The following is a 72,089-nucleotide window of genomic DNA, read 5'->3' as shown; positions in this document are numbered from 1 at the left end:
CACAAATCAAGCCTCAGTTAAATTTAAGAAAATTGAAATCATTTCAAGCATCTTTTCTGAACACAATGCTATGAGATAAGAAAACAATTACAGGGACAAAAATGTAAAAATACACAAACACGTGGAGGCTAAACAATACATTACTGAATAACCGAGAGAGCAGTAAAGAAATCAAAAAGGAAATCAAAAAATACCTAGAGACAAATGACAATGCAAACACGACAATGTAAAATGGATGGGATGCAGCAAAAGCAAGTCTAAGAGGGAAGTTTATAGCAATAAAAGCCTACATAAAGAAACAAGAAAAATCTCAAATTAACAATCTAGGAGGAGCTTCAAGATGGTGAAAGAGTAAGATACAGAGATCACCTTCCTCCCCACAAATACATCAGAAATACATCTACATGTGGAACAACTCCTACAGAACACCTAATGAACTCTGGCAGAAGACCTCAGACCTCCCAAAAGGCAAGAAACTCCCCACATACCAGGGAAGGGTAAAAGAAAAAAGAAAAAAACGAGACAAAATAATAGGGGCGGGACCTGCACCAGTGGGAGCAGCTGTGAAGGAAGAAATGTTTCCACACACTAGGAAGCCCCTTAGTGGGCGGAGACTGCTGCTGGCAGAGGGGGGAGTTTCAGGGCCATGGGGGAGAGCACAACAATAGGGGTGTGGAGAGCAAAGCAGAGAGATTCTCGCACAGACGGTCAGTGCTGACCAGCACTCACCAGCCTGAGCAGCTTCTCTGCTCATCCTCCAGGATGGGTAGGCTCTGGGAGCTGAGGCTCAGGCTTAGGTCGGATCCCAGGGAGAACACTGGGGTTGGCAGCTTGAACACAGCCTGAAGGGGGTTAGTACTCCACAGCTAGATGGGAGGGAGTCCAGGAAAATGTCTGGAGCTGCCGAAGAAACAAGAGACTTTTTCTTGACTCTTTGTTCCCTGGTGCACTAGGAGAGGGGATTAAGAGTGCCACTTAAAGGAGCTCCAGAGACAGGCGAAGGGGCACGGCTGTCAGCATGGACCCCAGTGATGGGCATGGGATGCTAAGGCTGCTATTGCAGCCACCAAGAAGTCTGTGTGCAAGCACATGTCACTTTACACATGTTCCCTCCAGGGAGCCTGTGCAGCCTGCCATTGCCAGGGTCCCATGATCCAGGGCCAACTTCTCCAAGAGAATGCATGGTGTGCCTCAGACTGGTGCCATGTCATGGTGGCCTCTGTGGCCGCAGGTTCACCCCACATCCGTACCCCTCTCTCCCCACTGCCTGAGTGAGCCAGTGACCCTGAATCAGCTGCTCCTTTAACCCCATCGTGTCTGAGCAAAGAACAGATGCCCTCAGACCACCTACACGCACAGACGGGTCAAAATCCAAAGCTGATCCCTGGTATCTGTGCAAGCAAAGAAGAGACAGGAAAATTTCTCCCAGCAGCCTCAGGAGCAGCAGATTAAATCTCCACAATCAACTTGATGTACCCTGCATCTGTGGAATACCTGAATAGACAACAAATCAACCCAAATTGAGGAGGTGGACTTTGGGAGCAACAATATATATATATTTTTTTCCCTTTTTCTCTTCTTGTGAGAGTGTATGTGTATGCTTCTGTGTGTGATTTTGTCTGTATAGCTTTGCTTTTACCATTTGTCCTAGGGTTCTATCGGTCCTTTTTTGTTGTTGTTGTTGTTTGCTTGTTTGTTTTTAATTACTTAATTTTTTTCTTAATAATTATGTTTTATGTTAATAATTTTATTTTATTTTGCTTTATTTTATCTTCTTCTTTCTTTCTTTCTTTTTTCACTTTTATTCTAAGCTGTGTGGAGGACAGGCTCTTGGTGCTCCAGCCAGGTGTCAGGGCTGTGCCATTGAGGTGTGAGAGAAAAGTTTAGGACACTGGTCCACAAGACACCTCCCAGCTCCATGTAATATCAAACGGTGAAAATCTCCCACAGATCTCCATCTCAACGTGAAGACCCAGCTTCACTCAATGAACAGCAAGCTACAGTACAGGACACCGTATGCCAAACAAGTAGCAAGACAGGAACACAACCCCATCCATTAGCACAGAGGCTGCCTAAAATCATAATAACACCTCAGACACCACAAAACACACCATCAGATGAGGACCTGACCACCAGAAACAAAAGATCCAGCCTCATCCACCAGAACACAGGCACTAGTCCCCTCCACCAGGAAGCCTATACAACCCATTGAACCAAACTTAGCCACTGGGGACAGACACCACAAGCAATGGAAACTACAAACCTGCAGCCTGCGAAAAGGAGATCCCAAACATAGTAAGTTAAGCAAAATGAGAAGACAGAGAAACACACAGAAGATTAAGGAGCAATGTAAAAAAACCCCAGACCTAACAAATGAAGAGGAAATAGGCAGTCTACCTAAAAAAGAATTCAGAATAATGATAGTAAAGATGATACAAAATCCCGGAAATAGAATGGAGAAAGTAAAAGAAACATTTACAAGGACCTAGAATAACTAAAGAGCAAACAAACAGAGATGAACAATACAATAAATGAAATTAAAAATTCTCTAGAATGGATCAAAATTAGAATAACAGACAGAAGAACGGATATGTGACCTGGAAGATAAAATAGTGGAAATAACTACTGCAAAGAAGAATAAAGAAAAAAGAATGGAAAGAACTGAGGACAATCTCAGAGACTTCTGGGACAACGTTAAACGCACCAACATTCGTATTGTAGGGGTCCCAGAAGAAGAAGAGTAAAAGAAAGGGACTGAGAAAATATTTGAAGAGATTATAGTTGAAAACTTCCCTAATGTGGGAGAGGAAATAGTTAATCAATTCCAGGAAGCACAGAGTCCCATAAAGTATAAATCCAAGGAGAAACATGCCAAGACACATATTAATAAAACTCTCAAAAATTAAATACAAAGAACAAATTTAAAAGCAGCAAGGGAAAATCAACAAGTAACACATAAAGGAATCCCCATAAGGTTAACAGCTCATCTTTCAGCAGAAACTCTACAAACCAGAAGGGAAGGCCAGGACATATTTAAAGCGATGAAAGAGAAAAACCTACAACCAAGATTACTCTACCCAGAGAGGATATCATTCAGATTTAATGGAGAAATTAAAAGCTTTACAGAAAAGCAAAAGATAAGGGAATTCAGCACCACCAAACCAGCTTTAAAACAAATGCTGAGGGAACTTCCCTAGGCAGGAAACACAAGAGAAGGAAAAGCCCTACAATAATAAACTCAAAACAATTAAGAAAATGCTAATAGGAACAAGCATATCGATAACTACCTTAAATGTAAATGGATTAAGTGCTCTAATGAAAAGACATAGACTGGCTGCATGGATACAAAAACAAGACCCATATATATGCTGTCTAAAAGAGACCCACCTCGGACCTAGGGACACATAGAGTGAAAGTGAGGGGAAGGAAAAATATATTCCATACAAATGGAAATCAAAAGAAAACTAGAGTACCAATTCTCATATCAGAAAAAGAAAAAAAAAAAACGACTTTAAAACAAAGACTATTACAAGAGAAAAAGAAGTACACTACATATTGATCAAGGGATCAATCCAAGAAGAACACATAACAATTTAAAATATTTATGCACCCAACATTGGAGCACCTCAGTACATAAGGCAAATACTACAAGCCATAAAAGGGGAAATTGGCAGTTACACAATCATAGTAGGGGACTTTAACACTCCACTTTCACTAATGGACAGATCATCCACAATGAAAATAAATAAGGTAACACAAGCTTTAAATGATACATTAAACATGATGGACTTAATTGATATTTATAGCACATTCCATCCAAAAACAAGAGAATACACATTCCGCTCAAGTGCTCATGGAACATTCTACAGGATAGATCATATCTTGGGTCACAAATCAAGCCTAGGTAAATTTATGAAAATTGAAATCATATCAAGTATGTTTTCTGACCACAACACTATGAGACAAGATAACAATTACAGGAAAATATCTGTAAGAAATAGAAACACATGAAGGCTAAACAACAAACTACTTAATAACCAAGAGATCAGTGAAGAAATCAAATAGGAAATAAAAAAATACATAGAAACAAATGACAAGGAAAACACAATGACCCAAAACCTATGGTGTGCAGCCTAAGAGGTTTAAAAGGAAACTTTATAGCCATGCAAGCCTACCTTAAGAAACATCTCAAATAAACAACCTAAATTTACACATAAAACAATTAGAGAAAGAAGAACAGAAAACCCCAAAGTTAGCAGGAGGAAATAAATCATAAAGATCAGATCAGAAATAAATGAAAAAGAAATGAAGGAAATGATAGCAAAGATCAATAAAATGAAAACCTGTTCTCTGAGAAGAAAAACAAAATTGATAAACCATTAGCCAGACTTATCAAGAACAAAAGGGAGAAGACTCAAATGAATAAAATTAGAAATGAAAAAGGAGAAGTAACAACTTATACTGCAGAAATACAAAGGATCATGAGAGATTACTACAAGCAACTATAAGACCCCAAAAATGGACAACCTGGAATAAATTGACAAATTCTTAGAAAAGGACAGCCTTCCGAGATTGAGCCAGGAAGAAACAGAAAATATGAACAGACCAATAACAAGCTCTGAAATTTAAACTGTGATTAAAAATCTTCCAAGAAAAAAGCCCAGGAGCAGATGGCTTCACAGGTGAATTCTGTCAAACATTTAGAAAAGAGCTAACACCTATCCTCCTCAAACTTTTCCAAAATATAGCAGAGGGAAGAACACTCCCAAACTAATTCTACGAGGCCACCATCACCGTGATACCTAAACCAGATAAAGATGTCACAATGAAAGAAAACTACAGACCAATATCATTGATGAATATAAATGCAAAAATCCTCAAAAAAATATTAACAAACATAATCCAACAGCTCATTAAAAGTATCGTACACCATGATCAAGTGGGGTTTATCCCAGGAATGCAAGGATTCTTCAATAAACACAATCAGTCAATGTGATACACCATAGTAAAAAATTGAAAGAGAAAAACCATATGATCATCTCAATAGATGCAGAAAAAGCTTTGGAAGAAATTCAACAGCAATTGATGATAAAAACTTTCTAGAAAATAGGCATAGAGGGAACTTACCTTAACATAATAAAGGCCATATATGACAAACCCACAGAAAACATCGTTCTCAAACGTGAAAAACTGAAACCATTTCCACTAAGATCTGAAACAAGACAATGTTGTCCACTCTCAGCATTATTATTCAACATAGTTTTGGAAGTTTTAGCCACAGCAATCTGAGAAGAAAAATAAGCAAAAAGAATCCAAATTGGAAAAGAAGATGTAAAGCTGTCACTGCTTGCAGATGACGTGATAGTATACATAGAGAATCATAAAATGCCACCAGAAAACTAGTAGAGTTAATCAATGCATCTGGTAAAGTAGTAGGATACAAAATTAATACAAAGAAATCTATTGCATTCCTATACACTAATGATGAAAAATCTGCAAGTGAAATTAAGAAAACACTCCCATTTACCATTGCAACAAAATGAATAAAATATCTAGGAATAAACGTCCCTAAGGAGACAACAGGCCTGTATGCAGAAAACTATAAGAAACTGATGAAAGAAATTAAATATGAAACAAAAAGTTGGAGAGATATAACATGTTCTTAGATTGACAGAATCAACATTTTGAAAATGACCCTACTACCCAAAGCAATCTACAGATTCAATGCAATCCCTATCAAACTACCATTGGTATTTTTCACAGAACTAGAACAAATAATTTCACAATTTGTATGAAAACAAAAAAGACCATGAATAGCCAAAGCAATTCTGAGAGAGAAAAAGAGAGCTTGAGGAATCAGGATCCCTGACTTCAGACTATATTACAAAGCTAATGTAATCAAGAAAATATGGTACTAGCACAAAAACAGAAATATACATCAATGGAACAGGATAGTAAGGCCAGAGGTAAAACCATGCACATATGGTCACCTCATCTTTGATAGAGAAGGCAAGAATATACAGTGGAGAAAAGATAGCCTCTTCAATATGTGGTGCTGGGATAACTGGACAGCTACATGTAAAATATCAAATTAGAACACTCCCTAACACCACACACAAAAATAAACTCAAAATGGATTAAGGACCTAAATTTTAGGCCAGACACTATCAAACTCTTAGAGGAAAACATAGGCAGAACAGTCTATGACATAAATCACAGCAAGATCCTTTTTGAGTCAACTCCTAGAGAAATGGAAATAAAAACAAAAAGAAACAAATGGGACCTAATAAAACTTAAAAGCTTTTGCTCAGCAAAGGAAACCATAAACAAGATGAAAAGGCAATGCTCAGAATGGAAGAAAATATTTGCAAATGAAGCAACTAACAAAGGATTAATTGCCAAAATTTACAAGCAGCCCATGCAGCTCAATATCAAATAAACAAAGAAGTCAATCCAAAAATGGGCAGAAGACCTCAATAGACATTTCTCCAAAGAAGATATACAGATTGCCAACAAACACATGAAAGAATGCTCGACATCATTAATCATTAGAGAAATGCAAATCAAAACTACAATGAGATGTAATCTCACACCAGTGAGAATGGCCATCATCAAAAATTCTACCAACAATAAATGCTAGAGAGGGTGTGGAGAAAAGGGAACACTCTTGCATTGTTGGTGGGAATGTAAATTGATACAGCCAGTATGGAGAACAGCATGAAGGTTCCTTACAAAACTAAAAATAGAACCACCATATGACCCAGCAATCTCACTACTGGGCATATACCCTGAGAAAACCATAATTCAAAAAGAGTCATGTACAAAAATGTTTATTGCAGCTCTATTTACAATAGACAGGACATGGAAGCATCGTAAGTGTCCATCAACTGAAGATTAGATAAAGAAGATGTGGCACATATACAATGGAATATTACTCAGCCATAAAAAAATGAAATTTAGTTATTTGTAGTGAGGGGGATGGACATAGAGACTGTCATGCAGAATGAACTAAGTAAGAAAGAGAAAAACAAATACCATATGCTAACACAAATATAAGGAATCTAAGAAAAGAAAAAATAAAATGGTCTGAAGAACCTAGGGGCAAGACGGGAATAAAGATTCAGAACTACTAGAAAATGGACTTGAGCATACAGGGAGCAGGAAAGGTAAGCTGGGAAAAACTGAGGTAGTGGCATTGACATATGTACACTACCAAACGTAAAACAGATAGCTAGTGGGAAGCAGCTGCATACCAGAGGGAGATAAGCTCGGTGCTTTGTGACCACTTAGAGAGGTGTGATTGGGAGGGTGGGAGGGAGGAAGATGAAAGAAGAAGAGATATGGGGACATATGTATATGTATAACTGATTCACTTTGTTATAATGCAGAAACTGACACACCATTGTAAAGGAATTATAGTCTAATAAAGCTATTAAGAATAACAAAAATAAAAAAGAATAGCAATCTCTTCTTACACCTAAAGGACCTATAGTAAGAAGTACAAACAAAATCCAAAGTTAGCATAATGAAAGAAATCATACAGATCAGAGCAGAAGTAAATGAAATAGAAACAAAGAAAATAATAGCAAAGATCAATAAAACTAGAAGCTGGTTCTTTGAGAAGATAAACAAAAGTTATAAACCATTAGCCAGACTCATCAAGAAAAAGAGGGAGTGGACTCAAATCAATAAAATTAGAAATGAGAAAGGAGGAATTACAACAGACACCACAGAAATGCAAGTCATCCTAAGAGACTACTACAAGCAGCTCTATGCCAATAAAATTGACAACGTGGAAGAAATGGACAAATTCTTAGAAAGGTATAACCTTCCAAGACTGAACCAGGAAGAAATATAAAATATGAACAGACAAATCACAAGTAATGAAACTGAAACTGTGATTAAAAATCTTACAACAAACTGAAGTCCAGGAAGAGATGGAATCACAGGGGAGTTCTATCAAATATTTAGAGAATATCTAACACCCATCTTCTCAAACTCTTCCAAAAACTTGCAGAGGAAGGAACACTCCCAAACTCATTCTATGAGTCCAGTATAACCCTGATAGCAAAACCAGACAAAGATATTACAAGAAAAGAAAACTACAGAACAGTAGCACTGATGAATATAGATGAAAACATCCACAACAAAATATTAACAAACAGAATCCAACAACGTATTAAAAGGATCATACACCCTGATCAAGTGGGATTTATCGCAGAGATGCAAGGATTCTTCAATATATGCAAATCAAACAATGTGATACACACTATTAAAAAATCGAAAACTAAAAACCATATGATCATCTCAATAGATGCAGAAAACGCTTTTGACAAAATTCAACATCCATTTATGATAAAACCTCTCCAGAAAGTGGGCATAGAGGCAACCTACTTCAACATAATAAAGGCCATAAATGACAAACACACAGAAAAGAGCATGCTCAATGGTGAATAACTGAAAGCATTTCCTCTAATATTTGGAACAAGAAAAAGATGTCCACTCCCACCACTATTATTCAACATACTTTTGGAAGTCTTAGCCATCACAGTCAGAGAAAAAAAAAGAAATAAAAGGAATACAAATTGGAAAAGAAGAAGTAAAACTGTCACTGTTTGCAGATGACATGATACTATACACCGAGAATCCTAAAGATGCCAGCAGAAAACTAATAGAGCTAATCAATTAATTTGGTAAAGTTGCAGGTTACAAAATCAATGCACAGAAATCTCTTGAATTCTTATACACTAATGATGAAAAATCTGAAAGAGAAATTAAGGAAACACTCCCATTTACCACTGCAACCAAAAGAATAAAATACCTAGGAACAAACCTACCTAGGGAGACAAAAGACCTGTATGCAGAAAACAATAAGACACTGATGAAAGAAATTAAAGATGATATCAACAGATGGAGAGATATACCATGTTCTTAGATTTGGAAGAATCAATATTGTGAAAATGATTATACTACCCAAAGCAATCTACAAATTCAGTGCAATCCCTATCAAATTACCAGTAGCATTTTTTATGGAACTAGAACAAAAAATCTTAAAATTTGTATGGAGACACAAAAAAACCTGAATAGCCAAAGCGCTCTTGAGGGAAAATAATGGCACTGGAGAAATCAAACTCCCTGACTTCAGACTATACTACAAAGTTACTTTAATCAAAAATATGGTACTGGCACAAAAACAGAAACATAGATTAATGGAGCAGGATAGAAAGCCCAGATGTAAACCTACGCACCTATGGTCAACTAATCTATGAAAAAGGGGGCAAGGATATATAATGGAAAAAAGACTGTCTCTTCAATAATTGGTGCTGGGAAAACTGGACAGCTACGTGTAAAAGAATGAAATTAGAACACTCCCTAACACCATACACAAAAATAAACTCAAAATGGATTAGAGACCTAAATTTAAGACCAGACACTCTAAAACTCTTAGAGGAAAACATAGGAAGAACACTCTTTGACATAAATCACAGAAAGATCTTTTTTGACCCACCTCCTAGAGTAATGGAAATAAAAACAAAAATAAACAAATGGGACCTAATGAAAGTTAAAAGCTTTTGCAAAGCAAAGTACAAAAAAAGATGAAAAGACAATCCATCGAATGGGAGAAAATATTTGCAAACAAATCAAGGGACAAAGTATTAATCTCCAAAATATATAAACAGCTCATGCAACTCAATATTAAAAACAATGAAAACTCAATAAAAAAAGAGCAGAAGAACTAATTACACATTTCTCCAAAGAAGAAATAAAGATGGCCAAGAAACACGTGAAGAGCTGCTCAACATCAATAATTAATAGAGAAATGCAATGCAAATGTACAATGAGGTATCACCTCACACCAGTTAGAATGGGTATCATCAGAAAATGTACAAACAACAAATGCAGGAGTGGGTGTGGAGAAAATGGAATGCTCTTGCACTGTTGGTGAGAATATAAACTTATACAGCCCCTATGCATAACAGTATGGAGGTCCCTTAAAGAACTACAAATAAAATTACCATATGACCCAGCAATCCCACTACTGGGCATATGCCCAGAGAAAACCATAATTCAAAAAGACACATGCAGCCCAATGTTCATTGCAGCATTATTTGCAATAGCCAGGTCATGGAAACAACATAATTGCCCATTGAAAGACAAATGGATAAAGAATATGGCTCATATATACAATGGAATATTACTCAGCCATAAAAAAGAATGAAATTAGATCCTTTGTTGAGACGTGGATGGATCTAGAGACTATCACAGAGAGTGAAGTAAGTCCAAAAGAGAAAAACAAATATCGTATATTAACACATATATGTGGAACCTAGAAAATTGTACAGATGACCCTGTTTGCCAAGGAGAAACTGAGACACAAAAGTAGAGAAAAAACATATGGACAACAAGGGTGGAAGGTGTCAAGGGGTGGGGGTTGTGGTGTGATGATTTGGGAGATTGGGATTGACAATTATACACTGATGTGTGTAAAATGGATGACTAATAATAAAAATAAATAAATAAACATTAAAAAAAAAAAAAAACATACAAGGGAAGACCCATAAGGTTAACAGCTGATTTTTCAGCAGAGACTCTGTAAGGAAGTAGGGAGTGGCAGACATATTTAAAGTGATGACAGGGAAAATACTACAACAAAGATTCCTCTACCCAACAAGGATCTCATTCAGATTTGACAGAAAAATTAAAATCTTTATAGATAAACAAAAGCTAAGAGAGTTTCAGCACCACCAAACCAGCCGCACAACAAATGCTAAAGGAACTTTTCTGGGCAGGAAACTGAGAAGGAAAAGACTTGCAATAACAAACCCAAAACAATTAAGAAAATGGTAATAGGAACATACATATCGATAACTACCTTGAATGTTAATGGACTAAATACTCTAACCAAAAGACATAGAATTGCTGAGTGGATACAAAAACAAGAGCCATACATATGAGGTCTACAAGAGACCCACTTCAGACCTAGAGTCAGTTACAGACTGAAAGTGAGGGGTTGGAAAAAGATAATCCATGCATGGAAATCAAAAGAAAGCTGGAGTAGCAATTCTCATATCAGAATTGATAGATTTTAAAATAAAGAGTGTTACAAGAGAAAAGGAAGGACACTACATAAAGATCAAGGGATCAATCCAAAAAGAAGATATAACAATTTTAAATATTTATGCACCCAACATTGGAGCACCTCAGTACATAAGGCAAATACTAAGAGCCATAAAAGGGGAAATCTACAGTAACACAATCATAGTAGGAGACTTTAACACCCCACTTGCACCAATGGACAGATCATGCAAAATGAAAATAAATAGGGTAACACAAGCTTTAAATGATACATTAAACAAGATGAACTTGATTGATATTTATAGCACATGCCATCCAAAAACAAGAGAATACACATTCCTCTCAAGTGCTCATGGAACATTCTCCTGAATAGATCATATCTTGGGTCACAAATCAAGCCTAGATAAATTTAAGAAAATTGAAATCATATCAAATATCTTTTCCAACCACAATGCTATGAGACAAGATAACAATTACAGAAAAAAATCTGTAAGAAATAGAAACACATGGAGGCTAAACAACACACGACTTAATAACCAAGAGATCAGTGAAGAAATCAAAGAGGAAATCAAAAAATACCTAGAAACAAATGACAAGGGAAACACAATGACCCAAAACCTATGTGATGCAGCAAAAGCAGTTATAAGAGGCAAGTTTATAGCAATACAATCCTACCTCTGGAAAAAAATAAACATCTCAAATACACTACCTAATATTACGCTTAAAGCTATTAGCAAAATAAGAACAAAAAAACCCCCAAAGTTAGCAGAAGGAAATAAATCATAAAGATCAGATCAGAAATAAATGAAAAAGAAATGAAGGAAACAATAGCAAAGATCAATAAAACTAAAAACTACTTCTTTGAGAAGATAAAAAAAAAAGATAAACAATTAGCCAGACTCATCAAGAAAAGAATGGAGAAGACTGAAAACAATAGAATTAGAAATGAAAAGAAGTAACAACTGCCACTGCAGAAATACAAAGGATTGTGAGAGATTACTACAAGCAACAATAAGGCAGTAAAATGGACAAACTGGAAGATATGGAAGAATTCTTAGAAAAACACTGTCTTCCATCACTGAACCAGGAAGAAATAGAAAATGTAAACAAACCAATCACAAGCACTGAAATTGAAACTGTGATTTAAAATCTTCCAACAAACAAAAGCCCAGGACCTGATGGCTTCACAGGCAAATTCTACCAAACATTTAGAGAAGAGCTAACACCGATCCTTCTCAAACTCTTCCAAAATATAGCAGAGAGAGGAACACTCCCAAACACATTTTACAAGGCCACCATCACCCTGATACCAAAACCAGACAAAGATTCCACCAAGAAAGAAAACTACAGGTCAATATCACTGATGAATATAAATGCAAAAATCCTCAACAAAATACTAGCAAACAGAACCCAACAGCACATTAAAAGGATCATACACCATGTTCAAGTGAGGTTTATCTCTGGAATGCAAGGATTCTTTAACATATGAAAATCAATCAATGTGATAAGCCATATTAACAAATTAAAGGAGAAAACCATATGATCATCTCAATATATGAAGAAAAAGCTTTGGACAAATTCAACACCCATTTATGATAACAACCCTGCAGAATGTAGGCATAGATGGAACTTACCTCAACATAATAAAGGCCATATATGAATAACCCACATCCCACATGACTCTCAATGGGAAAAAACTGAAACCATTTCCACTAAGATCAGGAACAAGACAAGGTTGCTCCCTCTCACCACTATTTTTCAACATAGTTATGGAAGTTTTAGCTGCAGCAATCAGAGAAGAAAAATAAATAAAAGGAATCCAAATCAGAAAAGAAGAAGTAAAACTTTTAATGTTTGTAGATGACATGATACTCTACATAGAGAATCGTAAACATACTACCAGAAAACCTGAGCTAATCAATGAATTTGGTAAATAGCAGTGTACAAAATTAGTGCACAGAAACCTCTTGCATTCTTATACACTAATGATGAAAAATCTGAAAGATAAATTAAGGAAACACTCGTATTTACCATTGCAACAAAAAGAATAAAATACCTAGGAATAAACTTACCTAAGGAGAAAAAAGTCCTGTATGCAGAAAACTGTAAGACACTGATGAAAGAAATTAAAGATAATACAAATAGATGGAGAGATAGGCCATGTTTTGGATTGCAAGAATCGACATTATGAAAATGACTAGACTACCTACAGCAATCTACAGATTCAGTGCAATCCCTATCAAACACCCAATGGCATTTTTCACAGAACTAGAATAAAAAATTTCACAATTTATATGGAAACACAAAAGACCCCAAATACTCAAGGCAATATTGAGAAAGAAAAGCAGAGCTGGAGGAATCAGGCTCCCACACTTCAGATTATACTACAAAGCTATAGTAATCAAGAGAGTATGGTACTGGCACTGAGACATAAATATAGATCAATGGAACAGGATAGAAAGCCCAGAGATAAACCCATGCATATATACTCACATTATCTTTTTGTGTGTGTGTGTGATACGCAGGTCTCTCACTGTTGTGGCCTCTCCCGTTGTGGAGCACGGACACCGGGAGCACAGGCTCAGCAGCCATAGCTCACGGGCCCAGCCACTCCATGTCATGTGAGATCTTCCCAGACCAGGACACGAACCCATGTCCCCTGCATTGGCAGGGGGACTCTCAATCACTGCGCCACCAGGGAAGCCCTGGTCACCTTATCTGTGAAAAAGGAGGCAAGAATATACAATGGAGAAAAGACAGCCTCTTCAATAAGTAGTGCTGGGAAATCTGGGCTGCTACATATAAAAGAATGAAATTAGAATACTCCTTAACACCATACACAAAAATAAACTCGAAATGGATTAAAGACCTAAATATAAGGCCAGACACTATAAAACTCTTAGAGGAAAACATAGGCAGAATACTCTGTGGCATAAATCACAGCAAGATCCTTTTGGACCCACCTCCTAGAGAAATGGAAATAAAACCAAAAATAAACAAATGGGCCCTAATGAAACTAAAAGCTTTTGCACAGCAAAGGGAACCCTAAACAAGATGAAAGCCAACCCTCAGAATGGGAGAAAATATTTGCAAGTGAAGCAACTGACAACGGATTAATCTCCAGAATATACAACCAGCTCATTCAGCTAAATATCAGAAAAATCAAACAATTCAATTAAAAAATGGCCAGAAGACCTAAATAGACATTTCTCCAAAGAAGATACACAGATTGCCAACAAACACATCAAAGGATGCTCAACATGAATAATCATTACAGAAATGAAAATCAAAACTACAATGAGGTACCACCTCACACCGTCCAGAATGCCCATCATCAAAGAATCTACAAATAAAAAATGCTGGATAGGGTGTGGGGAAAAGGGAACCCTCTTGCACTGTTGGTGGGAATATAAATTGATACAGCTACTATGGAGAACAGTATGGAGACTCCTCAAAGTTTAAAAAGAGAACTGCCATACAACCCAGAAATCCCACTACACAGCATATACCCTGAGAAAACCATAATTCAAAGGGTCGTGTACCACAATGTTCATTGCAGCTCTGGCCAGGACATGGACGCAACCTAAGTTTTCATCGACAGATGAATGGATAAAGAAGATGTGACATATCTATACAGTGGAATATTACTCAGCCATAAAAAGAAACAAAATTACGTTATTTGCAGTGAGGTGGATGACCTAGAGTCTGTCATACAGAGTGAAGTAAGTCAGAAAGAGAAAAACAAATACCATATGCTAACACATATATATGGATTAAAAAAAAAAGTTTTGAAGAACCTAGGGGTAGGGCAGGAATAAAGACACAGACATAGAGAATGGACTTGAGGACACGGTGAGGGGGAAGGTCTGGCTGGGAAAAAGTGAGACAGTAGAATTGACATACATACACTACCAATGTAAAATAGATAGCTAGTGGGAGGCAGCTGCATAGCACAGGGAGATCAGCTCAGTGCTTTGTGACCACCTAGAGTGGTGGGATAGGGAGTGTGGAAGGGAGATGCAAGATGGAGGAGATATGGGGGGGTGTATGTATATATATAGCTGATTAACTTTGTTATACAGCAGAAACTAACACACCTTTGGAAAGCAATTATACTCCAATACAGGTGTTTAAAAAAAAAAAAAAGAAAAAACGGATTTGTGTTGGCCAGTGTAGGTCAAGGAGGCTAATAAGGAGAGTCCTGGATGGTATGGAGCAACGATGCCAGCCAACATCAACCACAGTAACCAAGTCTGCCCAGACTATTGGGAAAACAACCCAAAGCAAAACAAACAAAAAAACCCCTACTTTTATTTTTTAAGTATAATGGAAAAATTTATTCTTTTAAAAACAAAAAAATTGGCCTTGCCACTCAGCTCTCAGGATCTTATTTCTCCCACCAGGGATTGAATCCAGGCCCCGGCAGTGAGAATGCTGAGTCCTAATCACTGCACAGTCAGGGAATTCCCCCAATTTTTTTCTTTAAGGACCAGATTGTAAATATTTTAGGCTTTGCAAGCCAGATCTAGCTTTTGTTGCAAATAGTTCTTTTATTTTTCTTGTACTAAAAATAAAAAAAAAAAACACTTTAAAAATGTAAAAGCCGTTCTTATCTCATGGACCATAGTTTGATAACTCCAGCTGTAGACCAAAGCTTTCAATCACATTTAAACAGTAGAAAACTTCTATTCAAGAGAGATCTTATGTCAACTGAAGTAATCAAAATCAACCCAAGTGAAATGGCTGGCAGTTTGTTCGTGGTCCCAGGACGCTGACTACTCTGCTTTTTCTTCTAGATTCCAGATATCCCTGGGGCAACTATACGGAGTATACGAGCTCTTTGGAATACAGCTTAAATAGTTGGATATCTGTGCCGCAGAGAATGCCAAGGACTTTCGGCAAAGTAACAAAAAGTATGCAATTATCAAAAAAGCTCAGACCTTACATCAACAAGAAAGAAAGCACTTAACAGGCTGGCAGTGACCATCTGCACATTTTTCCTATGGTACTACCATGTTCAGTCACCTAAGTGAAAATCTAATTCTTTATCTTTTACCTGCACCATGTCTTGGACAGAAATTCCTTTACAATGTACTCGTTTCCTTCCTGTCCCAGTTCTAACAGAGAGAGTGTACTTTTATCTCTTTCTACCAGAATAACTGTGCAAGTCTCTTAACTCATTCCCTCACTGGCTCCTTTTACACTCTCCACTCTCTGTCCTTAGCCAGCCCACCTCAGAGAGGCTAAGTTTTGTAATTACATTGCTTTGATTTTGTCTCTTCATTTTCTCAGTGACCCGAATCCAATTCAATTTATTCAGTCATTGATCAGATATTTATAATGCCCAGCATTCAATGTGCTGGAGACTGCAGGATCCACAGATATATGTTAGAATCTCTGCCTTCTCTTAGAAAAGATAAGACAGTGACAAAATACCTGTGATAGAAGGTGGAATGCGACAAGAGTCATTTGAGTAGCACGAGCAAAGTTCAATAAAGTAGCTACAGAAAATTTCTGGCTGGTGAGATTGGGAAAGACTTGAGAAAGCATTGAAGATTTACTAGAAAGTCATTACATGAAGAAGAAACTGGTGGGACATTGTGATAGAGAGAAAGGCAAAAGCAGAGGAAGTGAGGTAGGAAATCACACAGATGATTCAGGAAATTATAGCCATATAACTTTAGTAGTTGAGTGATGGAATGAACTTCGAGAATGAGTTAAGCCAAGTTTGTGGAAGGGCAGGATTCGCGGCCATGTTGTTTAAACTGTATTCAGTAGACTTTGGAGGAAAGTTAATGTTTTTTGAAATCCATATGCCCTATGCCCTATTATTAGGTGAACGTATGTTTGGTTTACTCAGCCATGATGTAGTGAAAGGGCTTTACACTGAGAATTAGGGAACTCATAGATTCAAATTTCTGTTATAGCTACCTTTATTTCATCTTTCTAGATTATCAGTAAATCAAAGGGAAATGAAGAAAATGATCCTTTCCTTTTATATTTTAAATGTATGTATGAACTATGAAGTGCTGATGCTATATACAAAGTTAGGAAAGAGTTTTAAAAGCTGGAAAGAAAGTTTGGCTGTGGAACTTCCAAGAACAGATGACATACAGTGGGGTTGTTTTAGGTAAAATTGGAAAATAAGAAAATATATGTCTTTAACCTTTCAACCTAATATGGCAGATCAAGTTTCCCTGATATTCTCACATTAGATCATGAAATCCTTGGGGAAAGAAGAGTATTTGCTTTGATTCCTGTTTGTATTCTAAGCACACAGCAGAAAGCCTGGCTCATAACAACCACTCAGTAAATGTTGCTTGAATGAATGATCCCTACAAAATCCATCAAAGCCTCCATTCTAGAGGAAAATCTGTAAGCAAATGCATGTTAACGAATAAATGATTACCCTTATGTTAAAATGAATTTCCCATATAAGAAATAAGTATGGAATAGACCATTGCCAAAGTCCAGTTTTAATAGCAGCACACATAGAAGAGGAAGAGTATTTAGAAGGGCTTCAAGTTCTCTGCAGCTGAGTTCCCAATTGACTACTTCCTGCTTTTTCTCCATCTGTGACCCCTAGATTCCTACCTGAAAGCCTAGCTTTTTCAAGTACAACTGTCTTTAAATGAATTTACTCTGTCTTCCTTTGTCATATGGCAAGAAAAGGAGAACACCTGAGTGAGTTAGATTCTCTAGATAATCCCAAATTTTTCTAGATTGTGAGGAACACCTTGTGATACCATCCTCCAATGAACATCACCAAGCTCTAAGTCAGTGCCCTGATTAATTAGCCTTCCTGTCTGAAAAAAAAAATTACCTATTCTTTCACATGGAAATCCTTCCACAGTTGAACATTCATTTTGCTGTATTGAGCTGTATTTATGTTAAATTCCCTTCCTTCCACATCTAGGAGATTTGCCATGCCTTGTGTTCATGGTTTCCAACCTGCCTTCTCTGATTACTTGCTCACTGCATGCAGCTTAGACAAAATGAATGCAATTGGTCAAGATGGTCATATATCTATTTAAAGTTGAGATGTAATGATATTGCCATTTTAGTTATCTGAGGTATCCAAAATGTCTGTAGCCAAATGTATCTTTTGCATTGATGTTAAATGTACTAATTTTACTTCCACTTGAACATGGTACACATTCTCCACCCAGAACATTTCAGAATGTTCTGAAACATTCAAAAGAGTTTTGGAGAGAAGATAGCAAGAATACAAAAATTGCAATAAATTAAAATACCATTAGAGATTTAATCCAAATATACCAATCTGTATATGGTGACAAAACATTACCACAAACTGTGAACTAGTGGAAAACTTTGTTTATGTCGCATATTTCACTTGCTAAAAAAATTATTAAAGGAGTAGACTAACCAGTACTTTTTTTTGCAGTAACATAAATTCAACTCAAAGAACAAGCCAAAGGTTTTGGAAAGAAAACATTGCCTCACATAACTGCGAGATACAGTAAAGTGTTGTGTCAGGCCCTGCTGACTAGGCTGCTCAAATAGCATCATCATGCATGTATCCTTCTCCAGTTCTTTGATAACTTCTTTCCACACAATGGACATGATCGTTTTCAGAACAAGATCCCAGCTGAAAGATAACATTTCTTGGACGGGTGTATTCATTTCCTATTGTTGCTATAACAAATTATCATGAACTTAATGACTTAACACAAATTTATTACCTTATAGTTCTGAAGGTCAAACATCTGAAATAGGTCTCCTGGGTCTAAAATCAAGTTGTCTGCCAGGTTTCATTCTTTTTGGGAGACTTTGAGAATTCACTTTCTTTCCTTTTCCTGCTTCTAGAGACTACCTGCATTTGTTGGCTCGTGGACCTACATTCAATCTTCAAAGGTAGCAATCACATCACTCTGTGTTTTTATTGTCATATCTTCTCTAACTCTCCTGCCTTCCTCTTTCATTTATAAGAATGCTTGTGGTTACATTAGACTTACACACATAATTGAGGTTCATCTTCCCATCTCCAGATCTTCAACTTAACTCTATCTGCAAAGTCCCTTTTGCCATGTAAGGTAGACTATTCACAGGTTCTGGAGATTGGAATGTGGACATATTTAGGAGGGTATTATTCTGCCTATGATAACAGGTTTGGCAAAAAAAAAAGTTCTTGGAGAGCAGAGAGAGCAAAATGGATAAAGGGGATCAACTCTATGGTGACAGATGGAAACAAAACTTTTGGTGGTGAGCACACTGTAGTGTATACAGAAGTCAAAATATAATGTTGTGCCTATGACATGATATAATGTTATAAACCAATTATGCCTCAATAAATAATTTTTTTAAAAAGTCTAGGGGGTATTATGAGTAATCTGGCTTCTGTGATGTGCTTATGTCCAACGAATCTCTGTGCCTAGGAGGATTGTATACTCTGATTGGTTAGCCTGAGTCATATGAGACCAAGTCCCATGGTGAGGGTGCAGGGATAATGGCTTTAGCTTTGATCATTCTTCATGGAATGGTTTCACTGTGGGGAAAAAAAGAGAATTTCTTATTAGAGTAGGGCAAACAGATGCTGGAAAAAGAAAACAATCACTGACATCCACTGCACAGGCAGATAAATGGGCGTATTTGCCTAGTTCCCAACACTTGTAAGAAGGATACCATAAGTTAAGAATTAGCTTAACTTTTAACATTTAAGAATTCTCTTTTTAAAATATAAATATCAAAGTTTGGGTGGGAATAAATATTCATGTTAAGTCACACATCCATGTGAAATCGTGCATCAAAATCTTATTCTTTATGCTGGCATCGGCTAACGTAATAAGCTACTTTGAGGGAGAAAGTTAGAAGATCTCAAAATGAGAGGTTCCAAAGAGGGCATAAAGGGAAGAAAAACATGGATTGTGTACTTAGCTCCTCACAGCCTGATCATGCGCCATCTCTGACTCTTCTTGTGCCAACATGTAAACAGACCCTTGGTAAATGCACCCATCTCATAAATTAGGTCTTTCCTTCCCCGTTCATCCACTCTCCTACGTCTTCCTTAGCATCATGCCAATCTGAGAACTAATCAGAGCTTTTTGTTCAGAACTCCCATCCCTTATTTCTGCAAGATGGCAAGATCGGCTCTGTCCCAGAGCCCCAGAGGAAAGGCAATTGTGCATGGGCCGAGCCATCCCTCCACTGGCAGCCGCTCTTCTGCGTTTGGGCATTAATTCATAATCAAACATTGATGAATCATGCTATTTTACTGAAAAGCACAGTCCTTAAGTCAACCATCTAATCTAAGGGAAGAAATTAAACTCTAAACCAACATAAACACATTACAAGTCATTAGTGTAATTAAAAAGGAATATATAATTAAAACATTTGTGTATTTTAGCTCAAATTCATCTGTGGTTGGAAATTTTAATGAACTGTTCATCAAAGAAGTCTCAGGAGTCTGGGGATAAGTTTAGCATAACAAGAAACTGAATGTTTTCTTTCCTCTGTTTCAGGAGCCCCATTCCCTCTGGTTTCTAAAAAGCAACCTGTCATTGGTTCAACCAAACTAATAATGATTCTAAGTGGTTATGATTGCTTCCGTGTTTTAAACTGATGTTATCTTTTTATCCCTTAAGAATCATGTTTTTCATAATTACTTCTCTTTTGTCCTTTCCGTAAGACAAATGATTTTGTAATTAGCGATGAAGGAAGGAGTCGTCACTCCAAGACATCTGTCAAGTTGTCAGGAAGGATGTCTCCCTGTAGCTATATTTAAACTTTCTGTTTAATAGCCTCTTGCTTTATTTCTCCAGAACATCTCTGCAGAATCATGCCCAGGATCCCCTAATGATCAGGTTCTATAAAACATCGAGCAATTAGACTGTAAGAAATATCGCTCCCCAGAACGTCCTTCTCTCTCCTAACACTCCCTTCCTGTGTCTCCCCACCCACCCGGACCTTCCCTCCCCAAGCTCTGTGGTCTCTAGGGTTAGGCTTTAGCAGGTGAGAAGGTGAAATGGCAGTGTGTCAACAATTAGGCTAACATTTTCCCCAACTTCAGCTTTTCGTTGTAACAATGCTGTACTCTGAATGAATGGCAAGCTATTGTTAGAAACAGAATACTTTCCCCTTGGAGGGAGCCCAGCCGTACCAGCGCTGTGTATTTCACGTGCACCCTACAGAAAAATGACGTGCTCGCTCACATCTTTGCTGTTCTTCTGTTGCATCTGTAGCAAAGAACAGCCTCCCAGTGACTCCTAAAGCCTCATTCCTTAGGAACAGAATCCAGACTGACAGAAACATCCTGTGGAGCACTGAGGACGATGGGGAGCACATCTTATCATAGGATTCAAGATTACTGCTGATCTCCAATTCCAACGCCATTCTGTCAACAGCTAACACCCTAAATCTCACAGAAATCTCAAGCTGCTCTAATCACTCACTCTCTTTATTCTTCCATAGCCCGTTTAACTCATGACTCTGGTTCTTCATAAAAGAAAGGTAGACACAGGGAGTGCTGTGATTCCCAAGAGCCACATAGAAGTACCAGACAGATCCAGGGAAAGCAAAACTTAGTGAACTGCAGTCTGATACTGACTTTTCACCTGGCCCTAGCAGAGACACAGAGACAGCTGAGGACCTTGAGTTCCTTCCATGTCTTAGGAGAAGTCTTGGTATACTTATCCTTCCTTTTGAGCATCTTCCCAGTTTCTCCCTCCTTCAAAACACCCATACCTCTGGCCTGGGTCCCAGGGGCCTGTTAAGCTTTCAAATGCCCTGAAAATTATCAAGATAATGTGGAAAAACTGTTGCTTAATGTATTTTTCCTCACAAGGTTAGTTACATTTAACAGCAAACTCTTGATCAAAAAGGCAATATGAAATGACAAAAAAAAAAAAAAAGGCATTATGAGGTAGAATTACAGGTTTCAGAGACATCAGGGTGTCAAAGCTTCTGTCTTCTGCTAGGGTAGGTAGACTGGCCCTGGATCCTTTCTTGTCGCATCCCGTGGTGACTGCTTACTCTTCCTGCCCGAGTGCAGTGCAGGAGCAGAGTGCAAGATGTAGGAAGAAATGTGACAAACACAGTGGCTGGGATGCTAAGGACAATAATTTAAATCAGTGTGTTTACTTTTCTGGTTAGTTTCCCAATGGATTCCTCACAGAGTTCATGATTATAGTTAAGATGAAATAAAGTCATAAAATGTCACTAAGCTTGCAGTTCTCTTTTTCTATTCCAAATGCCACTCCTTCTGTATGGCTATTTGAATGTCCCTTCACTTCTGTTTCATCCTTTGTTAAACGATTCTGCACATCAATGTCATATCTAAATACTACTTGTAGCATTACCTTGTCTTTCTGCTGTCAAGAGGCTGAAGGGGCTTCCTGACACCTAAGGGTTAATGCATGGCTTCATGTCACCTGCCCTCACCCCATCCATCCTGGATGCTCATCATTTCTCAGCAGTGGTCTTTCTGAGCTCATTAAATTGGGCACCTCCCTTTGCTCCACCCACCTCACCTGAATTCCTATTGGCTCAAGTTTGTTGGCACTATTTCAGAAAGTAGAAATACAGAGAAGATCTGAAAATACCATGTAGCTGCCTTCTGGCTCTCATCTCTCCACTTCTGGGGTATTTCACATGCGAGAAATAAAACTCTATCTTGTTTAAACCACTGTTACATCTGTTGTTGATTATCAGCAACTGAATGCAATTCTTAACCAAATTCATGGGAACAATTATTTTTACCTGTAACACGTTTATTACTAATACTGAACAGGTGATACCGGCCTAATTATTTGGTTTTTGGTTTAGTTATTCATTTGTTTGAGATGTTACATCGAATATTCTGAAATTCTGAAACTATTTAATTCAACTGATGAAACCATCCTTTGTGCCCTTACTTGGAAGGTATCATCCATCCAACACCTCCAAGGTTCATCCTCAAGCTCTCCTTCCTCTGCCCAAGCAGTGCCCTACCTGCTAAGTATCTAAACGGGAAAATCATACAAACATGCAATCATATCACCTTCCCATGATTTCACTTGACTCTAGTCAGTAATTAATATAATTTTGTGTGGTTACCAACACTTTATGTGAACTTGCAAACATATAGAGTCACAGCTTGAGTGCAGAAAGGTAACCCCAAAAAACTTTTTTTCTGAAACGTTTTTCAGACTAGAGAAGCTTACAAGTTGTGGGTGGAATTAATGAGTGAATAACAGAATCATAGGCAGTAAAAATTATATATTTAAAAACATAGAACAAGGACAGATAAGACACTGTAAGAGCATGAATAGGTGAAAAGATTTACATGAAGAAGCTCCATAGTTTCACATACATTTACGTGATGTGAACTCATGTAATGATGTGAGTATTTTTTAATGTTATGATTAAAATTTAATGTTTTTTATTTGGAAAAATTATAGTGTCACCTTTGGTCTTTATTACTCTCTTTCTTTGAAGCAGTATTTATTGGTATGTTGGGGGTTACTAGTATTTGTATTTAAAAAGTTTATGTTTTAGGTGAAAGGAGAAGATATTGAGTATAGACAGAATTGGGTGTGGGGATACCACAAAACACAGCAAGAATATTGACCTCCAAGAAAGGGAAATGATGAGAACAAAGACATCATGATTGCAGGGAGAGGTACATGAAATCTGCACCCTAGGGAGAAAGCTGAGAGTTAGAAAAATGTCAGATGAGTTTGTGAGATGTAAGAGAAGTTGTAGACATTCCTCAAAAAAATTAAAAATAGATCTACCACACAACCAAGCAATTCCACTTCTTGGTATATACCCAAAGGAAATGAAGACAGGAGTTCAGTGAGATATATGCACTCCCATGTTTATTGCAGCATTATTTACAATAGCCAACATAAGGAAACAACCCAAATGCCTACCAATAGATGAATGGATAAAAAAGACATATACACAATGAGATATTATTCAGCCATGAGAAAGGAAGATATCCTGCCATACAGCACATATCCTGTAATGTGCTCAGGGTCCATCCTGCAATAACATGGATGGACCCTGAGCACATTACACTAAACAAAATAAGTCAGAGAACTACATGATATTACTTTAATATGGAATCTAAAAAAGTCAAACCTGTAAAAAAAGAAACAAACAGAGAGTAAAACAGTGATCATGAGGCGTGGGAGGATAAGACTGATGATGTTTAAGCGTCCAAACTTGTAATGAGTACATAATAAGCCATAGAGATCTAATGTACAGTATATCAAATATAGACAATACTATTGTAATAAGTAATGTGATAAATATCTTTAGAGCAGTAACAATGTCATAATATATAAATGTATCAAAGTAACACACTGTACACCTTAAATTTACAAAATGTTACATGCCAAATTTATCCAATTAAAAAGAGAGAGAGAGAAAAGACCCATGCCTCATTTCCCTGCTAGATTCTCAGACTATGTGTAAGTGAGAAAACACTGGAGAGAAGTAGACATAGTCAGCCTCATTGTGACATAGAAGCCAAAGAAAACTTTTCATCACCCAAAAGTGTGGTGTTGGTGTTGCCTATGTGTCACTTGTTTTCAAAGAGAATCATTAAACAAAACGGAAAGACAGACCAATAGAGGCCAGATCATCTCAGTAGCAACCTATTTGGACCAATGATCAAGGACTAGATGTATCCTTGCCTCTAACACACTGGCACCCTCTTGAACTGAGACAGCCCTTGGGGAAAATAGAAACTTCATCATCTTCATTTTACAAAAAACAAAACTGTCCAAATAACTTTCTACATAGGTCCTTTCTCATGTGTAGAAAGGGGAAGACCATGAAGCACAAGGCTATGGAATTCATTTTAGGGATGCCAGAAAAAGATAATTTCAAGTAATGCATCCAGCACTGATGTGCAAAAGCCCATCATGAATGATCCTTTAGCTTGGGAATAATCCTTACAAGGCTTTTCTCCTAAGTGAGAACCCCTCTGTGGCAAATAATACATTGTGTAGAACATTTTGATATGAAGATGCTCATGAGGTCACCATTTGGAGAGGCTCATAAAATTTTAGAAAAAATGAGATTTTAGAAATAGGTAAAGAGATTGAGGCCTTGCCCTAAGATGACAGTGGAGTCAGTCATACATGATGTTCCTTGTTTATAAGTCCAGAATCAAGGTTAGAATTGCTTTTGCATATAATTTAACATCTTTGTCCACAGGACCTACTTATACCTTAGTATACCCCAATTTCTCCTGCAAAAAGTGAGACCAATGCATTACACACTCACTCACACATCCATTCATGCACTCACACACATATTCCCACTCACACATACACTAAATTTTGTGGTTTCCCCTGGTATTACTAAATGTTAAACTTCAATGAAATGAGTATCCCACAGTTTAGATGCCAGGTCCATAGGCCTTTCTTGATAATCTTATAATCTTTGATTTTACTGAAGATGATATCATGGATCTATTTGAGATGCTTGTTTGTTCATGGCCAGATCAATTACTTTTTATTATGAGCATAAAAAAGGAAGAGGGGAAGAAAAGAAATAAGAAAAAATGAAAAGAAATCTAAAGGTAATCTATAAGACAGTTTTCACATTAAATACAAGAAAAATGTTTCTAACCATTTCAGCTGTTTAACAGAAGTTTTACCTCTCAAATGGGTCAATGTCGTATCATTCTACAAACACTGGTGACATCAGAAATGCTCTATAAAAGAGATCCTCTTAAAGAGCCTCAGCTGGGTACAAGGACCATGAACTTCTTGGAACTTTGTCTAGCTTCATGATTTTACCCTTCTACTATCCCATGTGAGGAACACTTCCTATAAAAAGCTTTTGCAGGCATTACCAGCTCTGCTGCCCCCCATGAAATTTACATATTTTCTGGGCATGCATGTTCCCAGGTACACACATTCACACTGAGGCTTTCAAAAATCATTGATGTTAGCAAGATGGGTATTTAGGTGAACAGCATCTGTCAGAGCAAATATTTTCAAGATGTCTCCAGTGACCATGTTTTTCACTAAGGTTTCCAGTTACATTTCGTATAATTAATCCTAACATTGTAATCTTATTCAGAAAAATGGAGTATCAGAGGATGCTGGTAAATAAATCTTCTGGCTATGAAGATACTACTCCAGAGATTAGGAAGCAAACATTATGGCTACTATTGTCTTTGCAATGACTCTTGAAAATATGTTAATAAATATTGGGTTTTACAATCCCCAGGCAAATAAATATTTAATTATAACAATGGATATTTACCTAAAAAAACTGAGTTGAATCTCATGTATTATGATTTGAGAAATTAAACATATAATAATTTAACTCTTAAACATCTACTGCAATACACTGCATTAGGGCCTGGAATACAACCATTTAAATCCTACCCTGATTTCCAGTTAAACATGGTGAATTAAACACACACATTTATCTCTTATTTCCTCTTTTTTTAAAAAATAAAATTATTTATTTATTGTTGGCTGTGTTGGGTCTTTGTTGCTGTGTGCAGTCTTTCTCTACTTGTGGTGAGTGGGGGCTACTCTTCATTGCGGCATGTGTGGGCTTCTCATTGAGGTGGCTTCTCTTGTTGCAGAGAACAAGCTCTAGGCATACAGGCTTCAGTAGTTGTGGCCATGCAGACTCAGTAGATGTGGCTCAGGGGCTCAGTAGACGTGACTTGCAAGTTCTAGAGTGCAGGCTCAGTAGTTATGGCGCTCAGGCTTAGTTGCTCTGTTGCATGTGGGATCTTCCTGGACCAGGGCTCGAGCCTGTGTCCCCTGCACTGGCACCACCGGGGAAGCCACTCTTATTCCCTTTTGAAACTCCTCTATAGTGGGACATCAGAAGAGGCAAGTAATAATAATAATATAGAGACAAGAGCTGATGAAAGATGCCAACAAAACTTGAGAAATTGGAATGAAACCAAGAGGAAATTAACTGTCTGAGCATCTCAGAGGAACCTGAAACCTGAGTACTTGCAAAAAAAAATAGCCAAATATTGGCAAAATGATTCATGTAAGAAACCTGGGAATGTTTAAGATTTAGAGACACCAGCACCTTGGATGAAAGTGCCAGGTAGGACTTAAAACTGGAGAGTAGGTTGGAAGTATTTATAGGAGCAATTACCAACCTAAGTACCAGTCATTACCTTGTGTAGCCAGGAAACTCAGTGTACCCATGGATGCAGAAGACTGGAAGTATGTTTTCTGGAACAATGAGACCATAAAATCTTTGCTCTTAGACAAAGTAGCCTTAGCTAAAGGTCAAAGTGAAAGTGCTGTATTAAAAACAGATTATTCATGAAATCATACTTAGTAAACTAATCATATCCTACCCTACTCTTCCTTATGATCTTCCAGAATGCTGGAAAATTGAGCTTTTGCCTCTCAAGTCAATATTTGAATGACTCAGGAAACAGTCTGGCCGAGATGAACAAGCTGTCACCCCCTGATTAACCTAGAGTGGCACCCACAATTAGACATCCCTGCTCATGAGCACAGAAATCAGATCAGTTTTTAGTGCCTCTCTCTTAATTATGAATATATCACAAGTCATCACCAGATGGTTGTAGAAGGCCTCAAAAATAAGGACAAAAGAGAGATAAAAGCAAAGGGATAATAAAGACCAGAAGAAACAGAGATAATGTAAGGAGCAAAAGAAAATTTCCAACATTCTAAAATGTTTCAGAGAAGAGAGTGAAGACATTGAATCTGTGAAATGAAATTTGTTGCTTCAAAAAAGGAACATTCCAAGAAAAAGAAAGGGTTTTTGAAAATTAAAAATGTAGAGCAGAATTTTAAAAGTTCAACCCAAGCAATAAAAGATAAAGAAAACTTTTAAAAAGCAGAACAAGAAGACAAAGACAACATAAAAGAGATAAGATTTAAAAAGCTAGAGCATCTGTAGAAGGATACAGGACAAGAGTAAGAGGAGTTAAAGAAATGGAGATGGACAAAACAGAATTATTTTTATTATCATAGAAATAAAGCAAGGGAACTCCACAGATCTAAGAGACATATTTCCATATTTTTAAAAAAAGAGACCACTAAATATCATGTAAAATATCAGCAAAGTATGTCCTTGTGAGCCTCCAGAATTTGGGGGCTGAAGAGAAGATCCTAATTTTCCATAGACAAAAAGGAAGGGTTTGGAAACAGAATCCCATCTCATTTTTTTAAAAATAAATTTATTTATTTTATTTATTTATTTTTGGCTGTGTTGGATCTTTGTTGCTGTGCACGGGCTTTCTCTAGTTGCAACGAGCGGGGGCTACTCTTCATTGTAGTGCACATGCTTCTCACTGCGGTGGCTTCTCTTGTTGTGGAGCACGGGTTCTAGGCACGTGGGCTTCAGTAATTGTGGCACGTGGGCTCAGTAGTTGTGTCTCACGGGCTGTAGAGCACAGGCTCAGTAGTTGTGGTGCACAGGCTTAGTTGCTCCGCGGCATGTGGGATCTTCCCCAACCAGGGATCGAACCCATGTCCCCTGCATTGGCAGACAGATTCTTAACCACTGCACCACCAGGGAAGCCCCCCATCTCATTTTTAAAGAGGATATATTTAAGAATAAAAGGAAATGGAGAAAAATTTTCAAATTCACAAAGATAAACTTCTGATTAGAATTGAATATCTAGCCAAACAATCAAACATAAGGAAAAATAAAGATGTATTCAGACATTTTGAGTTCTTAAGAATGTATCTACCGTTAACTCTTTTTCAGAAAGATACTATAAAAGATTTTCCATTTAAACAGGAAAGATGGAGACACATGATTCCGGAAATGGGGCTTCAACAGAGAAAGAGGCAATGGAATTCTCTGAATGATGGTAATGAGAAATCCTAACACCATAGATGTGTCTAGAGTGTACCCAGCCTACATTGAAGCAAGGGGAAGGAGAGATGCAGGATAGATATGTCCAAAGGAAAAAAAAGTGAAACCAATGACACTAGTAACTATATGACACTAGTGATTATATTTAGAGATAAATTTATGTTCTATCAGAAAGATTGGGGGTTAATTAGAAAACTAAACAAAAAAAACTAGAGACAATTATTAACTTCAGAGAAAACAAAAAGTTGGGCAAGAATTATGTTGTAATCGTGTTCAAGATTACATAGTCCATCGTAATTTTAACAAACTAGTTGTATATAATGGGACTATGGGGTTTCCAACATCCTGCCACATAAAGTTGAAAATACTCTATTCAATCACTTTATGTGTACTGTGCTCTCATTACAAACTGTGTGTGTGTGTGTGTGTGTATGTGTGTGTGTGTGTGCGCACGCTGCTTGTCTTTCCACCTAAGCCAGGAACTCTTTGGGAAAAAAAGAGTATCTTCTGTTTCTCTATATCCCCCACAGTGGTGGGCTTATGCCTCAGTTAAAAAAAAAATAGTAAAGCACTGAGCAAATCTTTGCACAACTAACATCTAGGTAGAAGGGGGAAAAAGAAAACCCTAGAGTTAATACATAAGGGGACCAAATAATAATCATCACAGACAAGATATTCACAGTAATAATGTGAGTATGAAAACTGGTTGTTTCCTGGGTTCTAAAAAAGTGCTGCTCACTGTTCTTAAGTGCTTTATATGCTTTAACTCATTTAAGTGTCAAAACAAATTTACAATATGTGAAAAGAATCTAAAACAAAAAAAGAGTGGATATATGTATATGTGTAACTGATTCACTTTGCTGGACACATGAAACTAACAAAACATTGTAAATCAACTCTACTCCAATAAAAATTTAAAGGAGAAACAAATTTACAAGTTGAATACCATCATGATTTCCATTTTACAGGAGAGAAAACTGAGTCACAGTGAGGTTGAATGTGACAGGGCCAAATGAGACAGGATATATGCTCCTTCTTGTCCAGCCAGACCATGTGTCTTGAATTTCACTGGTGACACTCTCCATAATGTTCTTGTTTGTCTCCACATCTGTTTCCACTTCAGAACCTAGACTCTGAGGACAGGCACCTTCTCTCACACTTTCCTTCAACTCAGACATTTCTAAGTGGAATATCTTGTATGGAGTTAGCACTCAGCACTTACGCATGAGCTGAACAGAAAGCTGTGATGGGTGAGGAGGCCTACTGCACGGCCTCCGACAGAGCACAGACTGGCAGAGTCGTGGGAGATTAGGGCAGGCATAGCTCCATATACCATTGACTATTAAATGATCATAAATAACTGTTCCAAAATGCAAATGCTAGTCAAAATGTTTTACATGATGTAGGAGAAGACATATTTGGAATGATTTTAAAACTTTTTTCAAATATGAAATCAAAACAGTATTTATACATATCTTTTTGTGTTAATATGTATTTCTAATACATTATCTTTTGGAGATTTGAATCAGTGTAATTTAGGATGGTTTTAACATGTATTTTTATTCTTTTTGATGCAGTGGTAAATGGGATTGTTTTCTTAATTTCTCTTTCTGCTATTTGAAGTAAGTCAGAGAAAGGCAAATAACATATGATATCACTTATATGTGAAATCTAAAAAAATTATACAAATGAACTTATTTACAAAATAGGAATAGACTCACAGACATAGAAAAGAAACTTATGGCTACCAAAGGGGAAGGGGTGGAGGTATAAATTAAGGAGTTTTGGATTAAAATATACATACTACTATATGTGGAATAGATAACAAATAAGGATCTACTATATAGCACAGGGAACTATATGCAATATTTTGTAATAATCTATAATGGAAAAAACTTTTGAAAAGAATATATATATATGTATATATATACATATATATGTATATGTATAACTAGATCACTTTGCTGTACACCTGAAACCAACACAACATTGTGAATCAACTGTATTTCAATAAAATTAAAAAACAAACAAACAAACAAACATGTATTTTCCAAAATAGGTGCAACAAATAAGATGTTTTTGGCTAAATTTCAAAAGATAATATATTGAAGAAAAATGGCTTTACTTGAACATTTCACATGATTTTGTTAATTTCTCACTTTGCCACATATGTAAAAAGTTGAGGAAAGACAGATTTCTTAAAGAGATGGGCCAGATACTGGTTTTCTTTACTGAAGGCAGCAAAGTGATGCTGCATGGCCAAAAGCTCTAGTTTGTTAAATTCTGATTAAATGGGGTTTCTGTTTTTATTATGTTTTGCTTGTTTTTCTGTAGCAGAACTTCACAAGCTTAACCTAAAATGCATGCTTTTATTTATGTCTTTACCAAGCTGGGGTACTTTTGAATTATTGTCTATGTTTTCATCCCTCAGGTGTAAGGCATTTCAATCTGAAAGGACTTCTGAGCCCTACACTGTGTGTGTGTGTGTTAATTAGAGTTGATTTCCTGATCTTTGCTGTCAGCTTCCTCTGCTCCACAATTTGAGACACAACAAGGCTAAACCAATCCTCAAAGTTCTCTGGAGACCACTTCTAGTTGCATTACTGATTTATTTTCGTTTTGACCAGATGGCTCCAGGTTCCTATGACTGTACGGGAGTCCTTTTGATTACCCTATTTATCCCTCCCAGTGCTCAATTTAAGGGTCAAATCTCATGTAACACATTTGCTAGCAAGAAAAACCATTCAAGCCCACTGCTGCTTGGACACCATACTACTGACATATGCTCTATGCCTCATTACACACCAAAGTTATTAGATTTAGTACATGTTTTTATAAATTCCATAACAAAAAACAGACAGGGTTTTCATGAGTTTGCTGATTTTGGGAATATTCAACCAATGGAAGATCATGAGCCAGGAGGACTTTGCAGAGTGGAGGGGACTCTGTGGGTACCCAAAGGCTCCCTCACAGAAGCCTTCCTTGCATTTATGGAGCAGGCCATGAAAAAGATGAGCAGAACATTTTTAATGAAACCAATAAAAATGCAAAGGAGGGCTTCCCTGGTGGTGCAGTGGTTGAGAGTCTACCTGCCTATGCAAGGGACACGGGTTCGTGCCCTGGTCCGGGAAGATCGCACATGCTGCGGAGTGGCTGGGTCCGTTAACCATGGCCGCTGAGCCCGCACGTCTGGAACCTGTGCTCCGCAACGGGAGAGGCCACAACGGTAAGAGGCCCGCGCACCGCAAAAAAAAAAAAAAAAAAAAAAAGCAAAGGAATATTTAATGTTTAAAGAAACAATAAATCAAAACTGACAACTGAAATGCAATATTTCATCATGAGATTGAGGAAATCAATTCATCCAAAGGGCACACTTGGTTTCTGTTATAAAAAAACAAAACCCAAAAAACTCCCCACATACTTACACAATAAAAGCTATCATATCAGGCAAAGCTAAATGAGATCTAGTTAATGGATTTTGAAACCTTGAAAAACATGCATGAGGCCAGACAACACAGAGTCTCATTGTATTTGGATGCACATACACACACCACAACATCTATAATCCAAGAAACATAAATTACTATAATTAGAACCCTCTCTAAGTGAGGGTTAGGACATCAAAAAATTTTTCCATTTTTCAAGATACTCTATGGGCTGAAGATTGCCTAAGTGTCAGATGATTTATTTTGATTACTAAATCATTTTCCTTTAAGACTTCTCATGTAATGAAAAATATAAGTGCATCCTAAAAACAGAAATAGTAACCTTGGCTTCTATCCTCAGGAAGAAAACAAAGAGAATTGGATGCTTTAGGCCCATCTCATCAAACTTATGTAGAGTGACCCTGGGGAAAATTAAATTTAACAAGCAGTATTCCTGTCTTGTAAGGGCTCACAAGTCAATGAGAAATTGTCACCTGCACTAGAACATATAATACAATGCAGTTTATAGCAAGGGCTATAGCAGAGGTTAAAACATGCACTAAAAATAAGCCCATGCATCTTAGGATGATTTTAAGGGGAGCTGTGACTTGATATAGACCTTGAAGGATGAGAAAGAAGACAGCAAGTTGATGTAATTTTGGTAACAGAGAAGAGAGTAGAATAATTTCAATAGAGCAATTTGGGAGTTCTGGTTCAAGATGGTGATATAACAAGATCCTGACCTCACCTCCTTCCATGGATATACTGAACCTCTAGGAAAAAAAAAAACAAAAACCAAAGAAAAACTAAAAACTGGCAGAGGGACCCCTTCATATAGGGCAATCAAAGAGGGTAGGAAAGGCTGAGAAAAAATTTGGCTATAAACCTCACCCCCAGCATAGTGGTCCACAATTGAGAGGGAATGCAAAGCCTGGAGCCCAAGGGAAAGAAGTGTTTGGGCACTAGACACTCCATCTTTTAAAACTGATACCTGAGAGACAAGTCTCCAAAATATCTAGCTTTGAAAACCAATGGGGCTCATGCCCAAGAGACCAGAGGGGCTGTGGTGAAGTGAGGAATGGCTCATAAACGTCCTGCACACAAATTCATTTTCTCCAGGGCCCAGTGAAGATGCAGCCCTTTGGAAAGTGCCCAGACTTTAAGTGAAAGAGATTTTTTTCCCAATTTTGAATCATTGGTCCAAGGGGTAGGGGGCTACTGAGATATTCTCTGTGGACAAAGGCTGAGGGGTGTCACCTTCCTTCCCTCCCTCTGCCTTGCTAAAGCCAGCTAACATCATGTGTATTTTTCCCTTCTTTTTCTTATTTCTTTTTCTTTCTTTTTTCTCATCAATTTAAATTTCTTTCTCCTTTTCTTTCTCTTTCTCTCTCTTTTCTGTTTTTGTTTTTGTTCTCATCAGGTTCTATGTATGTATTTATACTACCTCTCTCCAAAGTGCGAGTATCTGCTGGAGTGAAGTTTCCACACACATCTGGTGCCCTGTTTTTTTTACATCTGGTGACCTGGTTTTTATGGCTGCCATGCAAGGGACACCCCAAAGTCACCTGGCTCTGGAGGTCAGAAGGACTTGTGTTCCTGAGTCCTGTAGGGCTGGGACATTCAGAGACTCAGTACTTGGAAGACTGCCACTCCCAGGGCACTTCACAGATAGCAGACTAAAACACACCCCAGTCTTTCTGTGTCTAGTAGCTTTAGCCTGAGGGGCTAGCTTCTGGTTGGCACACTTAGGGTCTACAGAGCTTCTCTCAAGGAATAGAGGACAGTGAATGCAATCTTTGTACTCTCTCTCTACCTCTTTCCAGTTTGCCAGCATCTTCCAGAAAGGAACTTATGAACTTCTTCAGTGCCCAGATTGCTGCCACTGCTGCCAGGGGACACCCCTACATTGCCTGACTTTGGTGGATAGAGTGGCTTATGGTCCTGGATTTCACAGGACTGTAACCAATGGAGAAAGAGATTTTAAACAACTACCACCCTGAAGACGCAGCAAAGGGTAACAGGCCCAGAAGCTCAATCTTTCTGTGAAAAAAGAAATTAGCTTATAACTATTAGCTTATAACTATACCTGTAGCCTGAGGGGCTGGCTTCTGATTAAACACACATCTAAGGGCTGACTGTAAACCTTTTCTGAGAACTGGGAGGGCAGGTACTATATTTACACTCTTTCTGATGCAGTCCAGAACATCAGTATATCTTGGAGGGGAGCTCCCATATGTGTCTGGTGTCCCAGTTTTTTACGTCTGGTGCCCTGGTTTTTATGGTCATCACCTAGAGGATACCCCTTGATTGCCAGGCTCTGGTGGTCAGGGGTCTTGGGTTCTACAGGGCTGTAATAATTGGAGATACAGTCCTTGGCAGGCCACCAGCCCCAGGGCACTGCACAGACAGAAGATTCAAGCACATACCCAATCTTTCTGTGAAAAAGTCTTACTTGCTAGTCCTGGAGTTTTGGCCTTAGGGGCAGACATCAGGTTTGGCATACATCTAGAGGCTACAGAGGTGCTCTCAGGGAACATAGACCAGGAGACCATCTTTGCACTCTCCCTCTGCCTCTCTACAGATCAGAAGGATCTCTCAGGAATGAACTTATACACTTGCTTGTAGCCCTGATTTTTGTGACTCCTGCTGAAAAGACACTTCCAGATCTCCTGACTCTGGGTGTCAGTGGGGCTTATGCTTGCAGTCCCACAGAATGGTATATATTTGTATTCTTTTAAAGATTTTGCCTGAGGGTCTGATAGATAGATTTTTTTTCCAGACAAGAAAAAGCTAAAGGAGTTTGTCACCACTAACCTGACCTTACAAGAAATGTTAAAGGGAATTATTTAAGCTGAAAAGCAGGACATTAATTAGTAACAGGAAAACATATGAAAGTATAAATCTCATGGTAAATACATAGTAAAGGTAGTGAATAAAAAATTAAGACCCATCTATATGCTGCTTACAAGAGACACACTTCAGACATAAAACATACACAGACTGAAGGTGAGGTAGTAGAGAAAGTTATTCCATGCAAATGGAAACCAAAAGAAGGCTAGGTAGCTATACGTAGACAAAATAGATTTGAAAACAAAGATAATAAGAGACAAAGAAGGGCATTACATAATGATAAAAGGGCCAATCTAGTTAGAGGATATAACATTTGTAAATGTTTATGCACCCAACATAGGAGCACCTAAATACATTAACTGATCTAAAGAGAAAAAGAGACAGCAATACAATAATAGCAGCCAATACCCCACTTACATCAATGGCTAGATCATTCAGACATAAAATTAATAGGGAAACAACTTAAATGACACATTAGTCAAATGGACTTAACAGATATATACAGAACATTTCATCCAAAAGCAATGAAATACACATTCTTCTCAAGAGCACATGGAACATTCTCCAGGATGGATGGTACGTCAGGCCACAAAGCACATCTTAATAAATTTAAATGAGTGAAACCATATCAAGAATCTTTTCCAACCACAATGCTATGAAACTAGAAATAATATCAAGAATAAAACTGGAAAATTCACAAATATGTGGAGGTTAAACAACATGCCACTGAACAACGAATGAGACAACAAAGAAATCAAAGGCAAAAGTTTTTAAAAAATGATACAAATGAAAATGGAAATACAATATACCAAAACTTATGGGATGCAGCAAAAGCAGTTCTAAGAGGGAGGTTTATAGTAATAAATGCCTACTTCAAGAAGCATCTTAAATAAACAATCTAACTTTACACCTCAAGAAACTAGAAAAAGTAGAAGAAACAAAACCCAAAGTTAGTAGAAGGAAAGAAATAACAAAGATCAGAGTGGGAAAAAAAAATGAACTAGAGACTAAAAAGACAATAGAAAAGATCAATAAAACCAAGAGCGGGCTATTTGACAAGATAAACAAAATTGACAAAACTTTAGCTAGACTCACTGAAAAAAAAAAGAGATAATTCAAATAAATAAAATCAGAAATGAAAGAGGAGTTATTACCTTTGATGCCATAGAAATACAAAGGATCATAAGAGATGACTATAAATGATTGTATGCCAACAAATTGGACAACCTAAAAAATGGATAAATTTCTAGAAATATATATTCTTCCAAGACTGAATTATAAATGAATAGAAAATCTCTACTTGTAAGGAGATTGAATCAGCAATTTAAAACCTCCTAATAAACAAACGTCCAGGAAACACAGCTTCACTGATGAATTCTAAGAACTATTCAAAAAAGAATTCATAACAATCCTTTTCAAACTCTTACAAAATTAGGAGGGAACACTTCTAAATGTATTTTATGAGGCCACCATTACTGTGATACTAAAACTGGACAAGAACACCATGAGAAAAGAAAATTACAGACCAATATCTCTGGTGAATATAGATACAAAAATGCTCAACAAAATATTAGCAAGAAGAATTCAACAATAAATTAAAAGGTTCATATGTCATGATCAAGTGGAATTTATTCCAGGATGTAAGGATGATTCAACAGTCACAAACCAATGTATGTAATAAACTACCTTAACAAAATAAAGGGAAAAAAATCATATAATGAGATCAACAGATGCAAAGAAAGCATTTGACAAAATTCAACATCGATTTTTGATAAAAACTCTCAACAGAGTGGGTATAGAGGGAACATACCTCAACAAAATAAAGACCATATATTACAAGCCCACAGGTACATCATAATCAGTGGTGAAAGCTGAAAGCTTTTCCTCGAAGATTAGGAATAAGAAAAGGATGCCCACTCTCAACACTTTTATTCAACATAAATTTGGGAGTGCTGGCCAGAATAATTAGGCAAGAAAAAGAAACAAAAGGCATCCAAAGTGGAAAGAAAGTGTAAAACTGTCACTATTTGCAGATGGCATGATATTATGTATAGAAAAACCTAAAGACTACCAAAAAAACTGTTAGAACTAATAAATTCAGTAAAGTTGCTGGATAAAAAATAAAGAAATCTGTTGCATTTATATACATGAATGACAAACTATCAGAAAGAGAAATGTAAAAAAAAAAAATCCCACTTACAACTATATCATAAAAAATCCTAGGAATAAATTTAGCTAAGCAGATGAAAGATCTGTACACTGAAAACTATAAGATATTGGTGAAAGAAATTGAAGAAGACACAAATGAATGGAAATATAGTCCATGATCATGGATTGGAAGAGTTAATATTGTTAAAATATCCCTACTACCCAAAGCAGTCTAGAGATTCAATACAATCCTTATTAAAATACAATGCCTTTTAAGAAATATAGAAAAAAAAATCCTAAAATTTGTATGGAATCACAAAAGACTCCAACTAGCCAAAGCAACCTTGAGAAAGAATAGCAAAGCTAGAGGTCTCATGCTCCCTGATTTCAAATTATATCACAAAGCTATAGTAATCAAAATAGTATCGTATTGGCAAAAATACAGACACATAGATCAATGGAACAGAATAGAGAGCCCAGCTATATAAACCCAGATATATATGGTCAATTAATTTATGACACAGGAACCAAAAACATACAACAGGGAAAAGACAGTTTCTCCCATAAATAGTATTGAGAAAACTGGACCATCACATGCAAAAGAGTGAAATGACCATTATCTTACAATAGACACAAAATTACCTCAAAATGGATTAAAGACCTGCATGTAAAACCTGAGGCCATAAAACTCCTAGAAGAAAACATAGGTGGTAAGCTCCCTGACGTAGGTCTTAGCAATTTTTTTTGATTTGACATCAAAAACAAAAACAAAAATGAACAACATCAAACTAAAAAACTCTGCACAGTAAAGAAAAACATCAACAAAATGAAAAGGCAACCTACTGAATAGGAGAAAATATTTGCAACTTATATGTCAGATAAGGAGTTAATATCCAAAATATATAAAGAACTCATGCAACTCCATAGCAAAATAATAATGATAATAAACCAATTTTTTAAAAAATGGTAGAGGTTCTGAATAGACATTTTTCCAAAGAAGGCCAACCAGTACATTAAAAAATGATCAATATCACTAATCATCATGGAAATGCAAGTCAAAACCATGAGCTATCACTTCACACCTCTTAAAATTGCTATTATAAAAAAGACAAGAAATAAAATTGTTGGCAAGGATATGGAGAAAAGGGAACCCTGTGCACTGCTGATGAGAATGTAAATTGGTGCAGCCACTATGGAAAACAGTATGAATGTTCCTCAAAAAATTAAAAATAGAACTACTATAAAATTCTTCAATTCCACTTCTGGGTATTGTCCAAAGTAAACAAAAATACTAAGTTGAAAGATATAGGTTCATTGAAGAATTATTTGTAATAGCCAAGAAATGGAAACAAACTAAGTGTCCACTGACAATGAATGAGTAAAGAAATTGTGGTATGCTTATACAATGGAATATTACTCAGCCATACAAAACAATGAAATCTTACCATTTGTGACAACATGGATGGAACTTGAGGGCATTATGCTAAGTGAAATAATTCAGATAGAGGGAGACAAATACTGTATGATCTCACTTATATGTGTAATTTAAAACAAAACAAAACAAAAACAAGCTCATAGATACAGAGAACAGATTGGTGGTTACCAGAGGTGGGGAGTGGGGGTTGGGTAAAATGATGAAGGTAATCAAAAGATACAGACTTCAGGTTATAAAATAAGTAAGTCATGGGTGTATAATATACAACATGGTGGCTACAGCTAATAATATTGTAGTTCATATTCATAAGTTGCTAAGAGAGTAAATCTTAACATTTCTTATCATAAGAAAGAAAGTTTATGATTGTGGATGGTGACCAATGTTAATTAGACTCAAATGGTGAACACTTTGCAATATATACCAATGTCAAATCATTGCTTTGTATACCTGGAATTAATGTAATTTCAATTGTATCTCAATTAAAAAATAAAATTAAAAAATAGTGCAATAGGATAAATATAGAAGAAAATTAGTGCAAGGAATATATGAGAGACAGAGAATGTGTATGCAGGAGGTGATGTTCAAACATAGAGGACAGAGGAGTATGATCCACAATAGGTAATAACAGAACTAATGAAAATGGCTTTATATGGGCTGCTCAGTCTTGTCACTATGCCAGGTGGTTGTTATACATTTTCACATTTAATCCTTTTCGCAGCTCTTCACTGTAGGTATTAACTTCTTTTTACAGATGAAGGTACTGAGGTACTGCAATGTTATATTTGTTGCTCAATGTCCCAGAGTTTGTGAGTGGCAAAGCCAAGGTTCCAAACTTCTGTGTGACTCTGTGACAGGGGACACTGCAGAACTGTGTACTGGTGCCAGATAGGAACTAGCAGGAGGCTTCTGACTGACCAGGAAGCTCATCCAGTGTTTACTCCCCACTCAAGCATTTTCTCTCATCCCCCCACCTGCAATGCCCTTGTGCTCATCCCCAAACCGTTCAGTCCTACTGTTACCATAACACCACCATGATGCAACCAACCTTCAGTGACTGACTTAACTACAGTAATTTCAGTTCCAGTTCAATACTCCATCATTTCCTTGGATTATTCTGGGAAAGTTGTTTCATGTGTGTGTTTTATCTTCCTAAAGAAATGTCCATTTAGGGGATACAATATTTTTCCACCTCCCCTTTTTTAATCTTCCACAGAATTAACTCCTCTATGCTAATCAATGGATCAATTATGCTTTTCCTTAAGACTCTACTCAGCCCCACACCAAATGCTTGTCCAACTCTGTGTTGAGTGCATCCCTCCCTAGACAACCAATTCCTGGAACACAGGTTTTCTGCATGTGAGCCAGATGTGGTTCCTGGAATATATAAAACCTCAATTATTTCTCACAGGTGTGACCTAGGAGATGTTGGAGAATCTGACCAGAGTCATACAATGTCAGTGCTGAGAAGGGAAGGTTAAGATTTGAGTATGAGTTTGTCATTCTCTAGAACAAAGATCTCCTCCTGTGTGGTCCTGTATCACTTGGCATCTGTTTCCACTAGATCACTACTCTAATAGGCTTTTCTTGAACCTTGTGAAGTTTTCTTAATGTCTGTACAAATAAGTGAGCATTTCTTTCAATGGTCTTTAATTTAAGTGCATAAAGAATCACTGATTTCAGGATAATATGAACTGAACGCTGACATGGATGACACTGAATTCTATCTGAAATACTTGAAATGAGGGGGACCATATACATAAATGTTGTAAATGCCTGATGTATTTTGCTTCATAAAAACAAATTTTAACCATTTTATAGTACACTTCTCAAGGGTATATATATTTTGCATTTTAACAGCTGTTGTAGGATACACTTGAAAATAAATTTTTATAGACATCAATTTTTGCACTGTGAAGCAATATGTTTGTTCATTGTTTTTGGGTTCTTTTTGGTTTGTTTCTTCCTTCAGTTACATGTCAGCTGTCACATACCCTTCTGTCATCAGACATATATCTAAGAGTCCACTTCTAGGTCACTGCTTCTAATTCCTGTGGGAAGAGATACTAGAAAAGCAGGCTTGTTAATGAAATCACAATGCCTGAATGAGGCCCAGGGGGATAAAATGTATAGGTTTAGTTCCTGGGATTTGTCACAGCTGTTTTAGGAGCTTAAAGCCCTTTTATGACATCTTCTTTGTCCAAGTCTTTGATTGAGTTTGCTGCATCTGATACCTTGGATAGATATTATGGCAAATATAAATTCTGTGTAGAATCTCTTGCAAGGTCTTTGTTTAGAGACAGCAAAAAAGGGACACACAATGATTTTGATTCTTAAACCCATAAACTAATTCTGGAGAGAAAAACCACATCATAGATACATTACCCATGAAGCAGGTAAGCATCAAAAAAGATGTTATGACAAAATAAATATGGAACAAATGTTCCTTTGAAGAAGCGACAGGTATGGTCTGGAACAGACACTCGCTGCTGAGCAAAACTGTAGGGAGGTCACACACAGGGTGGTTAATAAGTCAGATGGGTTTGCTTTCTAACCAGCAGGAGATGCAATGATTTATTTCCTAGCAAGGGAGAAGGTTAGGTTTTAGATTCACTTGGTCTTCAGTGCACAGACTTCCCTTGTGTCCACGTGTACTCAGAATGTCTTTTGGATTCTTATCAGCTGCTCCTAATTTAGACCTGTGACTGTCAGCTTTTTCATAGAACAAGGGTCTCTCTGAAGTCACTCCTTATGAAGTTTTGTGAAAAAATTGGACAGCTTAGGACACACAAATAGGGAAGGAATAAAGAGAAAGAGAGAGGGAGAGACGAGAAAGTGGGTAGATTTTATTTTTCTGCAGTTAGCCTTTATTTTTTAAATAACCTTGTACTCCTTTTCAATTTCCCCTCAGAACAGTTTTTCCTCTGCTAGTTCCCTTTTTCTTCATTATTTTAATGGCTACATCTTTGCTCTGATGTGTCAATGGGAGTGGAAAATCCTGTGAAGCCTGGGCTTAATGAAACGCCAGCTGGAACAGAGGGATAAAGTTTCTTTGGAGCAGCTTCAAAGGGATGCAGGCTGGCGAGCTCTGGGACAATGGCGCCTGGGCCTGAGGACAGGGACAGCCGGGCCAGCTGGCCCAGCCTGGCCCTAACGAGGCGTGAAGGGATGAGAACCCACTTCACTAAGCAGTGGGGGGTTGAGGATGAGGGATTTACAATGTACACACACAGACACACACACATATACACACAGGTTGTGTCCTTATATTTCACAAGAAATGGTGTTCTCAGAAAATGAGGGGCCAAAATGTGACTCCTGTGGGGAGAAGCATGAGCTAATTTTGCTCAAAAGCTTTGGCTTTCTGAACGCTGCCAGGCACCTCTCCTTTCCACCCCCCATTTTGGCATAAATTTTACATATCTTTTTATAAGAGAATTACCACGGAAATCTTAGTTTTGATAGAACTTGAGAAAGATTTATGAAAACTCATTGGTCATTTTTGGTCAGGTGGCATTTTTTTTTACTTTTTTGTGAACATAGCAGGTAAAATGACTTGGAAATAGGCTATAAATCTAGAAAGCTCAAATGTCACATCTGGTTGTTGGCCCCATTTAGATCTTGGCTTCCAGAGGCCCTTGTACTTAGAATGACATCAAATATTATCAGCTGCAGTTTTCACTTTGCAAGGGATGTTTAGGAAACAACAAGGGACCTCAGCCTCTACCTGATTTATTTATGTGTATTAATATGCTTTGTATAAAACCTACTGCCTCACCTCTGGTATTTTGCTATTGAGGATATTTGATCAATTATATCGACCCTCTCCTTTTATTAAGTTAACTTTCAGAATTCTTAAAACTGTGGAGATGGGTGGTTAGGTCTTTGCAAACTGAGTCCTCCAAAAGTTGAGATACTTCAAGTCCAGAACAAACTTAGAAAATATTATTTCACCCATTTCTCTTGCTTATGAGAACTGACAAACAGGATTTGAGATGTTTTATGTTCTAAACAACAAATATTTATTGAGAAATCAAGCTTTATATAGTCCCTCCTCCTCATGGCCTAGAAAAAAATGAAATATGGACCTTTGTTCAGTTCAGTTCCATACACAGATATAAGGCACCCACTATTTACAGCTATTGAGCTACCCGACAAGGAATAAACCCTTCTAGAAGATTGCCCGGCCTTCAGGAGACTTACCTATGGGCAAGAGAGACAAGCTCTACATATGAACTCGCATTTTTTATTGGTCAGAACCAGCAGAATAGCAGACATTTCATATGGTCTAATCTAATATTAGGGTAAATTCTAAAAAACGAAATATAGTTGACCCTTGAATGACACAGATTTGAACTGTGCATATACACTTACACATGGATTTTTTTCAGTAGTAAATATTACAGTACTGCACCATCCACAGTTGGTTAACTAGGAGGATGCAGAACCTCTGATAGGGAGGAACCATGGATACAGAGGGCAGACTGTAAATGTATACTCAGATTTTCAACAGTGTGAGGATTGATGTCTCTAAACTTCACATTGTTCAAGGGTCAGCTGTATGTATAGAATTATGTAGATTTTTGCCAAGACTTTCTAAAGCAGATGACATTTGAGGTTGATTGGTATATAGAGAGGAAAGTGTATTTCAGAAGAAATTAAATAAACTAAAGGCAAGAAGTGACCCAGTCAGTGAGGAGAACTACAAAAACAAACAAACAAACAAACAGTACAATGGTTTAAAATAATTCGAGGAGGCAGAGTATCTGGGGATGATGACAGAGAGGTCAGCAGGCCAAGAACAAGGAGGATTTTGAGTGTCAGGCTTGGGCTTGATTCTATAGGTAGTGGGGAGACAAGGGAGCATTTTGATGACTGGAGGGATCAGCTAAGTAGAGCATGTTGGAGACATGATTCTGGCTCATCTGTGGATGATAGATTTTCAGGGGGTGGTCATCCTCCAATTGCTCCCTTTTGCACACACATTCTCTGTACTTCTGTGTCCTGTACTGACCACTATGCCCTGTACAGCCCAGGCCCCTTGTCATCTCAATGCCAGTAGGGGCTCATCAGTGGAAGACATTGGCAAGAGACTGAGATCAGAGGGAGGAGTAGTTTGTTGTATTTATACCACCCAGTCTCTCTACACATTCCCACACATTTATCAGTGTTTGTACTCCACTAAGGACATGGCAGCCCCTCTTCTATGGGACCAGCTTTTTGGCATGAGACTCCTTCAGGGGTGGTCTTGACATTCTGCTCCTGCTAGTTTGGGTCCTTCACTGAGTCCTTTTGGCTTTGCTAGCCAATTCCTCACCTCTGAGAATGGTCTCTTTATTAAACTCACTTAAATTAAAACCTTGAGCTTAGCATCTCAGTTATCACCAGAACTTTGATAGAAGGTCAACAATGGAGACAGCAACTTTAATTGGGAGAATGGTATGATAGTCCAATGTAGAAAAATTGGGGGTTAGAATGTGCCATATGCATCCTAGAAGAATGTGGGATGCAAAAATTAGCGACTGATTAGACTAGTTACTCTAAGACCTATCAATAAGAGGTCAAATTTTAGAAGGTCAGTACAAAGAGGTCTCAAGGGGCCGAGGTCTATGCTCAAGGAGTCACAGGGCAGGGGCTATAGTACCAAGGTAAGTGTCGATCCTAAGGCAGGAATAGTTTGGGTCTAGTCTTGTCTACTTCAAAGACTTACAGTGCTGAGTATTATAAAGCACTAAACCTGGGTGAAGTCTAACATATAATTGTAATAATTACTGAATATTCTTTGGGTATTTTTATGCCTAGATTAGTTTTGCTCATACATAGAAGTAAATCGGAGGCCTGCAAGTGGACAAGAGATGGTATGATTCTGAACTCTATTTTAACTAGAGCCATTCTTTCATTTAAGACCTTATTTCTCTTCAAAATGCTCAGTCGTGTATCTCTGTCAACCCAAATAACAACCCACTTCTGTTATTTGCCCTTTAGGAGCAGAAAATAACACCAACTATCCTATACCATTTTGTCATTGTCGTTGAAGCAGCAATGACTTTTAGTGGCATCTATGGGGTGGATGCTTATCCTAAGTGATGATGATGAAGCCATTTGGCAATGTACTTAGGAGGAAACAGGTTGGTCCAAGATAAAAATCAAACGGAAAATATAGAGATAAATATTCCAATATAGCTCTCATCCAAATCTTCTTTTAATTAATTATTTATTTATTTATTATTAACATCTTTATTGGAGTATAGTTGCTTTACAGTAGTGTGTTGTTTTGCTGTATAACAAAGTGAATCAGCTACATGTATACATATATCCCCATATCCCTTCCCTGTTGCGTCTCCCTCCCACCCTCCCTATACCACCCCTCTAGGTGGACACAAAGCACTGAGTTGATCTCCCTGTGCTATGCAGCTGCTTCCCACTAGCTATCTATTTTACATTTGGGAGTGTATATATGTCCATGATGCCCTCTCACTTTGTCCCATCTTACCCTTTCCCCTCCCTGTGATCTCAAGTTCATTCTCTACGTCTGTGTCTTTATTCCTGTCCTGCCCGTAGATTCTTCAGAACCATTTATTCTTTAGATTCCATATCTATGTGTTAGCATATGGTATTTGTTTTTCTCTTTCAAACTTAATTCACTCAGTATGACAGTCTCTAAGTCCATCCACCTCACTACAAATAACTCAATTTTGTTTCTTTTTATGGCTGAGTAATATTCCATTGTATATATGTGTCACATCCTCTTTATCCATTCATCTGTTGATGGACACTTAGGTTGCTTGCATGTCCTGGATATTGTAAACAGAGGGGCAATGAACATTGTGGTACATGACGCTTTTTTTTTTTAACATCTTTATTGGAGTATAATTGCTTTACAATGGTGTGTTAGTTTCTGCTTTATAACAAAGTGAATCAGCTATACATATACATATGTTCCCATATCTCTTCCCTCTTGTGTCTCCCTCCCTCACATCCTCCCTGTCCCACCCTTCTAGGTGGTCACAAACCACCTAGCTGATCTCCCAGTGCTATGCAGCTCCTTCCCACTAGCTATGTATTTTATGTTTGGTAGTGTATATATGTCCATGCCACTCTCTTACTATGTCACAGCTTACCCTTCCCCCTCCCCATATCCTCAAGTCCATGCTTTAGTAGGTCTGTGTCTTTATTCCCGTCTTACCCCTATGTTCTTCATGACCTTTTTTTTTCTTAGATTCCATATATATGTGTTAGCATATGGTATTTGTTTTTCTCTTTCTGACTTATTTCACTCTGCATGACAGTCTCTAGGTCCATCCACCTCACTACAAATAACTCAATTTTGTTTCTTTTTATGGGTGAGCAATATTCCATTGTATATATGTGCCACATCTTCTTTATCCATTCATCTGTTGATGGACACTTAGGTTGCTTCCATGTCCTGGCTATTGTAAATAGAGATACAATGAACATTTTGGTACATGACTCTTTTTGAATTATGTTTTTCTCAGGGTATATGTCCAGTAGTGGGATTGCTGGGTCATATAGTAATTCTGTTTTTAGTTTTTTAAGGAACCTCCATACTGCTCTCCCTAGTGGCTGTATCAATTTACATTCCCACAAACAGTGCAAGAGGGTTCCTTTATCACCACACGCTCTCCAGCATTTATTGTTTTTAGACTTTTTGATGATGGCCATTCTGACTGGTGTGAGGTGATACTTCATTGTAGTTTTGATTTTCATTTCTCTAATGATTAGTGATCTTGAGCATCCTTTCATGTGTTTGTTGGCAATCTGTATATCTTCTTTGGAGAAATGTCTATTGAGGTCTTCTGCCCATTTTTGGATCGGGTTCTTTGTTGTTTTGATATTGAGCTGTATGAGCTGCTTGTATATTTTGGCGATTAAACCTTTGTCAGCTGCTTCATTTGCAAATGTTTTCTCCCATTCTGAGGGTTGTCATTTCATCTTGTTTATGGTTTCCTTTTCTGTTCAAAAGCTTTTAAGTTTCATTAGGTCCCATTGGTTTATTTTTGTTTTTATTTCCATTTCTCTAGTAGGTGGGTCAAAAAGGATCTTGCTGTGATTTATGTCATAGAGTGTTCTACCTATATTTTCCTCTAAGAGTTTTACAGTGTCTGGCCTTACATTCATGTCTTTAATCCATTTTGAGTTTATTTTTGTGTATGGTGTCAGGGAGTGTTCTAATTTCATTCTTTTACAGATAGCTGTCCAGTTTTCCAAGCACCACTTATTAAAGAGAATGCCTTTTCTCCTTTGTATATTCTTGCCTCCTTTATCAAAGATAAGGTGACCATATGTGTGTGGATTTATCTCTGGCCTTTCTATACTGTTCCATTGATCTATATGTCTGCTTTTGTGCCAATACCATACTCTCTTGATTACTGTAGCTTTGTAATATAGTCTGTACCCAGGAAACTGATTCCTCCACCTCCATTTTTCTTTCTCAAGACTGCTTTGGCTCTTCCCAGTCCTTTGTATTTCCATACAAATTGAGACTTTTTTGGTCTAGTTCTGTGAAAAATGCCATTGGTAGTTTGATAGCGATTGCATTGAAACTGTAGATTGCTTTGGGTAGTATAGTCATTTTCAAAATGTTGATTCTCCCAATCCAAGAACATAGTATATCTCTCCATGTGTTTGTATCATTAATTTTTTCATCAGTGTCTTATAGTTTTCTGCATAGAGGTCTTTTGTCTCCTTGGTAGATTTATTCATAGGTATGTTATTCTTTTTGCTGCAATGGTAAATGGAAGTGTTTCCTTAATTTCTCTTCCAGAATTTTCATCATTATTGTACAGGAATGCAAGAGATTTCTGTGCTGTAATTTTGTATTTTTCTACTTTACCAAATTCATTGATTAGTTCTAGTAATTTTCTCATCGCATTTTTAGGATTCTCTATGTATAGTATCATGCCATCTACAAACAGTGACAGTTTCACTTCCTCTTTTCTGATTTGGATTCCTTTTATTTCTTTTTCTTCTCTGATTACTTTGGTTAAAACCATGTTGGGTGTGGGTTGGTCATATATAGCCTTTATTATGTTAAGTTTCTTCTCTGCCTACTTTCTGGAGGTTTTTTTTAATTTTTTTATCATAAATGGGTGTTGAATTTTTTCAAAAGCTTTTTCTGCATCTATTGAGATGATCATATGATTTTTATCCTTCAATTTATTAATATGTTTTGTCACATGGTTTGCTTTGTATATACTGAAGAATCCTTGTATTCCTGTGATAAACCCCACTTGAACATGGTGTATGATCCTTTTAATGTGCTGTTGGGTTCTGTTTGCTAGTATTTTGATGAGGATTTTTGCACTTATATTCATCAGTTATATTGGCCTGTAGTTTTCTTTCTTGGTGACATTTTTGTCTGGTTTCAGTATCAGGGTGATGGTGGACTCATAGAATGAGTTTGGGAGCATTCCTCCCTCTGCTATATTTTGGAAGAGTTTCAGAAGGATAGGTGTCAGCTCTTCTCTAAATGTTCAATAGAATTCGCCTGTGAAGCCATCAGGTCCTGGGCTTTTGTTTGTTGGAAGATTTTAAATCACAGTTTCAATTTCAGTGCTTGTGATTAGTCTGTTCATATTTTCCATTTCTTCCTGGTTCAATCTCGGCTGTTTGTGCATTTCTAAGAATTTGTCCGTTTCTTCCAGGTTGTCCACTTTATTGGCTTATAGCTGCTTGTAGTAATCTCTCATGATCCTTTGTATTTCTGCAGTGTCAGTTGTTACTTCTTTTTCAATTCTAGTTCTATTGATTTGAGTCTTCTCCCTTTTTTTCTTGATAAGTCTGCCTAATGGTTTATCAATTTTGTTTATCTTCTCAAAGAACCAGCTTGTAGTTTTATTGATCTTTGCTTTCGTTTCCTTCATTTCTTTTTCATTTATTTCTGTTCTGATATTTATGATTCCTTTCCTTTTGGTAACTTTGGGGTGTTTTATTCTATTTATAGTTATTTTAGGTGTAAATTATGTTGTTTATTTGAGATGTTACTTGTTTCTTTAAGTAGGATTGTATTGCTAAAATTTTCCCTTTTAGAACTGTTTTTGCTGCATTCCATATGTATTGGTCATCGTGTTTTCATTGTCATTCGTTTCTAAATATTTTTTGATTTCCTTTTTGATTTATTCAGTGATTTCTTTGTTATAAAGTAGTGTTTTGTTTAGCCTCAGTGTGTTTGTATTTTTTGCAGATTTTTTCCTCTAATTTATAACTAGTCTAATAGTGTTGCTGCCAGAAAAGATGATTGATATGATTTCAATTTTCTTAAATTTAGGCTAGACTTGATTTGTGACCCAAGATATGAGCTATCCTGGAGAATGTTCCATAAGCCCTTGAGAAGAAAGTGCATTGTGTTGTTTTTGGATGGAATGTCCTATAAATATCAATTAAGTTCATCTTCTTTAATGTGTCATTTAAAGCTTGTGTTTCCTTATTTATTTTCATTTTGTTTGATATGTCCAGTGGTGAAAGTGGGGTGTTAAAGTCCCCTACTCTGATTGTGTTACTGTTGATTTCCCCCTTAATGGCTGTTAGCATTTGCCTTATGTATTGTGGTGCTTCTATGTTGGGTACATAAATATTTACTATTGTAATATCTTCTTCTTGGATTGATCCCATGATCATTATGTGTTTCCTTCTTTGTCTCTTCTAATACTGTTTGTTTTACAGTCTGTTTTTTTCTGATATGAGGAGTGCTACTCCAGCTTTCTTTGGATTTCCATTTGCATAGGCTATCTTTTTCCATCCCATCTCTTTCAGTCTGTATGTGTCCCTAGATCTGAAGTGGGTCTCTTGTAGACAGCATATGTACGGGTCTTGTTTTTGTATCCATTCAGCCAGTCTATGTCTTTTGGTTGGAGCATTTAATCCATTTACAGTTAAGGTAGTTATCAATATGTATATTCCTACTACCATTTTCTTAATTGTTTTGGGTTTGTTATTGTAGGCCTTTTCCTTCTCTTGTGTTTCCTGCCCAGAGAAGATCCTTTAGCATTTGTTGTAAAGCTGGTTTGGTGGTGCTGAGTTCTGTTAGTGTTTGCTTGTCTGTAAAGGTTTTAATTTCTCCTTTATGTCTGAATGAGATCCTTGCTGGGTAGAGTAATCTTGGTTGTAGATTTTTCCCCTTCATCACTTTAAATATGTCCAGCCACAGCCTTCTGGCTTGCAGTGTTTCTGCTGAAAGGTCAGCTTTTAACCTAATGGGGATTCCTTTGTATGTTAATTGTTGCTTTTCTCTTGCTGTTTTTAATATTTTTTCTTTGTATTTAATTATTGATCGTTTAATTAATATGTGTCATGGAGTGTTTCCCTTTGGATTTATACTGTACGTGACTCTCTGGATTTGATTGACTATTTCCTTTCCCATATTAGGGAATTTTTCAACTATAATCTCTTCAAATATTTTCTCAGTCCCTTTCTTGTTCTTTCTTCTTCTGGGACACCTATAATTCGAATGTTGGTGTGTTTAATGTTGTCCCAGATGTTCCTGAGACTGCCCTCAATTATTTTCATTCTTTATTCTGTTGTGTGGTAGTTATTTCCACTATTTTATCTTCCAGGTCACTTTTCTGTTCTTCTCCCTCAGCTACTGTCTTTGATCCCTTCTAAAGAATTAAAATTTTTTTTTATTGTGTTGTTCATGATTGTTTGTTTGCTCTTTAGTTCTTCTATGTCCTTGTTAAACATTTCTTTTATTTTCTCCATTCTATTTCTAAGGTTTCGGATCATATTTACTATCATTACTCTGAATTCTTTTTCAGGTAGACTGCCTATTTCCTCTTCATTTGTTTGTTCTGGTGGGTTTTTACCTTGCTCTTTCATCTGCTGTGTATTTCTCTGTCTTCTTATTTGCTTAATTTATAGCATTTGGCATCTGCTTTTCACACCTACAATTTATAGTTCCTTTTGTTTTTGTTGTCCACCCCCAGTGGATAAGATTGTTCAGTGGGTTGGGTAGGCTTCCTGGTAGAGGGGATTGGTGCCTGTGTTCTGGTGGATGAGGCTGATTATTGTCTCTCTGGTGGGCAGGACCATGTCCAGTGGTGTGTTTTCTGTGAACTTATTACGATTTTTGGCAGCCTCCCTGCTAATGGATGAGGTTGTTTTCCTGTCTTGTTAGTTGTTTGGTATGGAGTGTCCAGCACTGTAGCTTGCTGGTCATTGAGTGGAGCTGCATCTTAGCTTTGAGATGGAGATCTCTGAGAGTGATTTTGCCATTTGCTATTACGTGGGGCCAGGAGGTCTCTGGTGAACCAATGTCCTGAACTCCACTCTCCCACCTAAGAGGCTCAGGCCTGACACCTGTCTGGAGCACCAAGACCCTGTCAGCCGTACGGCTCAGAAGAAAAGTGAGAAAAAAGAAAGAAAGAAAGAAAGAAAGAAAGAAAGAAAGAAGGAAAGAAAGAAAGAAAAGAAAATAATGTTATTAAATTTTAAAAATGTTATTAAAATTAAAAAGTCATAAAAGAAAGAGAAAGGAAGAAGAGAGCAACCAAACTATTAAACAAATCCACCAATGTTAACAAACGCTAAAAACTATACTAAAAAATAATAATAATAAACAGACAGAATCCTAAGACAAATGGTAAAAACAAAGCTATACAGTCAAAATCAAACAAAGAAGCATACACACACACACTAAGAAAAAGAGAAAAAGGAAACAATACATATATTATATATATATATAAAAGGAAGAGAGCAGCCAAATCAGTGAACAAATCTACCAATGATTATAAGCTCTAAATACTAAACTAAGATAAACATCAAACCATAGACAAATTAGAGGCAGAAATTAAACCTTAAGTCTACCATTGCTCCCAAAGTCCATCGTCTCAATTTTGGGATGATTTGTTGTCTATTCAGGTATTTCCCAATGCAGGTACCTCAAGTTGATTGTGGAGATTTAATCCACTGCTCCTGAGGCTACTGAGAGAAATTTCCTTTTCTCTTCTTTGTTCACACAGCTCCTGGGGTTCAGCTTTGGATTTGGCCCCACCTCTGCATGTAGGTAGCCTGAGGGTATCTGTTCCATGCCCAGACAAAATGGGGTTAAAGTAGCAGTTGATTAGGTGGCTCTGGCTCACTCAGTCCAGGGAAAGGGAGGGTTACAGAATTTGGGGCAAGCCTGCGGCAGCAGAGGCTGGCATGACGTTGCAACAGCCTGAGGTGTTCCATGTGTTCTTCTGGGGAAGTTGTCCCTGGTTCGCTGGACACTGGCAGTGGTGGGCTGCACAGGCTCCTGAGAGGCTATTTGTGGATAGTCACCTGTGCGTGCATACAGGCTTCTTGTTGGCCCTAGCAGCAGCCTTATTGTTTCATGCCAGTCTCTGGTGTCCCCACTGATAGCCACAGTTCGCACCTATCTCTGGAGCTTGTTTAGGCAGTGCTCTGAATCCCCTCTCCTCGCACACTGCAAAACAATTGTCTATTGACTCTTAGGCAGGTTCCAGACTTTTTCCCAGACTACCTCCTGGCTAGCTGTGGTGCACTAGCCCCCTGCAGGCTGTATTCATGCAGCCAACCCCAGTCCTCTCCCTGAGATCTGACCTCTGAAGCCTGAGCCTCAGCTCCCAACCCACTCGACCTGGTGGGTGAGAAGACAAGCCTCCCAGGCTGGTGAGTCCTGGTTGGCACTGATTATCTGTGTGGGAATTGCTCCACTTTGCCCTCTGCACCATTGTTGTTGCATTCTCCTCCATGGGTCTGAAGCTTCCCCCTGCCCTCACCCCCACCCCCTGTCTCTGCCAGTGAAGGGGCTTCCTAATGTGTGGAAACTTTTTCTCTTTCATAGCTCCCTCCCCGAGCTGCAGGTCCCATCCCTATTCTTTTGTCTCTGTTTTTTCTTTGTTCTTTATCCCTACCCAGGTATGTGGAGAGTTTCTTGCCTTTGGGGAGTATGAAGTCTTCTGCCAGAGTTTGGTAGGTGTTCTGTAGACGTTGTTCCACATGTAGATGTACTTTTGATATATCTGTGGGGAGGATGGTGATCTCTATGTATTACTCCTCCACCATCTTGAATGTCCTCTCCCAACTCTTCCTTAATCAGGTACATTTAATTTACAGGGCAATTAATATTTGTATGATCAACCAGGCATCAACTTGTCCTTACTACTCTTTGTGAAGCTTCCACCATATTGGTGAAGCAACATTCAAAAATAATCAGCTACTTAAAGGGTCTCTACTCATAAATGCACTCTTTTCTTACCTTAGCTGTGGGTGCTTTTGTAGGAGTCTGTGGTCCAGTGCTATGTGCTGAGGCCATCATCTGCCTGTGTCCAAAGTTAGGAGTCTCTGCTCAAGGCTAGAGCACCCAAGGGCAGTTTCCTTCAAGTTGCCACTATAGCAACAGCTTCTCACACTTGGTCAAAGGTGCCATAAACTAGCATGCCCTGCTAAGTCCAAAATGCCTTGTGGTCCACTTAAGGCCTTACACCATGTCCAAAGAAATAAAAGTCAATTTCACAACTCTAAAACTTACCTGGTTTAATATAGATTTTATCAAAATTCAAGATCAAAATGACCTGTATACCCATTCAAATCTGAGTCCCAAAACTATACATCTGGCCTCACCAGAATTCTCATCAAGTATCCAGTTATTTTCTCCACCAGATCCAGTCTTTTGTCCCTCAATATTGCCAGACAATGCACAAATATTTTGAGATTCTCAACTTACTTCACTGGAAGTGCAGCAACCCCTGTTCTACTGCTGCCTTAACTAATAAGTCCAAAAGAAGTTTCATGCTACCTGTGTGTATATTTCCACCATTGTAATTGGCATCATTTGTTTGATCATGATGCCACAGATATCATTGTTCCTACAATAAAACAAGGAGATCACAGTAAGGATGTTAGGAAAACCTAAGTTTCTGGTGTGAAGAGAAGGCTTGTGCATTATTCCATTTATCAGGACACCTGTTAGTAAACTCTGCTAGTAAACCTGCTGGTGACAAGACAGTTGTCATCTCTCAGAAGAGCTGAAGGTTCATCAGCAATCACTAATAATGTTACTTACATCTTGCTGAGAGATATTTATGCAAAAGCAATTTTGCAATTGCTGGAATTAAAACTGATTGAATTTTAAAATCAGATTCCAGCCTTTATTTCTGGGCTAATATTTATAGATAGAGGTGTATGGGGCCATGGTTTCACCAAGATTGATGGACATTCATTCCTTCCCCACTGGGGGACCACCACTTAGAGTTTTCAGAGGACATTGCAAATCCACATTTCCATTGCCTCTTTTAATTTTCATGTAAATGCATGCCTACTTACTGAAAAATTCACATTGTGTATTTTATTTTCTCTACTTCTGGTTGTAGGGAATGGATGCTCATGATAGGAGCCTTATCTTTCTTCCTACATAAAAAGGCAGGTATGGAGATATTTTGTAGGTCTGCTACCTTAGTAGCCTCAACTATTTGGGAAGTCCTTAAAAAGGGATTATTGAAACTAAATTCAGCACACTGAAACATCTCAGAGGCACTTGAGGATGTATTTGAACAATAAATATATTTAACCATGTAGCAGAAGAGATTAATCACAATGAAATAATAAGCATAACATAATTATGAAGATTCCCCAAATGCCATAAAAACATGTGATTAAATGATTCCTCATGTAACAAAGCAGCTACATATGTGGACTTTCAGGACTTCAGTCAGGATCTCTTTGGCTGTTTCATGGCATCTCACAGAAAGCTAAGCCCAACCATGAGAATCACACTTCCATACACAATTGCTCAATCCATATTAAGTGAGGGTGTTATGGATTCCCTAGACCATGTCTATAAACCATACCCTGCCTGGGAGTCTGTCAAACCCAGATTAAGATATTTAACATTGCTAGGATTCTTCATGGCTCCAAATACTAGGAAGTTTTGATCCTTCCATTCAGTATTATTCTCGGCTTTGGCTGTAAATGCTCTTTCACACTTATCTCCTAAACTCCATCGTGAAACTTCTCCTGTCAGGAAGATAGCGTAGTTTGCTCTAGTACACTGGTTCATTCTCACCTGCAGACCTTGCCCATACTTCCATCCCTCACTGATCCATCCACACATGTTTATAGTACCTCAACAAGGTAGCTGGCCCTGGGATACATCAATGAACATGACATACCAAAAGCCCTGTCCTTATGGAGGTTACAGTCTACTTTACAGAAATGATGACTCCTTCTCCTTGCCCTCCTCTGTCCTACTGATTTGTCAGACCAAGGTAGAGTTTCACCTCTTCTGTGAAAGCTAAATTTCTTTCCTCTGAAGTTTTGCATTTTCTAAAATGTGTACCACATGTTTGGTCTTCAATGAGTGAAAATTTCATTGAGTGTGAGCTTATCTGTATGTAGTTATCACATCTACTTATTTTGATGCACCCCACTAAGTTCTCATGATCCTGCTGTATTTCTTGCCCTCTCTATAGAGCCTACTCAGGACACTTTGATTGATTGATGATCATACATGCTATCCTTTCCTAAAATAACCATCAGAAAAACCTCTTAAGAAAAATCTTGCTTTTGTAAGGCACTTTAACTTTTGTATTAACATTTATTATCCTTGTACATTCTTATATAATCTTTTCACTTATAAGGGAAGTAGGGAAAGGGGTATTGTTCCAGTTTTAAATGTAGGAAAGTTAAGGGAAATTCAGTGACTTGCTCAAAGTCACAGAGCAAATTAGTCCTTAATCTAAGAGTAGATTCAAATTATCTTGGGTCCTATCTTGTGCCTAGTTCCTTCCACATTCCAAAGGGCTCAAGTATTATGAAACAACCTGCCATGAAGTGCAATCACATTTTAGGTAGAACAAAATGTGGTGTTCAAGAGCTTTCAATTACTTGTGAGGGGGTGGGAGACATACAACTATGATTGAAATCCACAGGTCATTCAAAGACTTGCATTTAGTTCAGCATCCTCCTCCACAAAATTGAGACACGTAGCTTAATATAACCTACTCCTTCCTCTTCTCTATGATATTATGTTTAGGTTTGTAGAGGACAATTCCAATCCCACTGCCCATAGTTACACATCCTATCTTTAAGGAGTACCTTGTTATGTGATCTTGAGCATGATCTTGAACTTACCTATATAGACTTCAAATTATCTAAAGGGAAAATAGGGTTAATAACTTGCTCCCTAATGGCACATGAAATACGAGGTTTTACTGAGAATGTATGGCATCATATTTGTCAACATAAAGGTAAACACAATATATAAACAAAAGCTCCAATCCAAGACCCAGTCCCAAAACAAGGGTTATTTTCGATTACCAAAACACATATGAATTTTTTTTCCTTTTCGAGATTCACAGGGTTCATAACATTCATTCCATGGAGATGGTGCTTAAATACAGCCTTGTACTAATCACAGTCTTGTCTTCTTCCCTTAATAGAAAGATTATAGTAATTCATTCATAGAGTCCCTCAACATTTTCAAAGTGGTTTCATTTACATGATCTCACTGGGTTCTAAATGAAACCCATTAGTGTTAGTCCAACTGGATACTACAGTTTCCATTCTTCATGGATAGTTGTGATTTGCCCTGTCAGTTAGTGCAAAACCAGAATGGGAATCCTAGTACTTCATACCCTTGGTATTGATCTTTCTTTAGGGCTGCACCTCACTAATTCTTAAGGGAAATGCACTCCAATGGGAGCTTAAGATGTGTATTTGTCTTTCTACAGCACAGAACCATGCTCATAGAAAGAATTTCAAAACACATGATTGAATGGATGAATTCATGAATCCCAATAACATCATTAGTCATTTGATAAAACAAAACCAGCAAACAAACCAAAAAAACCCACAACTTTAACCTCTTTTATTTGTTTGTTTCCCAACAATCTATTATCTGGTTTACTTAAGTGCAAAGAAATTGTTTAAGATAGGAGAATATGCGACATTTAGATAATGGACATGTTAAAAATTCTTTACATGTTATCAATTCATTATTATACTGGCTTCAGACTATGATTTTCTATACCCAAAAGGGAAGAAATGTGTGATTTTAAAGGTTATTATTTCTATTTAAAGCACAGATGTGTTTAAGCAACTGTAATAGTTTTCTGTAATGTGTTGAGAGGAGGGGTAGCCTGGAGACCTGGAGGCTGTCTCTCAGCTTCAGGACTGAGAGCTGTGTGACATTTGTCAAACCAATTAACCTCTCTGTGTTTGAGAGTTTCCATGTTTTGAGGAGGTTAAAATAATACTTTTTTTCTATAGCTGTCTATACCCACAAAGTGAAAGGCATGTCCTAGGGGAGCTAAGGCAATTATTCACATGATTCAGGCCAAAATCAATCCTGCCATGAAATAAAAGGAAAAAAGAGTGTATTTGAACCTCAGCTGTCCAGATTGCCTGTCGACATCAATCAAATTCAAAGAATAAATGGTTCAACCCTTTTCTTCCCTTTGCCTGTGTTATGAAAGCACCTTTAGGGGCATTTTAGCTTATTAAGACCAATGAGTGAATCATTAATGGCTTCAGGCCACTTAACAGACAACCAAGAATACTTGAAACACAAGGAGGCTCTAGATTACTGGAAGGCTTAGGTGTTAAAGGATACTTGTCTCCCAAAATCACCTTCAAAATCAGTATCAAAGAATAAGGGGAGAAAAAAAGAAACTCAGATTTGGTTTTGTGTGCAGTATGTGCTAGACATTGTGGGGGCTTGTTTCATTCATCTTACTTCATTCAGTCTTTACAATGACAATATTTGGTAGGGAGTTACAGAAGAGGAAATTGAGTCTCAAGAGAGTGAAGATCCCCCAATCACACAAATAACAGCTGGCACTCTGGGGTTCAAACCTTCATTCCAAGTCCATGAGCTGAGCTATCCAGCATACCATACTTGCCCCCAGGACATTCCTGATATGTTTAAATAAAATTCAGCAAACATCAGCGAGTCCCTACAGAGTGCCAAGCATGATGTCAGGAGCTGAGCATAGTAATGTGAAATAACCATGGTCCTACTATCATGGACTTTTACCTGCACAGGTGAGAGTGACAAACATTAGTCTGACAGTAATGCAGCCTGAGCCATCTGTGTGGAAGTGCAGAGAAGGGGCTGTCACAGGCTCCCAGAAGCATCTCTAAGGGACATAGTAGCAAAATATTGTCCCCTGGGCCCCAAATAACCATCAAGAGCCTATTAGAATAGGTACAAATATCTATGCAGAGTTGTTAGAGGACGATGGAGATAGTTCTCCCTCTTTCTTTAAAGTTCTTGTTGGTAGTAGAGTTTTCTGGTTAAGAAAATGTATACGTAGTTACCAGATTCTCCTAAAAAGTATTAACCAGCTACTAGTAGGGCCCAATATGTCATGCAATTATACCCACTGACCCAAGTACAGAATGTTGATATGTATAAACTTGACTTGTTTAACTAACAAACTGACCATTCAGATAACCTGGCCTTATGAGAATCCAATCAGTGGAAAGCAAAGCTAGATATGCTCTGGAACCTTAGTTTAAATAAGACTCCTGACACAGGGAGCAGACTGGCTAAGGATTGTGAAATAAATCACAAAAAGATCTGCACCAGATCTTGGCCAGGATAAGTTATAAAACTCTCAGTGTTCTGTTATGTGAATACAAACAGAAAGGACATTATACTGGACAATGGTAAAACTTGGTTGTAGATGAGGAGAAACTAATTGGTGATATTCCAGTTGGATAGACAGGAAAAGGAGTTCATAAAATCCTCCCCTCCATGTTGAAAACTAGAGTGGTAACAAAGCACTTAGATCAGAGGCATGCTCCCCAAAGGCCCCAAGCTAAGAACTGCAATCAGAGGAGACAGATGCTCAACATGAAATGCTGCAGCCAGGAAAGAGGCTAATAAGATTCCATGCCACTTGTCCACAGGACCAGCCATCACAGTGTCACTAGGCAGGGAGGTTGCTGTCCCTCTTATAACTACTCTTCTGAAACTGCATGTGTGACATGACATCTGATTCTCAGCAGCTTAATAGTGACACTGTCTACTTTGTCTAGCCAGACTTCAGCAGGGGGACAGGGTGCTGATTAAGAGCCATGGGGAGGAGGACACATACATGAGAGCTCTGTAACATGAATATGGGTTATTGCATTGGATTGACGAGGGTGAGGTAGATATCTGAATTTTGCCATGCCGATGCTGTCCAAGTTTCATGAAATGACCCCACCTAAAATAAGACCAAAATATAGATCTTGTCTCCCTTCCTTCCTGGAGAAGTGAATTTGCCTGACATTTAATTTAATGTTTTAACAAAAAACAAACAAAAGAATAAGCAAATAAAATTTATATAAGCAAAAATGTACATATACTTGTTTCTACTTGGATGATGAAAGGAGCACATGGTTTTGTCAGGGCCAAGAGATGGTGAAAGGAAAACATAGCAGATTAGGACAGAGCAAATGTGGGGATTCATCACAACCTTGGTACTACTCACCATGGATTAGGGACAAGTTTCTTAATCCTCTGGATTCTCAGTCCCATGATCTGTCTTGTGAGCAACATTCACCCTAAAGGGGAGGGTCAAATGAAATAATGGATATTGAATTAAAATTTGCAAATATTGTATGTAAATAAAACATCTGTGATTAAAACATTTTCATTCATTGTTTTGTTGGTTAATAGGGTACAAGAGAAGAAATCAATCAGGAACATTGGAGAGAGTCAGTGATAATAATAAATACACAGTCCTCACAGATACAGTGCCAATTCTATTCTTAAAAGGATGATTTGAAATCTTCCATACTTATTAAAAATGAGGTTAAAATCATGAAAAGTTGGAGAGGACCTGTTGATATGCCCAGTGTTCACTGGCTATTTAACAAGCCTGCTTAACTAGCCATCTGCACTAGTTAAAATCATTCTCTTTCAAAATTACCAAGAGGTCTTATTCATGCTCAGAGAGATATAGATGGGATTGCACGTACAGCTACACAGGCTGTGCATTACACAATTTTGCTGCCACATTCGCATAGAATTCAATGAGAATGGTATCTTCTAGAGTTGTATAATGAAGAGACCCTAATTCTAGGAATAACTCTAGAAACCTGTATTCAAACAAAGTCATATTGAATATCACTTTCTCGTAGGTCAGATCATTTTTGGTTTCTTCCAAATCCAACAAATGTGAAAAGTAGTTTACTATAAATTGTTTTGCTTCGGAAGAGAGCTACTTTCATCCTCCTACAGAATGAATTTCTTTCTGTGCCTGTCTCTGTAACATGGGGTTGGAAAAAATGACTAATATGTAAAAATTCAAGCATGTGGCAAAGAGGTGAGGGATTACTTTGAGGGGATGTCTTGCACACTAAACGTGGACACCTAATTCTCCTCACAGGGTTGCCCTGCAGTATAAAGGAAACAATTTCTAATTTTCAGCTTTAAAAAAGATGATTTCAAGGGAATGAGAGTGTTTCATTTTCCTTCAATGGAAAGGAAAGGAATTATGCTAAGCCGAAGGCTTATGGTGCACATTTTGGCATTATATACATTATTCTTAGTGAATGAGGTGCTTCCCAAAATACAAACAAAAATATATTTATTTGCAACCTATGGTTTCCAAAGGGGAAATGGGGGGTGGAGGGATAAATTAGGAGTTTGGGATTAAAATATACACATTACTATATATAACATAGATAACTAATAAGGACCTACTGTAGCTCAGGAAACTATACTCAATATCTTGTAATAACATATAATGGAAGAGAATGTAAAAACAAGAATAAATAAATATATATATATATGTATACATATATAGCTGAATCACTTTGTTGTATACTTGAAACTAACACATTGTAAATCAACTATATTTCAATAAAAAATTAAAAATAAAAAACAAAAATAATATTTTTTTTCTTGTATATACCTGTCAGTATATATTCTTAATTGAGCATTTATTAGGAAGTGTTTTATAGGCTGAGATTTTCCCCCATCCTGATCCCTCTCTTCCTTAAGTTTCCTCTATCCTCCACAGTTGAGAAGGGGATGGCTGAATGCTATCTGATGATTTCCACCTGTGCTACCCAAGCCTCATTTCTCTGGCCGTTGTCAGTCATTCATTTTTAGGGAGCCAACTTGGCCATGTTATTCTTTAAGTTCGATTGGAGCCTTGGGAGGCAACAACACTGGTGGCCTCTTTTTCTCTCTACAAAAATGTCTCTCCAGAGAATGAATGATGGTCCCCATGTAGTTTGAAAAAAAAAATAGTGAGTGAGTTAGATTTGTGATACTTAAAGAATTAACAATATCTTTATAAGACTTTTTGGTCATATATTTTAGTAAATAAGTTCATTCCCCAAGGATTTCATTTATTTTGTGTGTGTTTCTTGTGTTGTTTAATTATTGTTATATTCTCTTACTTGATATTTCGCTAGTATTTTAAGTTTTTATTTTCTCTCCTATGTTTGGATCTTCTCTATTCTTTAGCTTATATCACCCTGCTAATTTGTAAAATTCGTTCATGTCCATGTAGGACTTGGGAGTGAGCTATAGGAAAACAGCAAGGGTCAATTCTCTTTCTCTGTGAGCCACTGAGAGTTGAAACTGCTAGAAGCCTGGGAATTCAAGAAATGCTGTGTGCACTTGAGCTATATTTCTTTTCTTCACTACTGAGTTTATGATGTCAAATGGGAAAAGAACTAGCTTCATCTTTTGAGACTTTAGTTTATTGTTGGTAGTAATAGTTTATAAAAAGTTTACTTTCCATTAGATGCCATTTTGAACAGATATGTACATTTTTCTGTGACTGTAATAGCTTAGTGGAAGGGAAGATCAACTCCATATAAGATGAGGGATATAGAATCAGCAGCTTAGTCATGAAACTGAGAGCTAATATAGTAGAATATACAGAAATTTACTTTGCAAACAATTTTTGAGGAAACCAATAATTCTGCCTAGAGAGTTCAATCTTCTACCCATTTTCTTCCTCTCTTCTCATTCTTATCTGAGGTTAGTTCCCTAGGTCCTCAGTCTATTGACTGTATAGCTATGGCCAGCCTTAATTGAGGATATTAAAATAGGAACCTATGAGCTACCTTGTTCATTGTCCACCTTCATCACTACTGCTACTGTCATTCCTTCATGGGGGACAATGAGACAGTTATGAGTCAGTTATTTTGCTCTATATGGATATCATAGATTTTTCTCCTTTCCTGACCAAACTACTCACGAATTATGTCCCTGTGGTCACAATAGGGATGAGCAAACAAGGATAGATGTAGCAGCACAAATGTCTTACCGTATGTCTGCATTTAAAGCAAGTAACCTTGATAGAATCACACACTAAAAGGAGTGGATTTTACCATATGTAAGTTATAGCTCAAATTAGTAAGTACATTTTTCTTTTCAATAAATGTTATTAGAGGATCTACTATTTGCTAAGATCTGGGTTCACCTGTCATGGAATGAGTGTCCAGCTTTGCTCTTCTGTGCGTTTACACTTTATCCCTAATTACTAGGTATTTCTGAAAGCAATTGTTGATACAGTGACAGAAATAATATTACTTTCCACTATTCATAAGCATGAACTTGAGGCCATCATATTTTAGGTCTACCTTCAATCTGACCTCTACCAATAAGCTTTCCCTGACCAGACTTTCCAAATAATTATTCAAAGAGGAGGAGATGATTTATATTTTGGCAACAGCTCCTAGTTAGAAGAGTGATTTCTCACATTATAACTTAATTATCTCTACTTTTCCGATGAGGAAAGTCAAGTCTGGAAAGATTAAAAAGCTTGTTTCACTGCACACAATGAGGTAGTAACTCAAAGTTAGTAACCCAAACTCAGGGCTGCTGACTTGACTGTTCTTTCTACCACATTACATCACTGCACGGATGCCCTCTCTTCATTTGATTTAGTCTGAGGTGCTTGAGGACAGCGGTATATATTTTTCTATCACCAGTGGACCCATCTGTCTAGAAGTCCTCATGGTAGTAGTTTCCTCCCAACTTACAGTTTGATCTGAATATGAAACGATGGCATAGGGTCCAAGGAGGGGCAGCTGATTATGAATATGAGCATCTCCAACCAAAAGATATGTGAATACAAATGTCACCACACACTTTATCCATTTCTCCTGAACTTTCTCTTATCTCTTGCTCAGCTTCTTCAAATCAAACTTTCTCTCCAGAACACCCTTACCTATCCCTATAAATGTTTCCTCTTTTAAGACCCTCTTCTGGAAGTCTTCCAGACTACTCAAACACTCATGTCCCCCATTAACAAAAATCTCTCTTCCTCTGAGAAATTATCCCCAATGAAATCATATTATTGTATCCTGCTTTCTTTTTGACCTTCCATTTATCTTTTAGTCATTCATTGTTTGCTATTTATTTAATCCACAGATTTGTGCTATCATTAATATCAAGGGTTATATATTTTTCTGCTCTTTATACACAATTATACTCAAATACTTTTTCATAACCTGATTGATTATATCTCACCTAGATTCCCCTTTTGTATTATTCTGTGAAACTTAAAGCTAAATATTTATTTTTAAAGAAATTTCTGCTCAACCTGTAAACAACTGTGTCCTAAATATCAATTTTCTTGTTTGTAAAATCTACTAAGTATCACTGAGTGGGTCCTAAGGGCCATGCACTGAATGTTTGCCAACATATCTGGAGTCAGATATTAATCCATTGATTCCACAAATCCATATTGACCTCCAAGTTTGCGAAGACCCTGTGCTGAGCCCTACTGTTATGAAAGATTCAATCCTGCAGAAATACAAGATCTGGCTTAAAAACACTTGGGATAAATTTTGAACAAATGATGTATAATCTTTCTCACCAAAGCCTTCACCTCTGCATGCAATCTTTGTATGTGCAAAAACATGCAAATGTAATATTTAAATGACCATATCCATTTCTATTTCTTTCCTTTTCTTAAATGCACTTAAAATAACTTAAAGTATGCTGGAATAATGATAAAATCAAGGGCAAAACCACCTAAAGTTTCATTTTAAAAGCATGGGGTGTCCCTCTGCTCTCCTCACCAACTCACTTTCATTCCAAACAACATAGTCTGATGGTCCTTAAATATAAATGCTCACATCCCTAAGGAACAGGAGGAGGCAGAGAGGCAGCAGAAGGGGAAGTATGCCGAGAAAGGCATTGGTACCCTAAGGGACAATTTTTATCTCAGAAGAACTGACCTTTTAGAGAAAGCAAATTGAATTATCTTTCTCATCCTTTACTTTTGCTGTGACATCATTAATGCATGTTAAATACCAACACTCTTGTTGTTTTGTATTCATAACCTTAAACTAAAATTAATCAGTTGTCACAAGGACTTAATACATTTGTTAATGGTTCCTAGGCAAAAATCTGCATTTTTACAGGAAAAGCAGCTTTATGTATACACCCTTGAGAAAAAACAACAGAGGAGAATTAACTGGTGGACATTGAACATTCTTTTCTCCTGTTCAGAAAATAGCAGTCTCTTCATTCTGTTCTCTGTTTGTTGAAGTAGCACTTCTTTGATGTTTGACATGACGTTTATTGCCTCAAAAGGAGGAAACACTATTTTGTCTAAATATAATTAATATAAATTGGATCCTACAAAGTTTAATAAATACATTAATTTAGATAACCAACATTTATTAAGCTATGATTTGGAGCCCAGATCCTTACCATGGATTTGTTATTCAACACATATTCACTGAGAGCTTGAAAAACTGGTAAAAATTTATTTATGAATAACTCAAAGTCATTGTCTTTACAAAACTCATAGTCTTTTCAGGCAAAAGATAAGTAAACAAGTAACAGACAACACCATGTTTCAAGTGCTCTAAAAAGGATAATCATATTCCCCCAAAAAGAGTCTTGGGAGAAAAAGTGAGGGCTTCTCAAGGGGGTCATCAAAGCTAGATGTTGAATAGACCTGAGAAAAAAAATTTTAAAGAAGAGCAAGACAAAAGGAAGAAAAACAAAATTAGTGCTCCACATGAAAAATGATATGATGTGGTCTGTATGAAGGTAGTGAAGTTGAGGGTAGGAAGAAGGTGTTGCAATCAGACCATGTTAAGGAGCAAGAAGAATCAAAGTGATCAACTGGATGATCAGACACAAAAGGCATTCAGGTTCGAGAAACATGTAGCCTCCACCCTCCAGGACTTTATATTTGTTTGAGAAACAAGTTGGAAATGTAAACCTTAATATTTTTAAGCAATTTAATGTTACAGAAGTAGCTGAACTTCGTAATTAGCAAATATTCTGCAATGTTATTTATTAGCCATATGACTGGCAATAATTACTTTCTACATTATGACCACTAATGTATGGAAAATATGTCATATTAAGAGATAATCTAAAAATACTAGTGAATACTACTGTAAAATAACTAGTACCATGTTAGGAAAAACACTAATTATATGTTAAACAGTTGAAACAAAATGTTTAATTAATTTAAGAAATTTTTCATTTATAAGTCTCTGAGGAAGAAATGAATCATTTCATTGTGCAATTAGGGAATTGAACAGACATGGTTGTTTCAGAATATCTTTAGGCAATGGATTACTCACCTCCCTAGATCAATATTTGATCCCTATTCATCAATCAGTTCTTTCTCCTATCTGACCATGATCCCTGTAATTTATTTAAGCCCTTTTGCTTTTACTGTGTCTGCTCAGATTCCTTTTTGCTCTACCAACTATAGTTATTCTCTCAGTAGGGAGTGGCTTATCAGTACGATCTCATGAATTCTTGCTATGCTGGGACTATGGTTATTTTCCTTTGTTTCCATAGCCATATTTGAAGAACATGCTAGCATATTTCCTTAATACTTGCATATGTTTTCTAAATATACCTCAGCTAGACACTGTTATATATAGGGGAAAAATAACAGCTATCTTTACTATGTTTTCTGAAGTTTTTATTTCTCTTTCTAATTCTGAATTTTCTCTCAGAGAAATTGATATGAATGTTTGTTCCATGCAACACATAAACATGAGACATTTCCAGTGAGGTAAACATGAGGCATTTCCAGGGAAGTTGCTAAATATTCTCAGTATACAGAAATGTCTGTCCCCATGTTCTAGATGGGACCTGGAGCAAAAGGAAGGTCCTGACCCACCCATATCATATAGCCCTCAGATGCCCATATTCAAACCATCAAAACATGCCTAGCCTAGGATAACTGGAAGTTTACACACACACACACACACACACACACACACACACATTTTTATTTAAAATGTCCCAGTCATTTCCTTCAGGGGAGAGCTTCAGCCAGCTCACATTTTCTATATTTTCTGTTCTCTTCTCAAACGTACTCCCAGGAAGGGATCTCATCTAACTGAGTAAGTATTTCAGACAGTGTACTACAACTTTCTGGGAGGTTTTATTTTAAGCCTTCTTCACATTTGTGAGATGGAATGTGTTGTTCCCCAATAAGAAATGCAGGCGCTAACAAGCAGGTCATGGAACTCATTGGGGGAATAGCAGGGGGCCTCCCCAGAGCACTTTAAATGCTGCCATGGAGCCACACTCTATTCTGCCTCTATATAAAGCAACTGTACATCTGAATAATGACTCAGTCCTTTCCTCCAGCTGTTGATGTTGATGACCCAAAAAGTCTGAATTTAGAATCCGATACAAACTCTGAGGCTCCATCCTTTGCAGCAGATAACATCAATACAGCGTCTGACACTGTGTGGTCAGATCTGGACTGACAATTTGGATTTTGGCCTACTGATTGCTGTGAGATCTTGGTCAGCTACTCTGAGCTTCGATACCCTTTTCTGTAAAATGAGGAGTGCAGTCTATTTCATAGGGTTGCTATAAGGATCAAATAAGTATATGTGTGAAGTTCCCAGACTAGCACAGTGCCCAGACTGTACAGCCTTATTAAATGTTCTTTCCACTTGACTTCTTTCTAAGTCAAAATCTGTGAGTTTTGCACATGCCATTCTTCTTCCTGTCCAGAGTTTTAGTCTCTAAAGCATGAAACAATACTTGGTCAGGGGGAATAAGGTATGTAAAATAAAGTTATTATTGGTCACTGAAATATATGATGAATTCAACATGCCACAGACTCTAGTAACCTGTAATTTAGATACAACAGTGACCAATTCCTGAGCTGCCCAAAGGAAAGACACTTATTCAGATACTTACATGTATGAAACATGCAGCATAAATGTTTACTAGTGCATTCACAGCTGTACATTTATAAAGCTTCAGTGGCTGCTGGGAATCCCTAAGGCCATCTGGTCTACCTCCCTGGCTCTAAGCAAAGCAGTGTGGTCTGACCAATCTCCAGTCTGGATTGCATATGATAGAAGGATGGACTATGATGCATTGCATCTGTGATTCTGTCTACCTTTTCACATAGAAGTATATATAAATTCAGCTCTATAAATATCATCTCGGAAAGGTAGGCCCACAAGTAAAATTGGAAGTACAGAAATTGCATGTATTCAGGAACAAGAACCACCAGTTTTCACAATGTTAAGCAACATCAAGGACTTTCCTCTTAGTCCAGAAGATTCCTTGAAATGGCTTAGGATAAACTATTATTAACACTAACTTCTTTTCCATACATTATAACTATAAAATTAAGTGGAAAGATAAAATCCATCATGAGGTTTCATTTGAATTTTATATATGTAAGGGTGTATTTTGTACAGGATTCGCAAATGAAAAATATTCACAGGTAAAAAGGAATGGTTTAATTATCAAATGCAAATTGCTCATGTATTGAAGGTGAAGACATAATAATAAAAAGTCCTGCCCTTTTACTTCCCTAGTTCTATATCTATCTGCAAGGCTGTGTGTGCATGTGTGTGTGTGTGTGTGTGTGTGTATGCACAAGTACATGTAACAGTAGCCACCTATTCACAACCACCATCCTGTAAACATTTGCTTTTAAGTTCACCCACCTAACTGGAATAAAATTATTTAAATTATTCAGCATCTAAAAGCCCTAAAATGAACATGGGCCCAGTTGGCAGTTATTTTATGCCTATTAGATGCTGCAGCCCACAATAAAGAAGGAGGGAGATGGGCTTCTTCCAGCATCACAGTGACACACTGTTCACACATCAAAAGTTATACATCAGAGGCATTTGATGTTTATGGGATCCTGTTTGCTTGATGTCACTTTGGTAGCTCAGCTCTGAGGTTTCCTTTGAAGAGAGAAGGGATGGAACGTGTAGAAATGTTGAGAGTGAATTCCATCCTTCCTCAGCAGAGTTAAAGGGTATAACTTCCAAAATGACTTCATCTGAAATTTAGATAACATTTGACTCTTCCCATCCCTCTGTGAGACCTCTGTCCAGAGGTAGGGGAATATTCACAGAATCTCTTGCTTTATTTCTTGCATGAGGCTCCGAATAACGCTTGACCTGAGCATGCTCATGTTTAATGACTTTTTATGGAGGCAGATTTGCATTGGTAATAACTAGGATATGGATCTGTTATGCAGTTTGCTATTCTCTCTCATCCAACGACAGATTTCCAAAACCTCACTGAGAAATAAAGTTTGGAAGGATTGGGGCAGAGACTGTGTAATCCAGATTCATCTGCATTTCTCCTTGTGTAAAACAAAGGGTACTTGAATTCCTTTAGAGTTTATAACCTTGGGCATTGAATATATTAAGGTCCAGTGCATGTGAGTGGTGTGTGCACACAGTAGATATGGTGAGTGTTTGAGTATTTACTATCATGTAGTCATTGATACATTGCAAAGAGTCAAATTCATCATTCATACAAGTAATATATTTATACAAATTGGATAAAGTACAGAGAAGAGCCACAAAAATGATCAAGAGGATGAAGGCCCTAACATACATAGTGAGATTAAAAAGATGTAGTGTGTGTAGTTCCATGAAGCTGCTGCCAAGGAGCTATGGTATCACAGCCTCTGCATTAGGGCTGTAAACCCCAAAGTGGAATTTTCAGGCTAGTGAAAGGGGCATTACTGAGAAGGAAATGAGCAGAAAGGAGTTGTCTACATACCAGAGAAAAAAGTCTGCTGGAGTAGAAGTTATTAGGCAGCAGAATTGTCTCCCAAGGGAGACAGTGGAGTCTGTGACCCCATTACAGGAGACATAAAAGCCTGGCGGGATGGTCCATTTTCCCAGTATGCTATAGTGAGGGACTCCTCCCAGCCCCTTGGAGACTCCAAGGGGCTGGAGGATGAAGTGTTATTCCTCCATTTCTTACCATTTATGGTTCCAGTTTGGTGCTGATAGAATACTGAAGGCAGGATGCCCCAGCTACCTGGATCTGACACTAAGGTTAGATTTTATAATTCTCTGATACATATTTAGGTATTATCATCAGACTCTCTTATTCCTAAACCTTTGATATATTTAAATGAAATCAAACCTCTAGGTTGCTTTGGAAACAGCATCATTTGATGCATACTTTAATCTGGAGGCATTTCCCCAAATATTTTTTTTAAATGTGCATGTATGTCCTGTGGGGAGTCGAGTAGAAAATGAACCTGTGTGAACTACAATTCATCTCAAAGTTAACTGTTTTTATACAGCCTATGTTCTGTGTGTGCATGCCAAATCGGCAGCCTTGCTAATGGAATATTAATATATTCTTACTAGGCAGACAGATCAAGTTTTGAAAGGAAACAAAAAAATAAAATAAAGAGAGAAGAACAAATGAAAGAAATTGGAGTCAGTTGGACTGTGGGGTCGCAGCCACAACCCCCGGGGGAAGGACAGGGAGAAAGAGAGTCAGTGCTTTCTCTCTATCTTGTGAGCAATTACTGACAATTTGTTCTGGCCAGTAAAACTTCTGATATTATCATGGTTGCTGAGTAATTTATCATCAAAGTTTAATGTGAAAACAGGTGACTGTGTAATCACCAATCTAGGAACAGAAATAGAATCGTTATTATTTCTGCCTGAAGAGAGAAATTTTTTTTTCTGTCAATTGACTTAACGGCCAAAAGGCTGTTCATCATATCACCATGAATTATAAAACCTCTATTAAATATTCATAAAAGTTTTGAAATGAATGTGTGATAGAGATGAAAGCTGGGCTAATTTAAAAACCTACCAGACCTGTCTTAATTACAGAGGTAAAATGAGATATAAAAATTATAGCAGCAAGGAAAAAAAAAAACTTGAAACAGTTGATTCCATACATTATAGAAAATGCCTTTGTAAACCAGGAAATACAATGGCAGAGCTCACAGGACAGCACAGATTTCCATCTCCCTTAAAACATTACTGAAATGGAGTTGGCAATGTCTTTCTTCCACAGGAAATAGAAAGGAAGCATCTTTGGGACTTTAGGCCAAATGATTTGTGCTCGCTTGCCAAAATGTAAGTAAAAATACCCACTGTAAAAACACGTCCTTTTGCACCTGTTCAAGTACTTAGAAAAAAAAATTGTGTGAAGCTGAATAGATGTCAGGATGTGACCGAAAGAAATCCAATGAAAATTTCCTCTAATTTTTCATACTACAATTATGTGGATTTCATGGACATGTGAAATTAACACATGATCTCTTTGTTTTGTTTTGTTTTGGTTTTAAGCTTGGGTTATTATAACCTCTTCTGCCTTCTTAAAAGGGACAATCTCCATAGGATGTAGTCTGGTCCTAGAAGAATCAATCAGAAGACAGGATATATTGATGTTCCCAAATAACCTCAAACATAATTTGCTAAGCAAAGAATTTCCTATTCCTTTCCAAATAAGAATAATAGAAATGCAGTTATAACTTTGATCTTCCATCTTTAGGCAAACATCAAACTTGACATTAAGTGTTATAGTATTTGTGAATTGGTCATTAGTATATAATCTGTGTATTTCTCAAGGTGATCCTGTGCTTTCAAATACTTTTTAACTGAACACAGGTGTTTTGATGGGCATAAAGAGGAGAAAAGAAAAGGATGCTTTCAGGGACATAAGTCTGTGTTACATTATGATGGACTGTTAGACTAAAAGGCAGGTACCACCTGGCTTGACCTTGAATGAGATACTTCACCTTGCTGAGTCCCAGCACTAACTTCTGTAAAAGGAGGGGATTAATTTGGTGGTAGCTAAAGACCCATCCAACTCTAAAATTCTGTGAGTCTACAATTATAATTATAGGGTGATAAGATGCTCTCTGTCTCTTAGGCTGCCACTTGGGAGAACGAATTCCAGTTTTAATTTCCTTTTTGGTGATAGGAAATCTGAAGACAGGCAAGGTTAAATGACCCACCCGGAGGCCCAGAGCAATTTGTCATGGAATCACAGCCTCAATCACAGCCCTGGTTCCTGGCTTCCAGTTTCAATTAGCTTATTGAAAACAAGTATTTTATGCTGTTTGTTAGCATCTTATTGGCTTATTCATATTGACATTCTGGATGATACCATTGATTCGGTGGAAATGTTCTATTTTTTTAATATTTCATAAATATATATTGTCTCTTAAATGAAATTGTAGGCTCCTAGCATACATATAATATGTATATGAATCTTTGTGCTTATTTGATGTTATTTAATGCCCTATTACCACAAATAATTTGGAAAAGTTTAAGTCAAAAAAACAGGAACCATATCAGTAAAATTAAAGGAAGAAATTTTGGACTGGGAAGTTACTGAGAAGCCTCTTCAAATGAACAAATGGTAAAAATATATGTATTTATCTTTCCTCCATCTTTCTTCTCTTTTTCTCTTCCTCACTTCTTACTTTCACTTAGTTTAGTCCATCAATTTATTTTTCCTAACTAATTTCTTTCTCATTAGTCTTCCATTAGCCTTCCTGAGGATTGCTTAAGTGCATCTGATTATTGCTCTTTTTTTTTTTTTTTGAGTTTTATTTTTTTGTATTTTTCCAACATCTTTTTTATTTATTTATTTATTTATTTATTTATTTATTTTATTTATTATTTTTTTTTTTTGCTGTACGCGGGCCTCTCACTGTTGTGGCCTCCCCCGTTGTGGAGCACAGGCTCCGGACGCGCAGGCTCAGCGGCCATGGCTCACGGGCCCAGCTGCTCCGCGGCATGTGGGATCTTCCTGGACCGGGGCACGAACCCGTGTCCCCTGCATCGGCAGGCGGACTCTCAACCACTGCGCCACCAGGGAAGCCCTCCAACATCTTTATTACAGTATAATTGCTTTATAATGGTGGGTCAGTTTCTGCTTTATAACAAAGTGAATCAGTCATACATATACATATGTCCCCATATCTCTTCCCTCTTGCATCTCCCTCCCTCCTACCCTCCCTATCCCACCCCTCTAGGTGGTCACAAAGCACTGAGCTGATCTCTCTGTGCTATGCAGCTGCTGCCCACTAGGTATCTATTTTACGTTTGGTAGTGTATATATGTCCATGCCACTCTCTCACTTTGTTCCAGCTTACCCTTCCCCCCGAGTATCCTCAAGTCCATTCTCTAGGAAAGGTGTGCATCTT

This window comes from Orcinus orca, chromosome 15, assembly GCF_937001465.1.
Source record: "Orcinus orca chromosome 15, mOrcOrc1.1, whole genome shotgun sequence".
Lineage (NCBI taxonomy): Eukaryota > Metazoa > Chordata > Mammalia > Artiodactyla > Delphinidae > Orcinus > Orcinus orca.
This window is presented reverse-complemented; position numbering follows the sequence as displayed.